Source organism: Taudactylus pleione, unplaced genomic scaffold, assembly GCF_031769625.1.
Source record: "Taudactylus pleione unplaced genomic scaffold, aTauple2 ptg000095l, whole genome shotgun sequence".
Classification (NCBI taxonomy): Eukaryota; Metazoa; Chordata; class Amphibia; order Anura; family Myobatrachidae; genus Taudactylus; species Taudactylus pleione.
In genome coordinates, this window is record NW_028284497.1 from 6216303 (window position 1) to 6288391 (window position 72089).

A 72089-nucleotide genomic window follows, 5' to 3' on the forward strand; every position below is an offset into this window, starting at 1 on the left:
AAGTTCGAAGGGCTGGAGAACCTTGCACAACACGGAAATCATTCTCCACTGTGCTTGAGTTAGGTGCATACCCCCTCCTTTGCCTATGTCATAGTTGGATAGGTGGATGTATAGGCTTGAATGGCCTTTTGCTGCTCCTCCATCCTCTGAAGCATATTGAGGGTTGAGTTCCACCGCGGCACAACCTCTTGCTTCAGGTGATGGTGGGGCAGGTTCAAAAGTGTTTGCTGGCGCTCCGGTCTTCAGCACGCAGTCACTGAATGGTGAAAGTGGGCAGAAATTTTTCGGCCCACCCAAAGAGTCTCCTGCGCGCCCCTGTCATTTTTCAGAAAATTCTGCACCACCAAATTTATTGTGTGAGCAATACATGGGACGTGCTGGAATTTGCCCAGATGTAATACCCGCACAATATTGGTGGCGTTGTCCAGGAGAGTCTAAGTGGGGTAAGCCACTGGGCGATTATTTCCCTCAGTTTCTCTAAGAGGTTGTCAGCGGTGTGCCTCTTACTGAAACTGGTGATACACAGCGTAGCCTGCCAACGAGCTGGCGTTTCTGAGATGCTGCTACTGGTGACGCTGCTGTTGTTGCTGCGTAAGGTGATACATCTACCCAGTGGGCTGTCACAGTCATATAGTCCTTAGTCTGTCCTTTTGTCTACATGTCCATGGTTAAGTGGAAATTGGGTACAACCACATTTTTTAGGACACTGAGGACACTTTTTCTGATGTTGCTGTACAGTCTCGGTATCGCCTGCCTAGTGAAGTGGAAACTAGATGGGATTTGGAACCAGGGACACGCTACCTCCATGTCTAAATCCTACTGCACTAATGGCGGATACCGGACGCATGTCTAACACCAACATAGCAGTCAAGGCCTCAGTTATACGTTTTGCTTTTGGATGACTGCTGTTGTACTTCCTCCTCGCTAAGGACTGTTGGAGGGTCAATTGTTTAGTAAAAGTAGTGGTGTTCCTACTTCCTCTCTGGGATGATGAACAACCCCCAGCAGCAGCGGCAGCAGTAGGCGTAGCAATGCAGGATCCTCCGGAGGAATCCCGGATAGGAGAGTCAGTCATGCCAGTGACATGGCCTTCAGGACTACTTCTGATCCTGACTAAGGAGGAAATTGATGAGGAGGGAGTTGACGGTGTGGTTTGCAGGTGCTTGGATACAACAGGACAAAGGGATTTACGTGTCCCTGGTCTGCTTACGGTCTTAGCCAAAGTTTGTGAACTTGACAGTAACTTTTTATGAATGCGCTGCAAGTGACGTATAAGGGAGGATGTTCCTAGGTGGTTAACGTCCCTACCCCTACTTATTTCACCTTTACATATGGTACATATGGCAAGACAGTTGGATAGAAATATTGCCAGACCAAAGAGGTGGAATGTTTGGTCTTCTGCCCAGGCATGACCGTGATGGGCTTTTTCATCCCACGGACAACAACTGTCTCCCCTGGAGCCTGATTTAAACAAACCACATCACCATCAGAATCCTCCTCGCCAACTTCCTCCTCAGCACCAGCTACACTAGTATCCTCATCCTGTTGTACTTCAGTGACATCTTCAATTTGCATATCAGCAAGTGGACTGTGGGTGCTCCTTTCAGCACTTGCAGAGGGCGTGCAAATGATGGAAAGAGCCACCTCTTCCCGTCCAGTGCTGGGAAGGTCAAGCATCGCAACCGCCACCACACTTGGACTCTCCTTGGGGATTTGTGATATCTTCTTAGAATGCACAGTTCTTCGCTGTGCTTTTGCCAGCTTAACTCATTTGATTTTTGCAGCGGGAAGAGGGCTTCCATCGTCATGTGAAGCTAAACCACTAGTCATGAACATAGGGAAAGACCTTAGTCGTTCCTTGCCACTCCGTGTAGTACATAGCATATTGGCAAGTTTACGTTTCTCCTCAAAAAATGGGCGTGGTCACTTAAAAATGGGGCGTGTCAACATGACACACCCCTTTATTTTCAAACTGAACATTCCTATCCATATGCACCTTAACCCCAGTAGTACCCCCTATACAGTACCCCCAGTATGCAGTTGTGGTCCCTCTCATGCAGGCCCATAGTAGTGCCCCTTATACAGTATCCCCAGTAGTGGTCCCTCTTATACAGCCCCCAATTAGTTCCCCTTACTCAGTACCCCCAGTAGTGGCCCCCCAAATGCAGTGCCCCACGTAGTGTTCCCCCTTATGCAGTGCCCCCAGTAGCAGTCCCCACAATGCAGTGCACCCAGTAGCGGTATCCCCTTATGCAGTGCCCTCTTATATAGTGCCCCCAGCAGTAGTCCCCCCATGCAGTTTTCCCAGTAGTGGTCCCCTTATGCAGGCACCCTGTAGTGATCCCCCCTATCTAGTGCCCCTGTAGTGGTGCCCTAGCAGTAAGCCCCTTATATAGTGCCCCCAGCAGTAGTGTCCCCCCTCCCATGCAGTGCCCCCAGTAGTGGTCCCCCTGATGCAGGCTCCCAGTAGTGACCCCCCCCTATCCAGTGGTCCCTGTAATGGCCCTTCCTATTATTGCCCCCAGTAGTGGTCCCCCGAGTGCAGTGCCTCTAGTAATACTAGGCCCCTTTTAGAATGCCCCCAGTGGTAGTCCCCCCCCCAAGTAGTAGTCCCCAGTAGAGTAGCCCCCCAGTATAGGTCCTCCCAATGGCACCCCCAGTAGAGGTCCCCCCCCAGTAGTAGCCAACCCCTCCCCCGTTGAGCAGATAGGTTTAAAAATAAATAAATATATATAAAAATATACTTACCTGATTCCACGCTGCTCCTGCTCCTGTCCGCGATGACGCTCCCGACCACCAGTCCGCCCGGGCTGGCGCGCTCAGCATTATGGGACTGACGTCATGACGTCAGTCCCATTACCCACTGCAGGAGCCGGACGGAAGTCCGGCTCTTGCAGTGGGTGCTGCAGCAGTCAATGAGAGTCTATCTGACTCTCATTGGCTGCTGTTTAACACACGCATCGCCGCCAGCGCTGGCAGCGATGCGTGTGTTATGCACAGCCTGAGCCCGCCTCCTGGCGCTATTGGGCAAGCGCTCAGGGGGAGGGAACGGGCTCAGGCGTGCAGCACAGGACCGGCGCTGGAAGCCTAGCGCCGGTCCTGTGCAAATGTGTAGCGCTGACCGCACTCATTGCGGTCGGCGCTACACTGGCTATCTAGGGCGGGCGGGCCGGTACCGTGGCCGGCGGCACCCCCCCACGCCGCCGGTCCAACGGCACCCAGGGCACGAATCCCATTCGCCCCCGCCCTAGTTACGCCACTGCAGATAGCCATAGGCTAGCGATAGCTTATAGTGATAGGAATCCATCACCACAGAATAGAATGTAGTATAGAACACACTTTGTTAAAGGCAAGCCAAAAACAAAGCAGAGCACAATAGCAATGTACAGCGTTCAGCAGGTATAAACCAGGCCTCACTAGTCACAGAGCAGAATATGCACAGACCTAAAATGGCGCCTGTCTTTTATATCCTCTAGTTAAGCACTCCCATTTTTAAAATTCCAGCAGATGAATCGTGAGTTTGTTTGCTGTAAACAATATATCGTTTTCGATCTGCAGTCGTTTACAACCCATCTATAGCGTGTGGTCGTTTGTACAATCATTCATTTTGTGGGCACAATATCGTATGACTGGGAGAGTTCAGGAATTCAAGGGAAATAGCAAACGAGATTGGATCGTAAGCAAATCGCACCATGTTTGGGGGCCTTTACCGTAGCCTAACACTAACATTTTCTATAGTGCCTAACCTTAACCATTCCCACTGGCAGCCTTACCTATTACTCTATTTGCTACTAGCAATCATCCATCAAAACTTAAGGAAAGTCTGCCAATCTCTCAATTCATGCGGGTGTTGCGCATTAATATAGATTCTAATATGGCTGAGGAACATGTCTGTGAGATGAAAGAACGTTTCAAGGCACGTGGCTATGATAAAAAGACTATAGAGTGGTGCCTTTTTAAAGCGAGGCAGAGATTGACAACAGAAGCTCCCAGGAAAGACATAGGATGAAGTAGCAGAATGATCTTCACAAGCCGGTTTGATAATAAGTCAAAAACCATTTCGAAAGTCTATAAACGCAACTGGCCAATTATAGCTAGTGATCCGATTCTAAAGAAGGAAATTACAGCTCCACCTATTATGGCATATAGACGCGGACCAAATCTGAAATAGCTATTGATGGGGACGAATAAACAACAAGTTCTGACTGCAAGACGTGGTTGCCAACAACAAAGATCGGTTGTTTTAAATGCAGCAATTGTATGACTTGTAGGTCAATGACACCAGGACCTACCTTTCCTCGTCCACACAATGGGACGGCCATACCCCTCAGATGTCGCTTACAATGTACCATGGAAATTGTTATTTATCTAATTACGTGCCCATGTGGATTGGCCTACGTAGTTTTAACCACACAAAATTTTCGGGAACGTATGGCAAACCACAGGAGCTCTATAGGAGCAGCTCTAGACACGGGTACGTCTGATAAGCCAGTGGCTAAGCATTGGGTATTGACAGGCCATCAGATGTCCACTCTAAGATGTCGGCTGATTAGGTCCCACCCCCTCCTAGAGGTGGGGATCGTGAATTATTACTACATAGGTTGGAGGCCCGATGGATTTTTAGACTGGACACAATCTCACCTAGAGGATTAAATTAATATAATTCATTGCGAGTGTTTCTGTGAGCTAATATCACAGCAACAGAAAACATCCAATTTGTACCATGTATTATTGTACATTATGATACACTATTTCATAAAAGATTTTTTCCCTCCATATGCTCTAAGCCTTTTTTAAGAACAACAATTTTTTTGTATTACCTTAAAAATCTTTAGAAAAATGAATAAAAATAAAAATATAAAAAAATATATAAAAAGTATAAAAATATAGATATATAATAAAAAATATATATATAGTAAAAATGTTTTTATTAAAAATGTATTAACTTTATAGGTTATTGTAATAACAATGGAGTTAGAGTAAAGTTGGTATTCATTGAAATATTATTATTATATAGGCTTGTAAACCAGCGGGATACTGGGTATCAGCACATACTAAAATACCATGTGACCTCCTCATAGATTTATTTATATTATTAAAATAAGTTATGTCTCCCTATTATGGGTTGGCAGTGATTGTATATGTTCAGTATTGTACTACTAACTGTGAGGGAGTGTGAGTGGCTTGACAAAGGCCTGGATGTGACCGAAATGTTGCTGCTGTTACTGCTGCTATGCTGTTATAACCCACTGCACAGATGCTGCTTAAAGTATGGAATAAACTAACTGAACTGTTATATCTCCCTGTTGAGTGCCTCTTATCTTGGAATTTTAAAATCCACAATAAATACAGCAGAGAGGCTCTGGGGAGTGTGGTGCTGCCTGCACTCACTGCACTCACACCCCATTAAGTTTTTCGCCCCCTGGGGGCACCATCCAGAAATTTTGCTTACCTCAGAAATTGAGCTTGGGATGGCCCTGTGCGCTTGTCATGCCACTGCCCACCTGTCTCTCAGCCATGCTCTGTCGCTCCCCACTACAGCAGAACAGGGATTCATGCAGGATTCTGATCTGGCAGTGGCAGGTAGACAGACATAGCAGCATCCATCAGTAATCTGGACGCGGCTATATGACATGGCCCTCCCTCCGATACCCGCCCACCCAATGATGTGGCCTCCTTGCAGCTGCTTCAAACAATCACCGGCCCTGGCTCACCCGGCCCATCCTTACTACCATTGGTTAGGCGGCACCTACCTCCCCGCCCCCTCTCAATGATACTTTCACATGACATGGCGGCGGCAGGCTGTCCGCTACCACCACTAGGTGTTTTGTTTACTAGTATTGAGTCTTACTACTGAGTCAGTAGAAGTAAGATTCAGTACTAGTAAACAAAACACCAGACAGTACGCTGGCCGCTGCTGCCAGATACACTGCCCTGGCTGGCGGCGCTCCCCTCTGCTGGGTCTGCCATGGTGCCCTGCTTGCCTAGATACTCCACTAACCCAGACACACACTCCTCCCCCAGTTAACTACCAACACCCCAGCACTTAAACACTACCTGCTGCTTCCACAGCAACAGCAGAAGAAAAAGGTGCTGTGTATGTAAGGAGGAAGGACCAACTAAAGATGGAAGGCCAGGCACTCCAGTCTTTGCCCTGCCCCTTTTATATACATCGTTGCAGTTTCCTTGCTGGAGAGCCATCTCTAGAGACTCCAGGGTAGGGGCTCTGGGAGAGGGAGGACTGCGACACATGCCCTCTGGGCTCCCTGCTATTCCTGCTCTGGGGTACATAAAGCAGAACCTGGAGCAATGGAGGAGGTCAGTGTACCCCCTTCATGGCTGGCGCCCATAGGCGACCATCTTCCATTGTCTCCTTTATTTCTGCCCCTGCTATATACAGTATATAAATCTTTTTATTTTTGGATCATCATTGGAACATTGAACTCACTGACCAGAGACATTTACACTAAGAGGTCTGAGAAACGCCGGAACAGCTCTCCACATTGCACATTTCATGAAGTTGGTTGGTTTTTAAATTCCTGATACCTATTAAAAAAACAAACTTCCTTGGTGGGTGCCACCGTTAAAAACATTCTATGCACTTTTACTAATACAATATATTATGGTTACAGTCAGAGGCGCTTTAAGAGATGAGGGGGCTTGTGTGCAGACTCCATCACGCCCCTCCTCTCTGGCGGTGCAGTAGAGTCTGGCATTGTGCCAGAATCTACTGCGCAGGTCTCTGGGAACATTGTGCCCACGCCGTGTTCCAGGGATATCTCTACTGTGCATGCGCAAATCACCGGGAAAATGGTCAGGCACCACACCACACACCTAGCATCCATTATAAATATGCCCCTGCTAACAGTTCGCATTAAAGTACAATATGACAAGTACAGTGTACTACAATCTACATTTTTAAAAGAAGCATAAAATGTTTGAATACAATGGTGGAATTGAGCTCGCCAGAAACCATTCTTTCTATATTTTTATACGAGTTTAGGGCCTGATTCAGCAAGGAAAGCACGCTAGAAGACACACGCACCCAGCCGCTGTGAGGATATGCTAATCAGTGAATACGCATGGAGACAGTAGCACATGATGCAAATCCCCAGCCCTATATTAATCTGCCCATCTCCCTTTACTCAAAGCCTGATCAGCACGCAAGATAGCGTAAACATCGGTAACATCGAGAACCATCGACCACATTTGCATAATAGTGCTTGACCAGACCTTGCGCAGGATCTTTGCAACTTCCTGTGTGCACGGAGTCTCATCACTGCGTGCGGCACAGCAGTGGTTAATTTATGCACGCCCCTAAAACGACATCCCAACGCACAGGCATGCCTGCGTTCGCCGGCCACCCTCTGTCACTATCCACAAATGGCACTTCCTGTCAATCAGTATCGGAAGGGGTTTGCGTGCACGCTACATGTAGTCTGCATACGCTTACCCGGTTTGTTCGCGCATGCGCTGTGCAATGCATATACGCATGAGCAGTGCAAAATCATCGGCCAAGTGCGTACGTTCTCTCCTGTGTGTTGCTTGCTGAATCAGACCCTTAGTCATCTAATGGATAAAAGTTATAATCCAGCGCTCACCATCAAATAAACATTAGTAAATAAATATCAATTATAAATATAAATATCATGCACATGTATATGGAAAGTAATTTCCTCTGACAAAATTCAGTACATGAAAAAGTTTTATTTCTAAAGAAACAAATGTAATGATAGAAGACTTATTAATATCTCATAACAGTGTATTTGATACTAATACCGGTATATAGTTAAAACAACATTTAGAAAAAACAGGACAAAACAACATAAATATTGTAATCCAAATTTTGATCCATGCAATAATATATGCTCAAAAATTGTGACTTTTATAGAATAGGATTATTGAAGGATATATGAGTAGGCATATAAATAGGTAGTCATTAAATAAGTTCAAGACAGGAAAAAGTTTAATGTGGGTATGGGCAAACAAATTCAGTAAACCTCCACAGTGATGTTTTTTTTTCCCCTTTTATAGAAAATTCACACACAGAAATTTAAGTGGTATTCCTGCAACAGAATTCCTTTGCGGTAAGCAGTTCTGCATGCAGTATAGTATGTACTCTGTTCTCCCGTGTATCCGGGTACGGTATCCAAGAAAAAAATCTCCTCAAAGTGGAGACTTACCTTCATCAGGAGTTGGAGATTAGTGCTGGTCTTTTCACCGTAGCGATCCCATGTCCAAAAGATGAAAGGGTGTCTGCGGCAGACTGGGAACACTCTGAGCAGAGCGCATGCTCTGAATGAGGGCCGGCCTCCATGAAAATGGAGCGTCCTTCTGGACGCTCGTATAGCTGTGGGTCACTACTCACAGGCTATACGAGCGTGCATTTTGATGGCCGCGATGGTCGAGACCATCGCGACCATCGAAATTGCGAGCCGGAGCCTGCGGTTGAGGTTTTCAACCGCAAGCTCAGGAGTGATTTTGGCTCTATCAGAGCCAAAATCACTCCCACTGACATCACTAGTGATGTCAGTGGGCCGGCTTTTGACGGGAGGCGTTCCCGTGGGAACGCCCCCGTCAGGGAGGCACGCCCACGGCACGCCCACCAAAGGGGGCGTGCTGTCAATCAACATTGACAGCACGCCCCCTTTGATCGGACACAACGAGCGAAGGACTTTCCTTCGCTCGTCACGTCTGGCGCATGCGCACGACGGAGCTCCCTCCGTCGTGCGCATGCTCAGTCCAGAACATCGACCCACTTGCGAGCGGACAGCCGCTCGCGAGTGGGTCTGAATCAGGCCCACTATGCTGGTTGTGTATATACCCGTATAGTGTCCCTTTGATCTCCTCCGTGATCAACACGTTTCGCCTGTAGCCAGCTTTGTAAGGATGTGTAGGTAATGATCCTTCTCATCTTTTATCCTCAATGAGTCCGGTGATCTTCATTGAAGTGAGTACGGGCGTCACGGCCGCCCTTACATCTTTTTAGTCCATGGTGGTGGCACTTAAATCCCGATATGTATCGTATATCATGCTTGAAGTGAGAGAGAATGCTTATATATCCTTAAAGCGCATATATACATGCTGATGACCTATATGGACGAACTTATAACATATACACAAAACAAACATAAAACAAACATAACACTGTGTACATCATTAAAAATAATTTATAAATTCAAAATATAGATTTATAAGTTTTTCCATCATTTTTTTTTACAATAGTAGAAACATGGAAAGTAAAGGTAAGGACGATAGGAGAATGGTGAGGTAATAATCACCAAAAAAATTAATAATATGATCAAATGAATAATATAATCAAGGTGGGTGGTAGATATATCCACTACAGGTTGAGTCTCCCATATCCAAAATGATTGGGATCAGGGGTATTTTGGATAACGGAATATTCAGTATTTTGGAATAATTGCATATCATAATGAAATATCTTGGTACTGGGACCCAAATATACACACAGCCTGCAGGTAATTTTATACAATATTTTCAATAATTTTGTGGCTCAAGCAAAGTTTGTGTACATACATGAAATTAATTTATGTTTCTTATACACCTTATACACAGAGCCTGAAGGTAATTTTATACAATATTTTTAATAATTTGTGCCTTAGACAAAGTTTGTGCACATTGAACCATCAAAAATCAAAGGTTTCATTATCTCGGTCATGCAAAAATAATTCCGTATTTCGGAATATTCCATATTTAGGAAAATTTGGACATGGGAGACTCAACCTGTACTAATATAGGACTATAGCGCAAGAGAGTATGTAGTAAGCTAATAATAAAGCTAAGTATCATAAATAAATACTGGAAAGATAGTATAAAATTATATAAATACATATAAAATATAAAGATAGGAATAATAAGATAAGAGTTACTTCAAAAAAGGACAAAGATCAAAATCTATGTTAAGTCCTTTAGGTGTCAGTGTTCCTAGTTCAAAGTAGGGGTGTGCACCGGCCACTAGTCATGTTTTGTGTTTTGGTTTTGGATCTGAATCTTCCTTCGTGTTTTGGATCTGGATTGGTTTTGCCAAAACCACCCTTCCGTGTTTTGGGTTCTGGGTTTTGTGTTTTGGATCTGTATTTTTTTTTAAAAAAGCATAAAAGCAGCTAAAATCACAGAATTTGTGGGTTTTTCTGCTCCTATGCTATTATTAACCTCAATAACATTAATTTCCACTAATTTCCAGTCTATTCTGAACACCTCACACCTCACAATAGTGTTTTTATGTCCAAAAGGTTGCACCGGGGTAGCTGGATGACTATGCTATGGGATACAAGTGGGCGGCATAAACACGTGACCCATCTAGGAGTGACACTGCAGTGGCAGACAGGATGGCAGTTTGAAAAACTAGGCCCCAAACAGTACATAATGCAAAGAAAAAAAAGAGGTGCAAGATGGAATTGTCCTTGGGCCCTCCCACCCACCCTTATGTTGTATAAACAGGACATGCACACTTTAACAAACCAATAATTTCAGCGCCAGGGTCTGCCACACGACTGTGGCTGAAATGATTTGTTCGTTTGGACCCCCACAAAACAAGCTGGAAATTAATCTGTCCCTACACAAACTGGCTCTACGGAGGTAAGATGTCATCTTCATCCTCCTCATCCACCGATTCCTCATCCTCTTCAGTGTTGTGTACATCCTCATCCTCACAGAGTACTAATTCGTCCCCGCTGGAATCCACCACCACAGGTCCCTCTGTACGTTCTGGAGGCTGGTCTCCCTGGAAGAGTTGATAATTCATTTTTATGAACATCATCTTCTCCACATTTTGTGGAAGCAACCTCCTACACCTTTCGCTGACAAGGTTCCCGGCTACACTAAACAGTCTTTCGGAGTACACACTGGAGGGGGGGCAACTCAGGTAAAATAGAGCCAGTTTGTACAGGGGCCTCCAAATTGCCTCTTTTTCCTGCCAGTACAGGTACGGACTGTCTGACATACCTACTTGGATGCTGTCACCGATGTAATCTCCACCATTCTGTCAATGGTGACAGTATCATATGCAGTGACAGTAGACATGTCAGAAATTGTTGCCAGGTCCTTCAGTCCAGACCAGATGTCCAAACTTGGCCCTGTCTGCTCTGCATCACCGCCAGCGGGGTGCTTAGGATACCTAAGTTTTTTCCTGGCAGCCCCAGTTGCGGGAGAAAATGAAGAAGGAGCTGTTGACGTGTCATGTTCCGCTTCAGCTGACAGTGTTTTGACCAGCAGGTCTTTGCACCTCTGCAGGCTTGAGTCGGCTGGAAAGAGAGACACCACATAGGCTTTAAACCTAGGATCGAGCACGGTGGCCAAAATGTAGTGGTCTGATTTCAACAGATTGACCACCCTGGTATCTTGGCAAAGCGAATGAAGGGCTTCATCCACAAGTCCCACATGCCGAGTGGAATCGCTCCATCTTAGCTCCTCCTTCACTTTCTCCAGCTGCTTCTGCAAAAGCCTGATGAGGGGAATGACCTGACTCAAGCTGGCAGTGTCTGAACTGACTTCACATGTGGCAAGTTCGAAGGGCTGGAGAACCTTGCACAACACGGAAATCATTCTCCACTGCGCTTGACTCAGGTGCATACCCCCTCCTTTGCCTATATCATAAGTGGATGTATAGGCTTGAATGGCCTTTTGATGCTCCTCCATCCTCTGAAGTATAGTGAGGGTTGAGTTCCACAGCGTCACGACCTCTTGCTTCAGGTGATTGGCGGGCAGGTTCAAGAGTGTTTGCTGGTGCTCCAGTCTTCGGCACGCAGTCACTGAATGGCGAAAGTGGCAGGAATTTTTTTGGGCCACCCAAAGCGTCTCCTGCACGCCCCTGTCGCTTTTCAGAAAATTCTGCACCACCAAGTTTATTGTGTGAGCAAAACATGGGACGTGCTGGAATTTGCCCAGATGTAATGCCCGCACAATATTGGTGGCATTGTCAGACATCACAAATCCCCAGGAGAGTCTAAGTGGGGTAAGCCACTGGGCGTTGATTTCCCTCAGTTTCTCTAAGAGGTTGTCGGCGGTGTGCCTCTTACTGAAACTGGTGATACACAGCGTAGCCTGCCTTGGAACGAGCTGGCGTTTCTGAGATGCTGCTACTGGTGACGCTGCTGTTGTTGCTGCGTAAGGTGATACATCTACCCAGTGGGCTGTCACAGTCATATAGTCCTTAGTCTGCCCTTGTCCACATGTCCGTGGTTAAGTGGACATTGGGTACAACCGCATTTTTCAGGACACCGATGACACTTTTTCTGATGTTTCTGTAAAGTCTCGGTATCGCCTGCCTAGTGAAGTGGAATCTAGACGGGATTTGGAACCGGGGACACACTACCTCCATCAATTGTCTAAATCCCACTGCACTAATGGCAGATACCGGACGCACGTCTAACACCAACATAGCAGACAAGGCCTCAGTTATACGTTTTGCTTCAGGATGACTGCTGTCGTACTTCATCCTTCTCGCTAAGGACTGTTGGAGGGTCAATTGTTTAGTAAAAGTAGTGGTGTTCCTACTTCCTCTCTGGGATGATGAACGACTCCCAGCAGCAACAGCAGCAGCGGCAGCAGTAGGCGTAGCAATGCAGAATCCTCCGGAGGAATCCCGGATAGGAGAGTCAGTCATGCCAGTGACATGGCCTGCAGGACTACTTCCGATCCTGACTAAGGAGGAAATTGACGAGGAGGGAGTTGATGGTGTGGTTTGCAGGCACTTGGATACAACAGGACAAAGGGATTTAGGTGTCCCTGGACTGCTTACAGTCTTAGCCAAAGTTTCTGAACTGGACAGTAACTTTTTATGAAAGCGCTGCAAGTGACATATAAGGGAGGATGTTCCTAGGTGGTTAACGTCCCTACCCCTACTTATTTCACCTTTACATATGGTACATATGGCAAGACAGTTGTTGTCCGGATTTGGATAGAAATATTGCCAGACCAAAGAGGTGGAATGTTTGGTCTTCTGCCCAGGCATGACCGTGATGGGCTTTTTCATCCCACGGACAACAACTGTCTCCCCCGGAGCCTGATTTAAGCAAACCACATCACAATCAAAATCCTCCTCGCCAACTTCCTCCTCAGCACCAGCTACACCAGTATCCACATCCTGTTGTACTTCAACAGTGACATCTTCAATTTGCATATCAGCAAGTGGACTGTGGGTGCAACTTTCAGCACTTGCAGAGAGCATGCAAATGGTTGAAAGAGCCACCTCTTCCTGTCCAGTGCTGGGAAGGTCAGGCATCACAACCGCCACCACACTTGGGGATTTGTGATATCTTCTTAGAACGCACAGTTCTTCACTGTGCTTTTGCCAGCTTAACTCGTTTGATTTTTTTAGCATGATGAGGGCTTCCATCGTCATGTGAAGCTGAACCACTAGTCATGAACATAGGGATAGACCTTAGACGTTCCTTGCCACTCCGTGTCGTAAATGGCATATTGGCAAGTTTATGTTTCTCCTCAGATGATTTAAATGTTTTTTTTAAGGTCATTTTCCTGAACTTTGTCATTTGGGATTGTATATGCCCTCTACTATGACATTGGGCTTCGGCCTTGGCAGACGACGTTGATGGCATGTTATCGTCTATGTCATGACTAGTGGCAGCAGCTTCAGCACTAGGAGGAAGTGGTTCTTGATCTTTCCCTATTTTATTTTTATCGGAGAAAGTTTGGTCCTCCATTTATGTTATATTGATATATACATGTGGCTAAGGTGCACACAAACACAGAAAATAATTTTTTATTATTGTTGGAGACTAGTGCACTTTGTGGGTTACACCACCCTTTAAGAAATGAGCCAGCCGGCTCTTTACTTATGGGACACAGGCGCACGCTTGGCGCTGCTCCTTTGTTGATGCACGTGCAGCTAAAGTGCACACATTTCACAAAGACAGAAAAAAAAAGATTTTTTTATTTTTTGTGGAGCGCACTTTGAGGGTTACACCACCCTTTAACAGACAGATGCACGCTTGGTGCTGCTGCTTTGAGGATGCACGTACAGTGCAGACAATTCACAAACACAGAAGAAAATATTTTATTTTTGTTGGAGTGCACTTTGGGGGTTACACCACCCTTTAACAGTCAAACGCATGCTTGGCGCTACTTTGTTAATAACCATGCGGCCACAGTGCACACAATTCACAAACACAGAAAATAATTTTTTATTTTGTTTGGAGTGCACTTTGGGGGTCACAGTACCCTTTAACGGTCAAGCCAGCCGGCCCTTTACTTATGACACAGGCGCACGCTTGGCACTACTTTGTTGATGCACGTGTGGCTACTGCGCACACAATTCACAAACACAAAAAAATATATTTTTGTATTTTTTTTGGAGTGCACTTTGGGGGTTACAGCACCCTTTAATGGTCAAGCCAACCGGCCCTTTACTTATGGGACACAGGCGCACGCTTGGCGCTGCTCCTTTGTTGATGCACGTGCAGCAACAGTGCACACAATTCACAAACACAGAAAATAATTTTTTATTTTGTTTGGAGTGCACTTTGGGGGTTACAGCACCCTTTAATGGTCAAGCCAGACGGCCCTTTACTTATGACACAGGCGCACGCTTGGTGCTACTTTGTTGATGCACATGCGGCTACTGCGCACACAATTCACAAACACAGAAAAAAATAAAAAATTATTTGGAGTGCACTTTCGGGGTTACAGCACCCTTTAACGGATGAGCCAGCCGGCCCTTTACTTATGACACAGGCGCACGCTTGGCGCTACCTTGTTGATGCACGTGCAGCTACTGCGCACACAATTCACAAACAGAGAAAAAAAATATATTTTTTTTGCACTTGGGGGAGCACCCCTGATGGACAGAGACCCCCTGGACAACACTACAGCACCCCTTTAGGACTGGGACACAGCCCCTATGGACAACTGACTGCACAACACAGCCCAGCCAGCCCCTATGGACTTTGGAGGAGTGGACACAGCCCCTATGGACAACAGCAACACAGCACAACACAGCCAGCCCCTATGGACTTTGGAGGAGTGGACACAGCCCCTATGGACAACAGCAGCACAGCGCAACACAGCCAGCCCCTATGGACTTTGGAGGAGTGGACACAGCCCCTATGGACAACAGCAGCACAGCACAACACAGCCAGCCCCTATGGACTTTGGAGGAGTGGACACAGCCTCTATGGACAACAGCAGCACAGCAGAGCACAGCACATCACAACACTACACTGCACTACACTACACTACACAGCCCAGCCAGCCCTAACTCCCACCCTCCCTCTTCGCTGTCCACAGCCGAGTGAGAAAATGGCGCAGACGCGGGTACCTTATATAGAATCCAAAACCCGCGAGACCCGGAAGGCGGGATGATGACGTTTTGCCTCGATTTCAGATCCGAGTCAGGTGGGAAAAGTCGAGCGGGGGGGCTCGGGGGGGTTCGGATTTCAGAAATCCGAACCCGCTCACCCCTAGTTCAAAGATAATTTTGGTTTCTTCCTTTAATAATTGATCATGCAAATTTCCTCCCATCCATGGGATCTTCACTTGTTTTAGCCCTACAAAACCTAATCCTGATGGATCACTCTCTTGTGCTTCTTTAAAATGTCTTGATACACTATGGTTTTCTTTTCCATTTTTTATGTTGTTAAGATGTTCATTACTTCTTATATGTAGTTTACGAATAGTTTCCCCTACATAGTTATCTAGTCCAGTAAAATGTACCTATAAAAGATACATTTTGCACGGTATGCTGAGCTGGACACGTCATGTTGCATCCAGCACTGCATGGATAGCATAAGAGAAAGGAGTAGAAGTATATATGGCAATTTGATGCTAAAATAAAATAGTAGAAGTTGTATCAGCCAGGAGATGTGGCTTAAAAGTGTTATTAGTAAATGCTAAAGTCACAGTACCCAATTAATGCAACTATAGTACTTTAATGAAGTTTCACATACATGAGACAGGTCTGTGGACAATTTTATTAATAAATACTAAAATCAGATTTGCCATGTACAATACAATTAAATGCAGATGGGAATACAAAATAATGAAATAAAAACACCCATTGGTTTGCCCCTTTAAAATCAAATAGATATTTTCTTTCCTGCATTGAACTGATTGCAAATATCAATGAAATAATGTGGATAGACTGCAGTAGTCACACTTGTAATTTATATAGAATCAGAGGGATGAATCAAAACGCAGTCAGCACTCATCAGAAGTGGTGCTAATCATCATCATATTTTGTAATGGGGATCGAGCAATAACAATATATACAACATCTGACAAGCGAATATAAATCTGTGTTGTAACCTCCATGAGCAGTCTTACTGTCCTCGGCCAAAGCTTGCAGTTCCCCTCTCTTCCCATTCCTCATCTCTAAGTGGAAAAGGTCATAACACAAATCTAACCAGATCTGCATACAGATGGAAGCTTAAGAAAGTTTTGTGATATATAGAAAGACACACAGAAAAATGGGTGCTCCAGAAAAGAAAAACTGAGAACTGCAGATAGAATTGCAGCTCACCACTTAAGGGATAGGCAAATCCCTCATGTAACTAATTGAAGAAAAAGACAAAACACAGGTGTGGGAGCGCTAACAATATATCATAGAATGAATCTAATAGAATGTTGTGAATGGATAAATACACATTTAATAATACAAATACACAAATATAAATCAAAAAAAATTCTGTACATGAACATCGGATAAAAATAAAAAATAAATGCGCATGTTGTCCTAATAGAAAAAGGATATCATAACAAGTAAAAAACAAATACTTACCCGGGTAAGCCACTGGAAATATCCAGCACGTTCACTTGGCTTTATTTTTATAACAATATCTGGCTATTTGGATTCTGGACTATTACTTAGATTATTTTTGCTTCAATATCTTCACTGCATACAGCACTTTTTTTATCCATCTCGAGGACTAATTGTTTTATTCATCATTCAGTATTTGTTTTTTACTTGTTATGATATCCTTTTTCTATTAGGACAACATGCGCATTTATTTATTATTTTTTATTTTTATCCGATGTTCATGTACAGAATTTTTTTTGATTTATATTTGTGTATTTGTATTATTAAATGTGTATTTATCCATTCACAACATTCTATTAGATTCATTCTATGATATATTGTTAGCGCTCCCACACCTGTGTTTTGTCTTTTTCTTCAATAAGAAAGTTTTGTATTCACATGAAGAAAATACATATTGTACACATATGTATTTATGCTTATGTCCAACATACATATTGTACACATATGTATTTATGCTTATGTCCAACATACATATTGTACACATATGTATTTATGCTTATGTCCAACATACATATTGTACACATATGTATTTATGCTTATGTCCAACTGTACATTGGGCCCTAAAGGTACAGTATATATAACTACTACTTGAATAATACCTACAGTATGTAATTACATCATCACATTAAACAGACAAAGTAAAAAAAAAAATATATATTTTCAAAGAAGAACCTACATTCTAGCTAAAGGTTAAACTAATAAACACTAACAAACATGGCTATACTAAGATAATCTAATGCACTTAGGGGGAAATTCAACTAGACCCAATAATTGTTTGGGTAACTCAATTAGATCCTGTTTTATTTGGCCAAAAAATTATCTGTTTTAGGGCGAATACACAATGGATCCATAATAAGTTCACGGATCCTATGTGTTATCGCCGGTGCCTGCCCAAAAACTGATATTTATCTGGGATTTTTTGGAGCCTGATGAGCTTCTGAAAATAAATGCCCAATATCTTACCTGTTAGCAGTCCAGCACACGCCATGTCATGTGACAGAGTCATTGAGAAGGCGGGAAAGCAGGTGCCATCTGGCTGATGGACTCACAGCGCTGTGGCAAATAGTTTTTCTTCTAAGGGAGCTGTAGCCAAGCCTCCCATGATTAGGCCCTGATAAATGCTGAATTCAGGGATCAATTAGCCGGCATTAAAGTACCACAGCTTTTTGAATTCCCCCCTAAGTGATTATATATATATATATATATTTATATATATAAATATATATATGTATATATATATATATATCAATATATATATATATATATATATATATATATATATATATACATACATACATACAGTATATATACTCAAATACAATAACATTTATTTTAAACAAAAACTGTGGTACATATACTAAATAGCCATGCCACATAATGCAAAACTATATACAGTAACTAAATACCTAGTTTACCATAATCTAAAACCCAGTACCTTCTCCTCATAAAAAGCAGGGCCTTCTCTAACCTTTCGGTAAAAGGGGTTAATTATAAGAATACAGAAGTGTGAAATACACATAGTCTTCTTTTTTTTACAAAGTAGCCAAATCCTCATATCAGACATACTAGCTAACTGTGCTGTAACGAAGAAGTCTGGCTACTTTTGTATTCTTTTATGATTTCTAAATATTTCAGGGCTGGCAGAAAACAATGTTCGTGATAAGCGGGGCTGCCCTGTCTACACTCTAAATAATTTATACTGTATGTTCAGTGAGGATTCTGCTCCACCTTATAAGTTTTTCAGTAAAAGAGCACTGAGTGGGGGCATCAGTACAAGCATATGGATATAGGGGCAGTGTACGCAACCAAGGGTCTTCATGCTGAGCCAGGGCTGTAATAGGACCAAGCACTGGCCCTGTCTGGAACCACACTATTTACTGCTTATTGATCATATTGGGGCTGATTTGGGGGTCGCACGCTGTTGTGACCACTTTAGTGTCTTCTGTGACTTTATGCTAATGCTAGTATCAGCCCTTCCCCTGGTGTACAATCGTGTGTCTGACTGTACAAGTACTGAGACACCCACTGTTGTAAAACCACTTGGTGCATCTTTAGACGATACCATCGGTTGCACCATCAGATTTTCCATCTGAGAATGGCCTCCAGTGTACGCATCCAGTTCAGGACACTCCCATAACAAGCCCATAAAACGGTCACCATGTGTCTGAATAGCCACCTCCAAGTCACTGCCCAGGAACTGACAGCACATTTCCATTGCATTTCTGACACCGTGTCTTTCTGTGCACACACACAGTGTAACGCATGCATCATACAAGTTTTTAGGGATTGTCGCACATGCACAGTAGCAAAAAAAACCAAACCTCTGTGAACATCACCGTTGTGTGCGACTGAGAACCAGAGCCATGATGTATTGTCACAGATCATATAAGAGATATAATAATGAAATGTAACTGATTGTTACTAATTCCTCATTTATAAGAACCACAATATGGTTTATCATCTATGGGTTATCATTTATGAACTTTAACACAATGTGAGGATTTAGAATGTTTTAAGATTTGAAAAGGACCTGTTAGTACCTGAGTAAATTATACAATATGTGTATGAATTTGTGTTGATTTTAATTCTAGTAATTTAGGAATCAGTGACAATTCAGTTGTACATTTCATTTTTATGTCCATATATAACTGGCATATTTGGCTATTGGAAAGAGATATGTTTGTATCTAGGTTATTCTCTTTATCTACATACCAGTCTACAGTATAGGAGCATAGAAACCTATTTAAGGAGGCAGCATCCTATACAGTACTTTTCTCTTTTCATACCCTTTTATATTGAGCATCTATTGCTCAATTAAGTTTCTGAACAAGATTATCTCATTCAGAGTGTGTCTTCCTACATTGTCTCAGAGGCAGCACATCCAGTGAGAGGATGCAGTCACAATGTCAACTTTCAAAATGTCGACAATCCTAATGTTGACACCACAATGTCAACTGTTACTATATCGACTGTTGAAATGTTGACATTTACAATGACGACAAATGAAATGTCGACATTAGGCAGAATGCAGACATTAGGGTTAAGCTCTAGGAGGAGAGGGTTAGAGTTAGGCTGCAGGAGGGGAGGGTAAGGCTGTCAGAGGAGAGGGATAGGGTTAGGCTGAGGGAGAGGAGGGTTAGAATTAGGCTGTGGAAGGAGAGGGATTGGGTAAAGATGCAGGAGGGGAGGGTTAGGATGTTGGAAGGGAAAGTTTGGCTGTGGTAGGAGAGTGATAGTTTTAGGCTGTGGGAGGAGAGGGATAGGGTTAGGATGCGGGAGGGGAGGGCTATGGTTAGGATGTGGGAGGGGAGCCATAAGGTAAGGATGCAGGAGGAGAGGGTTAGGGTTTGACTGCAGGAGGGGAGGATTAGGATGTTGGAGGGGAGGGTAAGGCTGTGGGAGGAGAGGGATAGGGATAGGATGCGGGAGGGGAGGGTTAGGGGTTAGGCTGAGGAAGGGGAGGGTTAGTGTTAGACTGTGGGAGGAGAGGAATAGGGTTAGGCTAAGGGAGGTTGAGGGTATGGGTTAGGCTTTGGGAAGAGAGGGTTAGGGTTAAGCTGCAGGAGGGGAGGGTTAGGGGTTGGCTACAGGAGGGGAGAGTTAGGATGTTGGAAGGGAGGGTTAGGATAAGGCTGCATTAGGGGATGGCTACAGTTAGGATGTGAGAGGGGAAGGTTAGGGTAAGGATGTGGGAGGAGATGGTTAGGGGAGGATTAGGGTTAGGCACTAGATATTTTGTCCCTGTCAACCTATTGTATATTAACCATTTGGTATCAACTTATTGACTGTCGATCTTTTATACTGCACCTCTAGGGGGAGGGTGTAGGGTTAGGCTGCGGGGGGGTGGAGGATTAGAGTAAGAAATAAGGATAGCACACTCAGAATCAGATGGCTGCCTGCCAGGAGACAGCACTACAGCTTCTACCAGGTAAGTGAAGCCGCTGCACCACCAGGACACACATTTTTTTCAACATTTTAATCATCTCGACATTTCATCATGTCCACATTATGAATATCAACATGATGAATGTCGACAGAAAGAAAGAAAGACGTTTTCATAGGTAACTGCATAGAAGTGGTTTTGCCCATAGCAGCCAGTTGGGTCCCTAGTTAAAAAAAAAATAAAACAAGTGACTAATTGGTTGCTATGAAGGGTTTATACATGTTTACCTATGAAACTTTTTTTTGCACACTCATTAATGTGTACTGCTAAAGACAGAGGGCCTGATTCACTATGGATTGCAATATTACGTATGCACTTAGTTCAACTGCAATAGCATGCGAATTCATTGCGATCAAAATGCAAACTCAGCACAACATAAGGATGCCCACTTTACCTTACACCCATCCGTAATGCTTAGGAGAATAGCGAAACCATCGGTACAGTCGAGTACCATCGGAGCCTCACGCACACTTGCACAAGCCCTGACTTTACTCAGGAATTGCTAATAACCACGCATGCTATCAGGTCTCAGGCTGCATAGGCAGTGGATAATTTATGAATGCCCCTGCAACGGCGTTCATACACACTGGCATGTCTGCATTTCCCTGACCACCCCCCATCACCTCCCACAAGCGGTGCTTCCTGTCAATCACTCTGTGAGTGGTCTGCATAGCCTCTGAAATTGCAGTCCTGATCGCAGTAGCTAGTTGCCGCATATGCACTGCGATGCATACGCATGCGCAGAACACAATAATCGGCCGATTGCGTGTTTATTAGCATGCGCGATCCAGGATGAAACAGGCCCAGTGTTGCTTAGTGGACAGAAACAGAGATAAGTATAAAAGTACAACATACAGCGCTGTGCCATTATATGCTTGTGGTATATGGTCACTGGACTCCTTTTGGCAGCTAGTGTCCCTATATTCCTCTATACAGGGTGCATTATGACATATGGTTTAAACTCCAGAAAATCCCTGTATCCTTTTCACTGTAAAAAAAAAAAATTCTGTCCCGAACGTAAGAAGTTACAATTTGCTAATACCGGTACAATTCAGACGATATAACTACTAGATTTAATACTGTATGTTAGATAGCTTCAAAGCAAAAACAACCACTTTAGGTCTAGTGGCGATATCACTGGAATTGCGCCAGGGCCAGGAATTTGGGGCCTATTACATTTTGGTCAGAGTGTCTTTTTTACCATTGGCAGGAGAGAACACAAAACTGATTTATACTGTCAAATGTTTATTGTTAATCTTCGGTAGGTTCCCCTAATTTCCCTTGCTCTAAAGACTGATTTCGGCTTCTCTGCTGGAAAACTTGGGAGACTTTCCGTAAACTGTTAGCCTCGGAGCCAGTTGCTTCAAAGAGTTTGGCCATGAATCCCACTCCAGCAGTTCTTATGAAATTGCCACCAGCAAATACATATAGAATAGGATTAGCGCTGCTACTGAGAAACGCGAGGGCTGTGGCATTAGGCCTGGCCTTACGAGCTGCGACATTTAGCATGTCTGATGAGTACAGTTCTCCTGAGACTTGTATCATATTCACTAAATGGTATGGAATCCAGAAGAGGGCAAAAGTTACTATGATCATGATGACCAGTCTGCTAGTTTTATGTTTAGTCTGAAATTTTGCAGTTCGTAACCTTAGTCCAATGTAGATGTAGCTGGACAGTATGACTGTGAAGGGGATAACAAATCCCATAATTGTCTCAAACATATATTGAAAGACTATATGCTGAAAAACCGAGCTTTTTTGGCTTTGTATGTTTTGACATTGTTGCTGGCCCTCAACGATTTGTACTGAGCGGTAAATTGGCATAGGAATGGAAAACAGAGATGCTAAGACCCATATTACCATAACTATGCTCCGAACAAATGGCTTTCTTCTGATCTTATGAGAAGTGAAAGGTATTGCGACAGCTAGAAAGCGGTCAATGCTCATAAAAGTAATGAGGAAGATGCTGGTGTACATACTTAAGCTGCTAATGTAATGACACATTTTACAGATGACATTCCCAAATTTCCAGCTGCCCGTTGCCAGGAGATGGAGGAAAAATGGTGCTGTGAGGATCACCATGATGTCTGCCATGGCCAAATGTAAAATGAGAATGCACGTGACTGTACGTTTCTTAATTCGGGTCAACACTGTCCAGATGATAAATGCATTGCCTGGAAATCCGATAATGAAGGCAATTGAGAGTATGGCAATTCCGAGACTCGGGGATGATTTAGGCGTTGTCTCTGGGTTCTTTGTGGAATTTCCATAATAATCATTGGGAGTGGTCATTTGTCCAAGCACTGTGTTCTGTCAATAGTAAAGAAACAAAGTTTTATATCTGTTTTATATCTATTTATATATATTATTGTTTGTTTATTTGTATAGAGCTACCATAGCTTCACTTTAAAGAGAGATTTATTCATTCACATCAGTTCCAGCCTCTTTGCAGTTTACAGTCAAAAGTACACACACTATGAGTATGCCACTAAATTCTATATGTATTTCAGTCTTTTTATATACCTAGCTCTGGTTCTTAGTGACTGCAAACTCACCATGTTATTCTTCCATGAACAGAATTATAACACAAATAAGTTATTGCAAAAAAAAATCCTGATTGTGTATAGTGGCCTGCGGGGCAGGATTACGTTTTGTGGTGGTCCTAGAGCAACTAACTTGTGGTATCCCCTTCCAATATAAATGTCAATAAAATATGCTGGTGAACTTATTAAAAAATAGAACATGTACAGGTACTAGTAACACAAATGTGCTAAACGCACTCTAGTGCCCCCAATTCATATTATGCCACAGAGAAACTTAAGTTGACAAATGCCACAGTGACCTGGGCATCTGTGTGAGCACGTCCATGGATGTACCTACCATATGTGCAAGGGGTGCAGTTGCTATGGGGCGCAGAACTGAGGGGGGCCCATCTTCCTTGTCAAAGTTACATCTGTTATATACATTTTTCACCATTGGATGGTACATAGGGGCCCTTACAAACTTTTCCTATGGGGCCTTCAAATACCTAGTCACACCCCTGATCACGCCCTCACTATATTTTGCCCATGTGAGATCACATGTTACAAACCAGTTCTATCTATGACTCTGCATTGCCTAAATTTACATTGGCCTACAGTATATTTGGAGCTTATGCAGTAATAATTCACTCAAAATATACTACACAAAATGGCCCCAGTCTGTACACACCATACTTGCTGACATTGAAGTGCTCCTCTCAGTGAGAAGCCTGGAGAGGAGATGCAGCTGACATTTTCCGCAACGGTGGCAGGGTCTAATGACATGAAAGCCCAATCCCAAACATCATGGCTGCAAAATGCTGTGATTTGAGGGTTCATGGGAGGGGAGGTGAAAATGACACGATTTGCGTCACTTTAGCCCTGTCCCCTCCATACGAATCCGTGATTCCTGGTAATTATGGGGTCTATTTATTAAACTTTGGTTGGAGATAAAGTGAATGGAGATAAGTTACCAGCCAATCAACTCCTAACTGTCATGTCACATGCTGTGTTTGAAAAATGGCAGTTAGGAACTGGTTGGTTGGCACCTTATCTCCGTCGACATTATCTCCTTCCAAGGCTTAGTAAATAGACTCCCTTATCCCTAGCATTACAGGGGTTACATCTAGGTCTCCATACTGCCTATTTCACTAGGAATTGGGAGGTATGCGGGAGATCCACTTACTCTTCCGGGGGTGCAGGGGAGTATCCAAAAAATCATGAGTCTCCTGCACCTTTCAGGAGAGTAGGTAAGTATAGTATATGCAGTACAGTGCATAAACACAACATACATCATTTTCTCTAATTTTACTATTACTGAATGTGAGGAAGAAAGCCCCTCTAAGAGCTCTGCCTGAGTGCACACCATGTCCTTATAAAGGTCAGAGGGAAGCAGTACCTACCTCTGTCTCTATGACCTCTCCACTAAATGTACCAAACTGCTGTAAAACTTCTCTTTGCCGTTCATATTTTGAATAACAAATCTAGGATATGTGAGGATAAATGTGAGGATATCTATAATGGGTATGTGGTGTCCAGTGCACATGGGTTTTTTGCACTTGCTGCTGGAGAAATCTCTGGGAAGACGGAATTGGTGCCCTTTTCCTGGAGATATGCCCATATCTAGTAGGCTGGGCACAGTGCCAGAGTGTATACAACGCATGTGCAGGGCTGCACGCGGGTCCCTTTCACTCAGCAGATGCCCTGGGATAAAGGACTTCTGTGTAATGCTGGATACAAACTGGCCAAAATATCATTCGTACAGCTGACGAACTATATATCGTCCCAGTGGTCATCAACCAGTGTGTACACCATATATACCTGTAAACAACATCGTTCACTGATGTATCGTGTCAGCCGTGCAGCAAAGCAGATGTGATATCTCTTCCAGATACACTATGCACATCTGACTGTGCACAGACGTCCGACCGACTGGCTGAAATGCCGGAAGCAGAAACAGCTGAGACTGACGTCACTAACAGCTCCTGTGGCGGTCCATTGTTAAGTGTGTATGCACACCTGCATACACACCAAATCAGTCTGTCGGCCAAGTGTGTATTCTGAGCATGTGTAATAATTAAAAATCCACCTTTCTCAGCTCAGATACATTTGTGCGACCCCAAGAAAATGTGTTTTCCCAGATATTTCCCCTTTTGCTCACTTTAAGTAGAATAACTAAGAAACTGAAAAATTAATAGCAGCCTTGTTACTCCAACCTAATACGTTTTGCAATGTGGTTGTTGTTTAAAATACCAAAAGGAAATAAGATACTAATCAGAGATTGGTAAATTTACACAAGGCAGGATAATGCTGTCTACTAGTGAAAGTCAGCTATACTGTGAGTATAGTTTTTTTTAATCAAGCTTTGAGATATCAAACAATGAATATATATATATATATATATATATATATATATATATTATAGGGATGTGCACCGGCTCCGAGGTTTTGGATCTGGATTTGGTTTTACAAATCCACCCTTGCATGTTTTGGTTTTGGATCTGTATTTTTTCTAAAAAATCATAAAAACAGCTGAAATCACATAATGAGGGCCTGTGTTGGTTCCTACAGTATTACTAACCTCAATAACATTTATTTCCAGTCAATTTTGACCACCTCACAGCTCACAATATTGATATAATCCAGTTTAGGCCAAAAGGTTGCATCAAGCTAGCCGGCTGAATAAGTTAAGCGACAGCACTAACATGTGGCAGTTTAGCTTCCAACATGGCACAAAGTGGTACTGCAGTGGCCAACAGAATGGCAGTTTATAAACTATAAAATTAAAAATGTCAGGCAGCAATGTCCCAAACAGCGCATAATGAAAAGAGGTGCAAGATGGAATTGTCCTGGGGCCCTTCCACCCACCCTTATGTTGTATTTAGTAAACAGAACATGCACAGTTTAACAAACCAATCACTTCAGTGACAGGGACAGCCAATTGTGGCTGTAGCGATTGGTTTTGAGTAGAAATTATTTCACACATAAGAAGAGGATTTTCTTGCATTATGCCCAGGCATGGCAATGGGCTTTTCCTTATCATGGGCAACAACTGTTTCCACTGGAGCTTGATTTACACAAACAACATCCTCATCAACAACATCCTCATCAGCAACATCCTTATTAGCGTCAAATACACAAATATCCTCCTCATCATGGTGTACTTCCATAGAAACATACTCAATTTCTATGTCAGCATGTTGACTTGTGCTGCTCATCCCCACATTTGCAGAGGATGCACAAGTGGTGGAAGGAGGCTCCTCTTTGAGCACAGTATTGGAAAGGTCAGGATCACACATGGCACCCACCAACACACTTAGACTCTTCTCAGGGATTTGTGACATTTCTGAGTGCAAAGTTGGTTACTCTGCCTTAACAATTTAAATTTTTTTTAATATGTCTGCAGGGAGAAGGGCTTACATCATCATAAGAGGCAGAACCGCCAGTCATAAATAAAGGCCAAGGCCTTAGCCTTTCCTTGCCACTTTGTGTGGTGAAAGGCATATTGACAATTTTATGTCTTTCTGTAGCTTACTTTCCCTTTGATGTTTTTTTCTTTACCACTGTAAAAGATTGGTTCTTTGATTTTAGGTGCCCTGACTTAAGCCCTGTATGCCCTTGGGCATCGGCTTTAATAGATGATGTAGACGGACTAGTATCATCATGACTGGTGGCACTGGCAGCAGCTCCAGCACTAGTATGTGGTTCCTGCTCTCTTCTCAACTGATCGTTCTCCATATCAACAAACACAAATGAAGTGGGGTACAGCACACACATCAATTTGTACCTTTTTTAAATATTACACTGCAGTATCAATGACCTACAGTGTCACAATATTTGTTATGAATAAGAATAGCACACTGCGCTACGACTTATAGTGTCACAATACGTGAATGATAAACTGTGGTCTGGCCGGCTGTGTCACCGAACAATAATAGTGCAGCTAGCACATGCAAAAAAATTAACAAAATATATATTTTATTATTTTTTGTGGAATGCTAATTTTATTTAACATTTATATTTTTTACACTGGGGAACAGCACCCATGGATGAGGCAGCAGCCCCTTGATGAACAACACAGCACCCCTTTATGGACAACAAAGCACTCCTGCAGAGTGTGGACGGACCACCTGCAGAGTCACAAATACATTTATGATAAACTGTGGTCTGGCCGTCAGTGTCACCGAACTATAATTTTTTTTACACTGGAGAAGAGCACCCCTGGATGACACAGCACCCCTTTATGAACTAGTCCCTTGACTGACAGGACAATAGTGACACAGCAGCAACCCCCACTTTATGTACTGCAACCCTAGCCCAACAACACTGCACCCTTGAACAACAGAGAAGAACAGAGCATGTCTGTTCTGAACACTCTCCACAGCCAGAGTGAAAATGGCGCCGATCACCGGGACCTTTATAGAATCCAAAACCTGTGAGAATCCGATAGCGGGAGGATGACGTCTTGCCTTGTTTAGGGATCTGAGTTAGGCAGGAAAGCCCGAGCTGGATTTGGATCCCGGCCCGGATCGCAAAGTTCGGGTGGGTCCGGTTCTCAGAGAACCGGACCTGCTCATCTCCATATAAATATATATATATATATATATATATATATATATGAGTAGAAAATATTTATATATATTTTAGATAAGTATAAAAAAGCCCGGCACTCACTATACTTTACCCCGTTGCGCTCTTCTTCATGACATGTAACACATGCAGATACATACTGTAAATAAATCCAGCAGCGGCACTCAGGGATTGAATAACACAGCAGACAACAACCTTAAAGTGTCAACGTTTCAATGTTGATATAACATTTTCGTCAGGACAAAGGCCCTCATTAAGAGCCGTATGCTCTGAGCAGAGCGCACGCTCTGAATGAGGGCCGCCCTCCATAATTATCTAGCGTCCTCCTGGACGCTCGTATAGCTGTGGGTCACCACCCACAGCCTATATGAGCGTGCAGTTTGATGGCCGCAATGGTCGCGACCATCGCGACCATCGCCACTGCGAGCCGGAGCCTGCGTTTGAGGTTTTCAACCGCAAGGCCCGGAGTGATTTTGGCTCTATCAGAGCCAAAATCACTCCCACTGACATCACTAGTGACATCACTAGTGATGTCAGTGGGCCGGCTTCTGACGGTAGGCGTTCCCTTGGGAACGCCCCCGTCAGGGAGGCACGCCCACCAAAGGGCGCGTGCTGTCAATCAACATCGACAGCACGCCCCCTTTGATCAGACACAACGAGCGAAGGAAAGTCCTTCGCTCGTCGCGTCTGGCGCATGCGCATGACGGAGCTCCCTCCGTCGTGCGCATGCTCAGTGCAGACCAACGACCCACTTGCGAGCGGACAGCCGCTCGCGAGTGGGTCTGAATCAGGCCCAAAGTGTACAGTATTACTCACCCTTTTTAATGTGCTCCCCCTCACCATGCAGATCGTGAAATTTATATATATATACATATATATATATATATATATATATACACAGGAGAGAGAGAGAGATGTGATAAACCTGCTATTAAATAATGCTGCAGTTGAACTACTACTAAGAGTGGTGTTACAAGCCAGCAAAAATCCCTCAAAGAATGTCGGGGAGAGTATCAAGCCTTGTAGAGAGAAAAAGTGGAGAAATTGCCTAAAGCAACCAATCAACTATTGTCATTTCAAAGACTGGGACAGATAAATGACAGAAGCTGATTGGTTGTTTCGGGTAATTTTTCCACTTTATCTCTCTCCGAAGGGCCTATTTATCAAAGTTTAATCTCTAAAAATCTGCCTTTACTACAGTTTCTCCATAATTTTATGTATCGTATTTCACAGAAATCTCCTGCAGAAGGTTCATTAGTGCTGCAGTTTGCAGTGTCCATTATTAACAATGCTAACTACGGTTTGACCCTTATGTACTAAAGCAAAGCTTTCCGGAGTTTGGCCCCTTTGGTTTATGCCATCCTTAGATTGCATAAGCCGATTTATAGGAAGAATTCAATTACCGGCAAGAGAGAGGCAGTTTTGGTGGGTGTTCTTGGGAGATAACAGGGAAAGTGACTATTCAGATGAGAGTGTGTTGCAAGCTTGTCACAGCCAGTGACTGCTTCCAAAGATGCACTTGCAATAGAATCAGTGGCCATGTTCCGCAGGATATTCTGAGCAACCATACAGCTGCTCTAATGTCCCATGGTGCGTCCAGGGCCGGATTAACAATGGGGTAGGTGGAGCTACAGCTCCAGGCCCTCCCATGAAAATAGGCCCACACCACCAAGGAGGATCCGCTGGAGACAGGAACTATTTTTTTCCCTGTCGGAACAAGCGGCCGTCCGATGTCCTGGCCTTTCAAACCCCAAACCCAAAAACCACCTGCAGTCCACACCACTCTCCCTCCCACCCAGGAAAATCTAGTCCTGGCTGCCTTACAAATTATCTATAGAGCGGCGCAGTAGAAGGCTTTGCTTCAGAAGCCCGCCATGCGCTGCGTAGCGTGCCTCAGCTCCTCCTCTTCACCATGTGATGTCACGCCGCGTGACGTCACATAGGCACCGCCGCGCCGGGCTCTCATGGGTGGGTACTGGAATAAGCAGGAGACGGACCTGACACCAACAGCACTTACCTTCCTGTCAGTGCAGTGGGGAGAAGACCCGTGGAAGCTGAAGGTGAAAGCATGGAAGAGGGGCTGAGGCAGAGGAACAGACAAGAGAGAAGAAGGTAAGTGAACCTAGGAATAGGGGTGGGGGGGTGCAGAGAGGGGGGAGAGGGGAGGAAGCAGAGAGGGGGGAGGGGACACCATAATGGACACAAAGAGGGTTTCATACTAATGGATACAGAAGGAGGAAGGACATAATGCAGACAGATGGGGACAACATAATGATAAACACAGAAGGGGGCATAATAATGGATACGGGGAGGCACATGAAAATAAACACGGGGGTGGCACATACTAATGGACAGAGGTGGGGCATGGTAAAGTACATAGAGGGGGAAACATAATAATGGACACAGGGGCATAATAAAGGACACAGAGGGGGATGGCACATACTAATGGACACAGAGGGGGGAATAACACCATAGAGGGGGAACATAATAATGGAAACGGGGGGGCATAATAATATAGACAGAGTGGGTATGGCACACACTAGACTGGGGGCATCATAATGGACACAGGGGGGGTGACACATAATAGTGGACAGAGAGGGGGGGCATAATAATGGACAAAGGGTGGGGGACACAATAATGGACACAGAGGGGGGCATAATAATAGACATAGATGGGGGACATAATAATGGACACAGAGGAGGGCGGAGAACATAATAATGGACACAGGGGGGGAAAGGGGATGCAACACAGGACATACAGATGAGGTGGTAGCACAACACAGGACATATAGATGAGGGGGTAGCACAACAGAGGACATACAGATGAGGGGGTAGCACAACACAGAACATACAGTTGAAGGGGTAGCACAACACAGGACATACTGATGAGGGGGTAGCACAACACAGAACATACAGATGAGGGGGTAGCACAACACAGACCATACAGATGAGGGGGTAGCACAACACAGGACATACAGATGAGGGGGTAGCACAACACAGGACATACAGATGAGGGGGTAGCACAACACAGAATATACAGATGAGGGGTTAGCACAACACAGAATATACAGATGAGGGGTTAGCACAACACAGGACATACTGATGAGGGGGTAGCACAACACAGAACATACAGATGAAGGGGTAGCACATTACAGAACATACTGATGAGGGGGTAGCACATTACAGAACATACAGATGAGGGGGTAGCACAACACAGAACATACAGATGAGGGGGTAGCATAACACAGGACATACAGATAAGGGGGTAGCACAACACAGAACATACATTTAAGGGGGTAGCACAACACAGAACATACAGATGAGGGGGTAGCACAACACAGGACATACTGATGAGGGGGTAGCACAACACAGGACATACAGATGAGGGGGTAGCACAACACAGGACATACAGATGAGGGGGTAGCACAACACAGGACATACAGATGAGGGGGTAGCACAACACAGGACATACAGATGAGGGGGTAGCACAACACAGGACATACAGATGAGGGGGTAGCACAACACAGGACATACTGATGAGGGGGTATCACAACACAGAACATACAGATGAGGGGGTAGCACAACACAGAACATACAGATGAGGGGGTAGCACAACACAGAACATACTTGAGGGGCTATCACAACACAGAACATACAGATGAGGGGGTAGCACAACACAGAAAATACATGAGGGGGTAGCACAACACAGAACATACATGAGGAGGTAGCACAACACAGAACATACATGAGGAGTTAGCACAACAATATTGTATTTTTGACATTTTTTCTTTTGCATTTTGTGAACCACCTCTAAAACCACCTGCGTCCCAGGCCAGTGATAGAAAAACAGCAACAGAGAAGCTTCTGCGTAATGCAGCCAGCGGGAGGAGAAGCGAATAACACCGGGCCCACTGAGAGGTAGGACAATTTAATTTAAGAAATTAAAATGTTATACAATTTTCTTTTGGTGTTTTTCTTTCTATGTCAGATTTTGAAAACAGTGTGTTTGTCTGTTATGTGGTGAGGGAATGATGTGGGTGGAGGGGTATTTGTGTGTATATTATGTGGTGAGGACATGATGTGAGTGAGGGGTATTTGTGTGTCTATTATGTGGTGAGGACATGATGTGAGTGGAGGGGTATGAGTGTGTCTTATGTGGTCAGGGCATAATGTAAGTGAAGGGTATTTGTCTGTCTGTTATGTGGTGAGGGAATTATGTGAGTGAGGGGTATTTGTGTGTTTATTATGTGGTGAGGACATGATGTGAGTGGAGGGGTATTTGTGTGTCTGTTATATGGTGAGGACATGATGTGAGTGGAGGGGTATTTGTGTGTCTGTTATGTGGTGAGGACATGATGTGAGTGGAGGGGTATTTGTGTGTCTATTATGTGGTGAGGACATGATGTGAGTGGAGGGGTATTTGTGTGTCTGTTATGTGGTGAGGACATGATGTGAGTGGAGGGGTATTTGTGTGTCTGTTATGTGGTGAGGACATGATGTGAGTGGAGGGGTATTTGTGTGTCTATTATGTGGTGAGGACATGATGTGAGTGGAGGGGTATTTGTGTGTCTGTTATGTGGTGAGGACATGATGTGAGTGGAGGGGTATTTGTGTGTCTGTTATGTGGTGAGGGCATGATGTGAGTGGAGGGGTATTTGTGTGTCTATTATGTGGTGAGGACATGATGTGAGTGGAGGGGTATGAGTGTGTCTTATGTGGTCAGGGCATAATGTAAGTGAAGGGTATTTGTGTGTCTGTTACGTGGTCAGGGCATTATGGTAAGTGAGGGGTATTTGTGCATCTGTTATGAGGGGTATATCAGTGTGCCAGCATCAGGGTCAGGGAGTGGTGGTGAGAGGGATCACAGATGGTGAAATATAGGGTCAGTGAGTGACAGTGAATGATGGGAACTTCAGTGTTTGCGGGATGGTCTCCATGAGTAGTAGTGGGTAAGAGGTTCGGTATATAGCATTGATTGATGGGCGAAAGGTATTTCAGTGGGTGGTGGGTAAGATAGTGTAGTACAGGCAGCATACTTACACCTGTGCCTACACAAAGGTAGTGCGATAGGTGACTACTATCGGCCTACCAAAATGTATGTTGGGGGGTGGCACAAATATATATATGCGAAGTGGGGAGGGTCATTGGGGTGGTTGAAAGTAGGTGCTAGACCACTCCCCAACATACTGGCCATGCCCCCACATTGTTAGTCACACTCCTGTTACACTGGTCACAACCCTGCGGCAGCATACAATAGGCCCTTCATAATTTCAGCTCCAGGCCCATTTGGACATTAATCTGGCACTGGGTGCGTCCGATGTGCGTTTGATGAGTGACTATTTATGCACAGTAGCAGAGTAGAGATGCAGTTGATGGGCGCCTCAGTAGGAAGACCATCGGCTGTGGCATTAGCATAAATTTGCAGTCGTGTTGCGCAAATAGACGCAGTCACAGCTGCAATAGTGTCCACCACTGAATCAGGCCCTATGTCTCTAATTATTTGTACTGTAAGGCAGGGTTCTCAGCCACTATCCTTAATTACCACTAACAGGTCATGTTTTGTGGATTTCTGCCTGTGGAAGTCGTTGAAATAATTATTTGCCCAGCAACATAGAATAACTCACCTATACATGATTAAAGAGATCCACAAAACATGACCTGCTGGTGGTACTTGAGGTTAAGGGTTGAGAACCCGATGTAAGGAAATTATTTCACACATGAATAAGAGAGGTTAGGAGACAGAGACAAAAATTGCACTCTTCTGAATGGGAAATACTATACGCAGAGCAAACTTACCCATTGGGTTTTAAACACTGTGTCACAGGGATCGGTATGAAATACCACCAGAGGAATCGGTAGACCCATGCCTGGCAGTTGGAATCCCGACAGCGGCATCCCGGCAGAGGAGGAAATCCTGATCGTCAAAGGTTAGTATATACTAACCTATTTCTACCCCCTAACCCTCCATTAGGGGTGCCTAACCCTAACCCCCCAGTGTCTAACCCTAATTCCCCCTCTAAGTGCCTAAACCAACCCCCCCCCTCCCTGCCGCCTAAACCTAAGTCCCCCGGGGGGGTGCCTAGCCCTAAGTCCCCCCAGGGGTACCTAACGCTAACCCCCCTTCCCCTAGCCTAAATCTAACCTCCCGGGGGGGTGCCTAACCCTCCCTTAGGGGTGCCTAACCCTTATCTCCCCCTGGGGGTGCTTAACCCTAACCCTCCCTTCCCCTAGCCTTACCCTAATGCTCCTGGGGGGTGCCTAACCCTAAGTCACCCCCAGGAGCCCCTAACCTAACCCCCCCCTGCGGCTGTCTGCACCCAACGCCAGGCTTACCTCTTTTGGTATGCCGGGCGTCGGGCTCCCGGCGTAGGTATAGTGATATCATTATTCCCCTGCCTGGATTTGACAGCCAGGAAGCCGGCAGTCGGCATTTTGACCACTGTCTTTTTGACTGCACAATTATGTTCATGCTTGAGGCTGCATGACTTTTTATTTCATGTGTTTGTTTGGATACTGCTTGCTCTACTTCATTGCATGAAAAATATCCAACTTCACTTGAAAAGTCCATTCATCTCTCTGGAGCCCATTCATAATTCCTTAAAATAGATGGAAAGATTAATTTTCACTTACTTACTACTGTAGGAATGAAGTCACAGAGCTATTCATTACATAGGCGATGCAGGCAATGCAAGAGAAATCAGTGATATCACCTGCTAGCTGACTGTGATATCACCTGCTAGCTGACCAATGGGGTTCCAGGGTTCCCAAAACCTCGCTACTTCCCTCCAGCCCGGTGCCCCTTGTGACAGTGCCCATGCATGAACTTTAATGCAGTACTAGAAGATTCCGCTTTTAGTAATTAGCAACAGAATGAGTAGTGGTAGGGAGCAGCCAGGGGCATTTTAAGAGAGGAGGGGACCCGTGTGCAGTCTCCATTCAGGGCCCCCTCCTCTCTTCCCGGCAACTGGCAGTGCACAGAGAAGACTCTGGGCACTATTCTGTGCCAGAGTCTACTGTGCACGGGCAGGTCCCTGGGGAAATGGCCAATTTTTGGGTGAATTCCCTACTGCATATGCACAAACACCAAGGAAATGGTCACGGTGGCCATTATCCAGGCAATTTGTACAGCAATGATACCATCAACGTGGGACTCTGGAGAGGTAAGTATTGAATAAATGGCGCAGGGTGTGTGGTGTGGGCCCCCTGGACCCAGGGCCCATGTGCACCCCACACCCTGCAACTAGAGATGAGTGGGTTCAGTTCTCTGAGAACCGGACCCACCCGAACTTACAGATCCGAGGCAAGAACCAAGCCAGGCTTGAGGTTTCCTGCTTGCTTTGGACCTCAAAATGAGGCAAAACATCATCCTACCGCTATTGGATTCTCGCGGATTTTGGATTATATAAAGGTCCCTGCAATCGGCGCTATTTTCACTCTGGCTGTAGAGAGACAAGCTAGCAGACGTGTAGTCAGTCACTGTCAGTCACTCAGTGTGTGTCCAGTCGGAGTCTTGGCCTGAAGGCTGCTGCTGTGTTGTCCATAAAGAGGCTTAGGCTGCAGTATATAAAGGGGGGCTTCCTTCAGTGGGTGCTGCAGCTGTTGTGTCACTTGTCCTGTCAATTAACTGTAGCTGCTGCTGTGTTGTCCATAAAGGGGCTTAGGCTGCAGTATATAAAGGGGGGCTTCCTTCAGTGAGTGCTGCAGCTGCTATGTCACTTGTCCTGTCAATTAACTGTGGCTGCTGCAGTATTTTTGTCCTGTTCTGTTCATCAGGCTAGGGCTGCAGTCCATAAAGGGGTGCTGTGCTGTCCAGGGGGGTGCTCTGTCAATTAGGGGTGCTCTTCCCCAGTTTTAAAAATGAAGTGCTTTTTTTTGTGTGTGCATTAGCAACTTAGCTGTGCTATTATTGTATGGTGACACTGCCGCAGTTTATCGTCCACGTATTTGTGACTCTGCAGGTGGTCTGTCCACACTAGGCAGGGGTGCTTTGTTGTCAATCAAAAAGGGGTGCTGTCTGTGTTGTTCATCAAGGGGCTGCTGCCTCATTCAGGGGTGCTCTTCCCCAGTGTCAAATAAAATATTGTTCGGTGACACTGCCGGTCAGACCGCAGTGTAAGTTTATTGATATGGAGGACGATCAAATGAGAGGAGAGCCAATCTTGCAGCTGCTGCCAGCAGTCATGATGACGATGCAAGGCCATCAACATCATCAATGAATGTTGATGCCCAAGGGCTTAAGTCAAAATCAAAAAAGCAGTTAGCTGCAGAGAAACAAAAAATTGGCAATATGCCATTTACTACACGAAGTGGCAAGGAAAGGTTAAGGCCTTGGCCTTTATTTATGACTGGTGGTTCTGCATCTTATGACGAGGAGAGTCCAAATGTGTCCGCAGTTGCCATGTGTGAGCCTGACCTTTCTAATACTGTACTTGAAGAGGATCCTCCTTCCACCATTTGTGTGCCCTCTGCAACTGTGGGGACGAGCAGCACAAGTCAACATGCTGATGTAGAAATCGAGGATGCTTCTGTGGATTTGCACCAGTAGAATGAGGAGGATATTTCTGTAGTTGGCGCTAACGAGGATGATGAGGATGTTGATGATGAGGATGTTGATACCGAGGATGTTGTTTGCGTAAATCAGGCAACAGTTGTTGCCCATGGTATGAAAAAGCCCATTATTGTCATGCCGGGGCAAAAGACAAAAAAATCCACTTCTCATGTGTGGGATTATTTCCACCCAAATCTGGACAACAGTTGTCAAGCTATCTGTAGTGTTTGCCAAGCCAGTGTGAGTAAAAGTAAGGACACCATCTAGGTACCTCCTCCCTGTTACCTAACTTGCAGTGCATTTATCAAATTCAAAAGTGTATTTTAAATTCAGAAACTTAACATAACAATTAGTCCATTGTCACCTAGCTGCTCCCTTCTCTCTCTTAGATCCAAGCACCTGCAATCTCCACCACCAACACCTACATCATCAAAAACATCCTCAATCGTGATCGGAAATAATCCTGCATTCAATTTCATAAAAATGACTGACTCCTCTTCTATCTGTGATTCCTCAGAAGGATCCTTGAGTGCTACACCTGTTGTTGTCACTGCTGCCGTGAGTGGATCTTCATCCCAGAAGGGGACCAGGAAGAAGACTACTTTTAGTAGTTTAACAAAACAATTGATTGTAAAACAATCCTTTGCATGGGAAAACAAGTATGACAGCAGTCACCCAGTTGCACAGCGGATTGCTGACACCATAACAGCTATGCTGGTATTAGATGTGCATCCAGTATCCACCATAAATGCAGTGGGATTTAGACAGTTAATTGAAGTCCTGTGTCCCCGTTACAATGTCCCTTCCACTTCACTAGAACAGCAATTACCAGGCTGTACAAGGACATTAAAAAAAAACCTTATTAGTCTCCTCTGAAATGCCATTGTGCCCACTGCCCACTTAACCACAGATATGTGGACAAGTGGGACAGGACAAACTAAAGATTACATGACTGTGACAGCTCACTGGGTAGGTGGGTTGCTTCCAACAGTGCAAACAGCAACAGCAGCAGAAAGATCTAAGAAATGCCAGCTCATTCAGAGGCAGGCTACTCTGTGTATCACCGGTTTCACTAAGAGGCATACCACTGGGAACTCAAGGAAATCTTTGCATGGCTTACCCCACTTGGGCTCTCCTCAGGATTTGTGCCACCAATATTGTGTGAGCATTACATCTGGGCGAATTCGAACACATCCCATGTTTTGCTCACACAATTAATTCGGTGGTGCAACATTTTTTAAAAAAATGGCAGAGGAGTGCAGGTGATGCTCTTGGTGGGCCGTAAGGTTTCAGGCCAATTTCGACACTCAGCAACTGCGTGTCAAAGATTGCAGCACCAGCAAGTACTGTTGAATTTGCCCTGCCATCAGCTGATGCAATAGGTAGTAACTAGGAGGAATTCTACCCTCTATATGATTCAGCGGATGGAGGAGCAGAAAAAGGCCATCCAAGGCTACACTATGGCCTATGACATAGGGAAAGGTGCGGGAATGCACCTTAGTCAAGCGCAGTGGAGAATAATATTCGTGTTGTTCAAGGTTCTCAAACCTTTTGAACTTGCCACATGTGAAGTTAGTTCAGACACTGCCAGCTTGAGTCAGGTCATTCCCCTAATCAGACTTTTGCAAAAGCAGCTGTAGAAACTGAAGAAGGAGCTGAAATGGAGTGATTCCGCTAAGTATGTTGGACATGTAGATCAAGCCCTTCATTCGCTTTGCCTGGTTCCAAGGGTCATCAATCTCTTTAAAATCAGATCACTATATTTTGGCGACCATACTTGATCCTAGGTTTAAGTCATATCTTGTGTATTTCTTCTGATGGACATAAATCTGTACAGATGCAAAGAGCTGTTGGTGAAAAAATTGTCAGCTCAAGCGGCATGTGACACGGCAGCATCTCCTCCTTCAGTTTCTGTGGCTGCCAGGAAAGAGACCCACTGCTGGTGATGCAGATCAGTCAGCAAAACCTAATGACATCTGATTGGGTCTGAAAGAACTGCTTACAATTAGTGACATGTCTACCGTGACTTTGTCTGATACGGTCACCATTCAGAGAATGGCGGATGATTATTTTAGGGATAGCATCCAAATAGGTATGTCAGACAGTCCGTTTTACTACTGGCAGAAAAAAAAGGCAATTTGGAGGCCCTTACCCAAACTGGCTTTGCTTTACTTAAGCTGCACACCCTCCAGTGTGTACTCTGAAAGAGTTTTCAACGCAGCCAGGAACCTTGTCAGTGATTGGCGCAAGAGGGTACTTCCCCAAAATGTGGAAAAGATGATCTTCATCAAAATGAATGACAAATTTCATGAGGAAGACCTTTACAGGCTAATTAAGTTAAAACATTACAGAGGTGCCTGTCATGGTGGTTTCCAGGGGGACGAATTAATATTGTGTGAAGAAGAGGATATACACACTGATGGGAATGATGATGGCGATGATGATGACGACATCTAATCTTACCTATGTTGTAAAGCCAGTTTGTGTATGGGATCATTGCCACTAATGTCCACTGCGCATTGGCAGCTTGTTATGTGGGGATCCAAACAAACCAATCATTTCAGCCACAAGTGTCAGTCCCTGTTGCTAAAGTGATTGGTTTGTTAAACTGTGAATGTCCTGTTTCATATATACAACATAAGGGCGGGTGGGAAGGCCCAAGGACAATTCCATCTTGCACCTCTTTTTTTTGCATTACTGTATGTGCTGTTTGGGACATTGCTGCCTGACATTTTTTATATTATGGTCTATGAATGTCCAGATATTCTAATGGTCACAGACAGCATCTCCTGTATGCCCCTTTCATTTTGAAAAAAGAAAAATTCTGAACCACCAAGTTGATGGGGTGGGCAAATATGAGCAGCTGCACAGAGCATCTTCCTGCCAGGATGTGTGCAATAAAGTGCAAATACGTTTAATACAAAAATTAGTTGTGTATATTGGTCACATATATACATATTTACATTGTACATACAGTGTTTAAAGCAGGCTGAGGAAGCCTGAAGCCCGCCACCTGTTGTTGACAAATAACTTCCAGTAGGCCCAGCAAACATCACAGATGCTGGGAGTTCCAGTTCAGAAGGAGAACTACAGGATGCTTTACTCTGATGTAAACAGCAAGTCTTGGTCCCATTATCCCTAACAACCTCCCTGAGTACAAAGTAAATATCTGTTTATAGTATGTTCTAGCAGCACCTCCACAAGCAAGGCCACCTCATTTCTATTAGATGTATAAAAAATTATAAAACCTCCTCCAGATCAAAGATGTCTTTTAGGAACTAAAGAACTTGATTCTAGATTGATCTTCCCTCATGATTTTTTTTAAGAATCAAAACATTAAAATAAATAAATTAAAAACTATTCATTCCTCCTGTCCTTTCCTTGTCTTCAGTCCATAAACATATTCGAACTCAGGCCCTGATTCAGAGCCGGACGCTCTGACAGAGTACCCCCGGTACGCCCACCAAAGGGGACGTGCTGTCAATCACCATCGACAGCACGCCCCCTTTGGTGCGAGACCCTTAACGACGGCTTGGCCATCGTTATTCGGGTCTTGCGCATGCGCACGATGGAGGCGCCTCCGTCGTGTGCATGCGCACTTGGGCACCATCGACCCACTTTCGAGCGCTCAGTGCTCGCGAGCGGGTCTGAATCAGGCCCTCAGTTGGGCCTCTGACCTAGTTATGGAAAACTTGGTTCTTAAAATTCCTAGGGGTCATATAGTTTATTAAACTGCCACCCTGTCTACCACTGCAATGCCACTCTGTGCATTGTTTGAAGCTGAACTGCCACATGTTAGTGCCGCCCACTGTTGTCGCTAATACTGGGTACACACTGGCCGATATATTGGCCGATCAATTGATCGGCCAATATATCGTGCCCCCGTCGGCCAGTGTGTACAGACTATATGTCTCTGAACAACGTCGTTCACAGTTATATCGCATTGGCTGTGCTGCACAGCCAATGAACAGACATATCTGTCCATCGGCAAGTGTGTACGGGCGATCAGCTTATCGTCCATACACAGGGGTGCAGAGAGAGGGGGGCCTCGAGCGGGTACTACTTACCCGGGTCCAGCACAGCTCCCCATCCATAACAGCCCAGCACACACTGCTGTGTGCTGGGCTGCACTGGGAGACTGTCCAAGGCTGCTAAAGCAGCAGCCCTAACAGTCTCCTATGCCAAAGGGGGGAGCGATCACGCTGATTGCACCCCCCATTGGCTGTGCTCCGTGCCGAGGGGCACACAGCGCCCCCCTCCCCAGTGCCGCAAATGTTTTTTTTCCCAAAGGGGGGGCCACACCTTCCATGGTTAGGCCACGCCCTCTGCCAGCCCCCCGGCCGCCGGGACCTGCTACAGCATGCAGATGATGATCGTTCAGTGTGTATGAACAACCATCATCTGCAGATATATCTGCAGATCACTCGATCTGCAGATATATCTGTCAGGTGTGTACCCACCTTTAGCTTAGTCAGCCAGCTAGCTGGATGCAACCTTTTGGCCCTAAACAAGATGAAAAAAATCAATATTGTGAGGTGGTCACAATTGATTGGAAATGACTGGAAATAAATGTTATTGAGGTTAATAATACTGTAGGAAAAAAACATGCTCAATTTATGTGATTTTAGCTGTTTTTATGATCTTTTTAGAAACTACAGGTCCAAAACCAAAACACGCAAGAGGCGGTTTTGGCAAAACCAAATCCAGATCCAAAACATAAGGAGATACTGATCCAAAACCAAAACCAAAACATGGGGGTCGGTGCACATCCTTACCTGCAACCATTATAGATATGCCCCTGGGAGCAGCTGTCCCCACAATGGAGCAATGGAATTGCTACTGTTGTATTGTATCCACTGCCACAGCTCGTGGAAAGTCGGATACATAATCAATAAGGGACCTGAGGGGGATAGGACCTCATTCAGAGTCGGTCATTGCGGGCGCACGGTCGTAGGGGGAAAGGGGCCGGATATGCAAATGAAGCGATCACAAGTTGCGGTCCTAAGATGAGATCATTAGCTGAACGACCGAGGGTAAGAAGCGGTCGTAAGACTAAATGACGCCTCCTTCTCGATCACAACACACGTCATCTCCTGGGATATAAGGATTAATCGCGAGCATCGGGAACCATCGGAGCTTTTCGTAGAGCTTAAGGTTGACCATACCCTCTCTTAAGCACTACGATCAAGTCAGTGTACAAACCTCCCATGTCACGTGTGCCATGACACTACTTTGTTAATTATGCACTCCCATTAAACGCCGTTCGCATAATTAGGCACGCCTGCGTTCGGATCTCCACTCCCCCGTTTTCAAGCACCTTCCCCAGGTACCACCCACAAACGGTTCATTCTGTCACTCAAACTAACGACCTGGCTGTGTTCAAGGAGAGAGAAATTTCTGATCGTAACAGCTAGTTTGCACACGCGCATTGCGAACTTTACACATGCGCAGTTCAGCGAACATCAGCTGCGTACGACCGTGCGGCCGCAACGACCGACTCTGAATGAGGTCCATATTGCTTACATACCCACAAGGTTTTAACATGAGCTGTTACACAAGTGATGTGCTGTGTTTTTTCCCATTCATATGGTATTAATGGCCTATTCATTATGAAGAAGCTTTGAGCTACGTGTAGAAGGTCAACTAAAAAGAAAGAGCCATGGAAAAAGAATGTGCCAATAAATTGTCTGGAGATGCACAACATTGTGATTTGTGCTACTTTCCACAAGATATAATTATTCTCTATTCTTCATAGGTATGAAATGAAAATCAAAATAAGGATTTCTTGACACTCTCATTACCGCCAATCAATCACATTGTGGCTAGCATGGAAAACTGCTTGTGATTTGTGGATTAGCTTCAGGCTCTGCCTTTTGAATTATGGCTCCTTGTGGAGTAGTTTAGAATGTCAATTGGGTTACTCAGATCACCGATATTCACGCAGTTGATCCGATGGCTGCATCTCCGGACACAGCATCAGATCAGAGAAGCCGGCAGTGGGCATCTTATTACTTAAATTGCCTCCTGCGGCTCTTGTATATTGTAGCACAGCCACTGCATCCAAAGACACAGCTGCTGTGATACAGTGTCCATCTCTGAATACGGCCCTAAAATCTTTCATGGCTTAAAGTAAAGAGAAATTCTCCTGCATTCAAAGCAGAATTCACTTGGATTGAAAATAAAGAACATTTCCCTCTGTTTATAAATGATTTATATTTTGAATGACAAAATCCAAAAACATGTGTCTAGTAACATAAATGGTCCCTAGTATGTATGTATGTATGTATGTATGTATGTATGTATGTATGTCTGTATGTATGTATGTATGTATGTATGTATGGGTGTGTGTCAGAGAATGTGGACTGTAAACTCCAGTGGACCAGGGACTGATGTGAAAGTCAACTGAGTGTGGATGACTTCCTCACCCTCTGCAAAATATGAAGTATTTGAGTTCTGTTGAGATGGATTCTCTATATTAAAAAATAGTATTATTAATTTATTCAAGGATTACATGAAGAAAATTCTATTGTATTATATAGTTTTTTTCACATGGCTGTAACCAGGGGCACATCTATAATGGGTGCATGGTGTGCGGTGACCACACTGCACACCCTGTACCCATATACTTTTTATACTTACCTGTCTGTTGTCTACAGAGTGCTGCTCTGCAGCGCTGGGCAGCACTGCAGAGCAGCAAAAATCACGGGTAAATGGTGGTGGATGTTTTCCCAGTGACTCGTGCATGCATAGTACTGCTGCCCCTGGCATAGGTGCTGTTTTCCCAGAGACCCATGCATGGCTCTGGCATCTCATTTCCCGTGGACATTCTGTGCGACCATAGAGTTACTCAGGACTGCTAACATTGAATGACCTGTGACCTATGCTGCATATTTGTACTCATATGCTTGGCTTTGCAAAGACATTAAAATGGGGCTTATCAAGCTAAAAAGGTACAGAAAATTATGCAACATGGATGTTTGCTATTGAAATGTAATTAAAGCAGGAAATACTGTAGAACCTGGTGACAGTCCAAGCCCAAAGGATATAGAGAGAGCCATGGGTACCATAGGCTTAAGTGTAAAGCAACAGCACTGCTGGTAGCAAACCAACTTGGAGATCTCAAGAGAAGGATACAGTTAAAATGTGTATTATACAATTATGTGAATGCAGCAGTATGAGTGATTACATTGACATAATAATGTATGTTTCTCAGCAACTAACATCTGTTGGAGAGCAAGTAGATAATGAAGAGATCGCAACAGCGATGCTACAGAACTTAATGCCTGAGATTGACATGATAGTTGTGGCATTGGAGGCAAACACAGCAAAGTTAACCACAGACACAGTCAGAGCAAATTTTCTACAGATCCAACAATGCATGCCCTGTTAGTCAAATTCTGACAGTACTGCATTACATACAAAAAGTAAAAAAATTCTGAAAGTTTAAATTCAAGTGATACAATTGTAACAAGATATGCCATAAAGCAATTGAGTGCAAACAAAGGAATGTAAATCCTATCCAAAGCAAGAAATGCAACAGCATAGATGAATCAACCCTGATTGTTACAGATTCAGTAACTGCAGAAGAGATTGTTGGTATATTGATTCAGGTCCAATAAAGCATTTCAGCTGCAATGAGGAATTGATTGCTATGTTAACCAAATGTGACCCTATCACAATCTAAGGGATTAGCAATCAAGTCCTTAAAGCTACAAAATTTGGTACAATTAAAGCCTGCTTAAAAATTTAAAACAAAGAAAATAATCACAGAAATCCAAGATGTGCTTTAGATACCAGAGATGTAACAAATCTTATAGCCATCAGTGTCCTAGAACAGAAAGCCCACAGAGTTAACTTGCCAAAGGAAAGTGCATCATGGAAAGCAGGAGAGGGACCATCATAACTATAGGCACAAGATGTTAGCAATTGTACATCTTTGAGACACAACACTGTTACGCGATGATGATAACTGAGTTGCTGTCACTGGAACTCTGGCATAGATTTGGTCACTTTGGATACAACAGTGTTCAGAAACTACAAAACGGGATGGTAACAGGAATGTTACTGAGTGACACAGAAACCCTGTGTGAGAGCTGTGTAGCAGAAAACAAAGTTGTCAGCCATTTCCCAAGTCAGAAAGCAGAGCTACAGCACTACTTGATACATACATATGTGTGTTGTCCAATGAAAGTAAAGACAGTAAGTGGATACAGATACTTTGTGATGTTCAAAAATGAGACACGTGTACTTCATCAGAGAGAAATCTGAAGTAACAAAGAAGATTGCAGACTACAAGAGACTTGTAGAGAATCAAACCAGTCACAAACTTAAGACTCTGAGATGAAAATGGTGGAGAATATCTAAACAGAGAGGTTGAATTATTTTTGAGAAAATGTGGAATAGAGCATCAATTGACCACGGTTCATGCTCCTAAGCAAAATGGTGTCAGTGAATGAGCAAACCATACACCAGTGGAGAAAGCTAGATGTATGCTGAAGGACGCAGTGCTAGACAAGCAGTTTTGGTTGAAGTCATGTCCACAGAAGCTTATCTCAAAAACATTTGACTACAGTAGCCCTAAAGGACATACCACCTATTGAAATGTGGTCAAAGAGAAAACTGAGTGCAAAACATCTCAGAACATTTGGAAGTACTGCTTACGTACACATGTCAAAGGAATGAAGATGCAAACTGGATTTACAGTGCACCATGCTGGACTACTGCCATGAAAGTAAAGAATGCAGATTATGGGATCCAAGTACCAGAAAGCTTGTAAAGTCTACAGAGGTCATATTCAAACAAACAATGCAAGTTCAAGTAAAGCTTTGAAAATTTGATACACAGAGCTAGTACTGTATGTGCCACTGTACATCCAGTAGCTGGAGATGTATTTGAAGTAGAGGCTACCAATTGGAAGCTCAGCCAACATTGCATTCAGTAATCCTCTGGACATTCAAAAGGCAAATCCGAGATCCAATTGGTGTGAGTGGTAGTCCAAGATAGAAAAAAAGGCTTGTCAAGATTAAAAAGTCACAAGTGTGGAACACATCCAAAATCGTGACAGCAGTCCTGAGTTCTTGAGTTAAGATACTGTCATAGTGGTTCATGTTGTCAGTGAGGAGACTCTTACTTTTGCGTCTACCAAACAGAGCAGGCCAAAGTCACCTGATATGTTGAAGTTTTCTTGTTTTATTATGTACTTAACCTCATTTATCTTTCAGGTTGCTACAGGAAAGATTTGATTGAATGTTTTTGTCACATGAAGAATCTTGTAGCAAGTGTGGGTGTTGAAAGTCAACTGCCAAGACTCCACATTCTTCAAGGGAGGCTTCATTCCCTGATGGCCACCGACCACCGTACTGCTCATGCGTGGCAACTTCTGGTCACTGTATTAGAGCACCACAGTGGGAGACATTAGTCTTTCACTTAGCTCCATTGAGACCTGTGATTAACTGCATCCAAAGCATTTCCAAATTTACTAATAAGTGAGTTTAGTTGAGAGTGAGTTGGCCGATGGTGAAGCATCTCTGCCTAACTCTCCCGAACAAGCAGCATGCATATATCAGTGAGATATGTGAAGGCTGCTTATGTTATACCTGTAAAAAAAAGGGTTAAATCTTTCAAAAAAATGATGTAAGCCCCCCCCCAAAAAAGCATAACCAGTCCCGGACTGCTCAGCCAGTCCTGGTTCCTAAAATTACTGGGATGAAAATGAGTAGGGTTCCCCCATAGTTTAGGAACCAGCACCTGGCTGCAGGACCAGTGCTGGTTTTAAATATAGGGGGACAAAAAAATGCATAGGGTTCCCCCTATATTTAAAACCAGCACAAGACCCAAACTGACCAGGGTGTAATGCCACAGCCAGGAGACCCTATCACCGGGTTTCCAGGGCCAAAGCATTAACACCCCAAGCCAGTCAGCCAAAGCTGGGGATCTCAGGGTAGGTGGGGACCCCCCCAAGAAGGGGTCCCCCCTCTCCCGAAACCCCAGGCTTAGGCTGAAGCCCAGGGCTCTTCCTCGCACCCCTGGAGCGGAGCGTATGGGGGTAATAATGGGAGAAATAGTTCAAAACTATTGTATTTTACAGTAGAACTACAGGTGCCAGCATTCCTGCCCTTTGGCACTTGAGGAACTACAAGTGCCAGCAGGTGGCCGGCATCCGTACCCCCACTTTAAAATAAAGTTAAAAAAGCACAGTACACACACACCGTCTAAATTACAACTTTATTACATTCACCTACTTCACTCACACATACTTACCTGCTGCCAGATGTTCACGTCTGCTTCTCCTGTAGAATCCAATGGGAGTACCTGTAAAAAAGATCCCATACTCACCTACATCCTAGCACCACTCTCCGTAGCATCCCCGGGTCTTGACAAAAAAACAAACCGAGTGACCCGACCAGACACTTACATTAGAGGTGTATGTGTGTGAGCACTTACACCACTAACTAGCTCCTGACTGCTCAGTGTGAACTGTCAGGAGCCGGCAGACAATCAGCGGCCACTAACTGTAGAAGGGCCACTGATTGGCTCCGGCTCCTGACAGTTTACATGTGGGCTGGTCAGTCAGTCAGTCAGCAGTCGGAGCCAATCAGCGGCCGCTGATTGTCTGGCAGCTCCTGACAGTTCACATTGGCCCTGCAGCCAGATGCTGGTTCCTAAACTATGGGGAAACCCTACATAGGAACCAGGACTGGCTGAGCAGTCTGGGGCTGGTTATGGTTTTTGATTTGGGGTGGGGGGGGTTACATAATTTTTTTAAAAGATTTAACCCATTGTTTACAGGTATAACACAAGCAGCCTTCACATATCTCACTGATATGTGCAGGCTCCTTGTTCGGGAGAGTTAGGCAGAGAGGCTTCACCATCGGCCAACTTTCTCTTAGCTAAACTCACTTATTACTAAATTTTTGAGTTTCAGGAGCATCAAATCACCTAAGTTTCGGTGATGCTAATCAAGTTGAAAAATAAAAACTCGATCAGACTTGATTCTTAGTAAATTTACCCCCAAAGGTCTAGCATGGGGACTGCTTGGGACATTGGGGTAGATGTATGAAGCATTGAAAGTAGAGATGAGCGGGTTCGGTTCCCAGAGAACCGAAGCCACCTGAACTACAGGGATCCGAGGCAGATCCGAGTTGACTCGGGTTTTCCTGCCTGACTCAGATCTGAAAAAGAGGCAAAATGTCATCATCCTGCTGTCGGATTCTTGCCGGTTTTGAATTCTATAAAAGGTCTTGCGAATGCCGCCATTTTTCATTCTGGCTGCAGAGCGTGCACAGGGAGGGAGCTGGGATCTGTTGCTGACGCTGACCATAGGGGCTGGCTGACTACTGTTGTCCATATAGTGGCTGGCTGGCTAGTGTTGTCCATATAGGGGCTGGCTGGCTACTGTTGTTTTCCATATAGGGGCTGGTTGGCTACTGTTGTTGTCCATATAGGGGCTGGCTGGCTTCTGTTGTCCATATAGGGGCTGGATGGCTACTGTTGTCCATGTAGGGGCTGGCTACTGTTGTTCATATAGGGGCTAGCTGCTTGTGCTGTGTTGTCCAGGGGGTGCTCTGTCTTTCAGGGGTGCTCTTCACCTACCCCCAGTGTGAAAAAAATTATAAAAATTAGTGTTAGCCACACTTGTCATCAGTGCAGGGGTGCTGTGCTGCTGTCCGTTAAGGGACTGCTGCCTCTTTTGAGGGGTTTACCTCACTGTTAAAAAAAATAAAATAAACTGGCTGTCACTGTCATCGGTGTAGCTACACAGGAGTACAGGGCTGCTCTCTGTCAAGGGCTGCTGCCCCAAAAATAAATAAAAATTCTTTTTGTGTGCGTGTCAGCCACACCTGGCTGTCACTGTCATCAGCATAGCTGCGCAGGGGTGCTGTGCTGCTGTCTGTCAAGTGTTGCTGCCCAAAAATAAATAAACTATTTTTTTGTGCTTGTGTCAGCCACACCTGGCTGTCACTGTTATTGGCATAGCTGCATAGGGGTGCTGTGCTGCTGTCTGTCAAGGACTGCTGCCCAAAAAATAAACAATTTTTATTGTGTGCGTGTTAACAACACCTGTCACTGTCATTGGCGTAGGTGCGCAGGGGTGCTGTGCTGGGGCTGCTGGCCCCCCCAAAATAATGTTATCCTAACAGCTTATAAGGTTATATGCTGTAAAAAAACGAAAGCCTATATTTACAAAACTATATAGAGTGGACATCCTAAATTCTAAAACTGTTCTATTCAAAAACATAAACAAAAGCAAAGATTATAAGCCTAGTGTGTTATTATGATGTTAGAATGTAGAAGGCCAAAAATTGGGTAGACCATACATGGCTGATTGATTAACCATGGTGACTTAATTAGTGTCATATGGAAGAGGAGGCTGCAAACTGGGTGTCATGTTATGATTTGGCCATATGGGGTATGTTGCTGTTAAGGGATCAGGCTGGTTATCAGTGGACACATTATTTATTGTAGTTGTTGTTATTCTGGGTTGCATCTCCTGAAGGGTGTTTACCAACAGACAGAGACTACCTATCAGCTCTGGCATAGACACTTCCTGAGGAACAGAGCTCTGGTCTCTGGAGGGATACCAAATAGGTGGGAGCCCCTGTTCCAACATCTGAAGCTCTTCTCTCTCCACATCATCTATTGTAGATGAAAAAAAATGTCATCAGGGACATCTAGCTCCTCTATACTCTACTCATACTTTTTGACAAGAAGTCCAGGATGGATGGTTTGGTAGAAGAAGGCTTAGCAACAGATTGGGATGGTCATTATCAAGACCTGCTCCCACCAGTGGGTGTAGTCTGGGAGGTATTGGTTGGTATGTAGGCAGTGGAATAACAAAGGCCTCCATGTTGCCTGTCCTCACTATTCCGTATTTCAGTTTGCGATTCAAGTAGGAATAAAGTTGGCTACAGAACACAAAATCACTGGATGTCTTATTGCATTCAGGCCAGATACAATCCATGAATTCCCAGACAGATACCAGACAGATGAATCCTTTGTGTGTGATAATCTTTGGTAATACCTGGCAAAAGTGGCTGTTATAGCTAGACACTTTGAAGACTGTAACTTTGAACTGCTTTATAGAAAACATGTGAATAAAACCTTTCCACACTGCAGAACATGATGGAGAAATCCCTTGAAGTTCAGCACCTAGAGCATCTTTTTCATGTTCTCTGAGGCCTCTGCTGACTGTGAAGAAAGATACTCCACACTGTAGTCTTCCATTGTGACATTAATGGTGATTTCAATGTTGTCCACTGATCCATCTCATCTGAGGGTTTACATTTTACCCATGCAAATAAGACAATTCACATCCAGAAGGTGACTCTTTTGTTTAGCCGTGGTGTCAGTCTCTCTTTGGTAGAATTTGCACAATCTTGGGGGCACCATGATGAATCAGACAGATCCTCCAGGGTAAACATCTGATCTGGTGTTGTATCTATTTGTAGTAAACCTTTGTGTGTGAGTTTAGTCATCTGCCGCTTGTGGTGGAGCTCTTTTTCTGCTTTCTCAATGATCTCCAGACACAACGAAAAACTTAAACCTTAAACTGAAATGTTGAATCTAATGCTCTGTTCCGCTTGTTCACATACAGTATCTAAGTAATATGGTTAAGTGGACAATGGGAACAACTGCAATTTGAAGGCCACCAACTCTGTTTTTTTATTTTAATGTCCCTGTACAGGTTGGGAAATTCCTTTACAGATGGTGTGCAAAGGATTATTTAAGTCAATTGTTTATTTGTTTTTGGAAAGCACTCTTCCTGGTCCCCTTCTGGGATGAGAAAATCCACTCCCAGCAGTAGCAGCAGCAGCCATGCTCAAGGATTATTCTGTGGCAAGGACTGATGTAAATGTCTAAAAAATTTTTTGGAAATGCCTCCTCCCCTCCCCTTCTCCCTCATAAATTTTCTTTGGAATCAAAAAAATGAAATAAAATTTACTACCAATCAACCCTTCCTGTCCCTGCCTTCAACTACATATATACTCCAACTCCCTCAGGCCTCTCTTGAATAATAAAAGTGTTTCCTGATGTGCCATGTTTGAAGTTGAACTGCCATGTGTTTGTGAATCTCACTGCTGCTGCTTAGCTTAGTCAGCCAGCTAGCTTGGTGCAAATTTTGGGCCTAAACTAAATGAAAACAATATAGTGAGCTGTGAGGTGGTCAAAATTGACTGGAAATGAGTGCAAATAAATGTTATTGTGATTAATAATACTGTAGGAAGAAAAAGGCCAATTTTATGTGGTTTTACCTGTTTTTATGATTTTTTAAGAAAAAATCCAGATCCAAAACCAAAATTGAAAAACAAAACACGGAGGTGAGATTTTGGCAAAACTCATCCAGATCCAAAACCAGGGGAGATCCAGATCCAAAACCAAAACCAAAACCAAAACACGGGAGTCAGTGCACATCTCTAATTGAAAGTAGTGGTGAAGTGTGCCAGTGGAGAAGTTGCCCATGGCAACCAACCCGTTTTGAGGTTGCATTTATCAAATATATTCTATAAATTGATAGGTATAAGCCAGTGATGTGCAGTGAGGTAAATGGCTGAGGAGGCACTGGCTAGTATCAGAGCCAGATTTACACATACATATATGAACCTGAAGTTTCATGTGGGCATTATAGAAAGGTGCAGCAGTATATAGTGCAGTAAATTTTGACTATACAAATGATTAGAATAAAACAAAGGAGATACTGTATTTATAATATTTTCTTTAAAATTTTCTTATAATTTTTATAGTGAAAACTCTGGAGTATACCTAAGTATGACAGGAAAGGACCAGCCTCACCTCACCGCACATCACTGGTATAAGCTGATTGGTTGCCATGGGTAACTTCTCCACTGGCACACTTCTCCACACTTTTCACTGCTTCATACATCTACACCATTGTTTTTGGGGGTGATTATGTTGCCTGTTTTTATGTTTTTATTTACACCTGTGTGGAGCTACTCATTAATTTTATTGGTCCATTCATTTTAATGGGGGGTTACTTGATGGACACTAATTCAAATTAATGAGTTATTGAAACTAATAAGAAAGGTCTGCTACAAAAAAATATAGACGCCACAACAATTCTGATATTATCCATATATCATCTAATATTTACTTTACACAAATTCAGTTAAGTGTTTTTGTGTATTTAGTTTTACATGTGTTTTTCCAAAGCCAGGAATTTACTAGGTTAGTTTATTATTTATCTTCATGAATAAATGTATGTGATAAGATAGCTAAAACACTTTGAGGGCATACAATATGTATAATATTACATAGTGAAACCTATTTAATTATGGAAACAAAGTGACACTTATGCTGCATACACAGTCAGATTTTGTTTCAGATATGAATGATAACGATTGTAAAAATCGTTCATATCTTTGACATGTGGGGCATGCATCGACGAACGATGCGCGTTCCCGCATGTCAGATAATGATCTCTAAAATCTGATGTTTGCAGTCAGATTTTAACATTTTCATTCATTTTAATACTGTCAGAAATCGTTCAATTGTTCATCGTTGATGAAATCGTTCAAAATCGTTGCAAAAATTGTTCAATAGTTCAATCGTTCATCGTTCATCTGACTGTGTGTATGCACCATTAGGAGTCAATAGGGGTTCATCCATATAGGACTATACAATATACCTAAAATGTGAAACAAAGATCCTAGTAAAATGGGAAGCCAAGTATGTACACATATACATACATATCTCACCTTGGGCCTCATTTATTAACGAGTTTTATCACCAAAACGAGTCAACTGTTAGAAAAATGACAGTTAGGAGCTGATTGGCTGGAGCACCATTTATCATACACAGTGAAATGTATCACTCATTTTGGTGATAACACTGGTTAATAAGTAGGGGCCTTTGTATGTAAGCTTGGTATCTATCTCACTTATTATTTTTACTCAAATAAACTGCATGCAATGCACGATTGTAGTGGTATGACTTCTGCTGTGCCCAGAAGAAATGATAGCAATGAGTCAAGAAAAAACACACTTAGATATGATGGACACTCTATATAAACTGGCTTCTCAGCATATGGGGGTTTATGCAAAAGGGTGCAAGCTATGTGAAGCACATTCAGTATTCTGCAGATTTAAAGTGGCAAATATTTAAAAGCCATAACCAGGTTGCTTTTGCCTTTGAAATTGTTGCCACATTTTAAATCTGCAGCCAGGAATGCCGAAATTGTTCTGCTTCACACAGCTTTCACCATAGTACATAAACCCCATGGTCTTCCATAGCTAGATTTTTTTTTTCTTAATGCAAAGCTCATACAGTATAAACACTTATACTTACGTTCGTAGACATAATGCAGTCCTCTTCCAGATATTCCAAAAAGTGCAAATATATTCATCAACCAACTAGCATATACTGTACATCAAACTGGATGCAAAGATTTAGAAGAGAGTGTATGCAGGATATTACATAAATTCTCTAGTTTATTTCACAGGAGTTTCCTGTCATCACAGCACGTGACAGCCTTTTCTGTTTCATGTGGAAATGACCCTGCTTTGTTGCACCACTAGATTTTATATTAATCTTTGGGAGACAAAATCCAACAAATATTGGTGACAATGCACCTACAATGTCCACATCCTGCCGGTATTACTCAACAGCCCTTCCGGCAAATAGGTGGCTGGCAAGTAGAGAAAAAAGCTATGAAAAGTTAACATAAATCTACTGCTGTGTCGTTAATGAATTATTAGATAAGAACAACACTCTTTACTATAAAAAAAAACATTCTGTAGGGGTCTGTTTATAAATGCTGAAGTGACCTACTGTATGGTCAACAAAAGGGGCTGCATTTGCTGGTGGTACAGCTCATTATAGCATTAAAGGGGGTTTGTCATGCATTCATTGTAGGGGGGAATTCAACTAGCCGCAGACTTTACTGCATGGTTTCAACTCCTAGGTAAAGTGACCAGAGCTATTCAATTAGTGGCCTGTGGTCTGCCCGTGACTAGACCTGAGGGAGCACTTAACATGGATCTGCGTAAAGTGCTGCCTCAGGGCTGTTCATGGGCTTAACGCAAACTGCTAATTGGATAGCTCTGAGTACGCTCATTAAATTTTTCTTTAGGTGCATATTTATCAATTACCGTGTTTTAGAATCGATAATCGTAATTAGCTTCTGGACCTTATTGCAAATCTGACAGCTTCACTCCATTCATAGAACGGGGGCTGTGGCTGCTGTCAGAAATGGAGGGACCATGGCAGATATCGGATATCTGTTCTTGCCAGGGGTGTAACCAGAGGTATGGGAGCCCCATAGCAAAATGTTCGTGCGGCCCCCTTAGGTCTATCTATACCACCCCCCACACCACTCTCCAGCCCTGCCCTACTTACCTCATGAGCCCGACGCGCCGCTCCATCTCTCTTCAATGAATTAGGGAGGAGGCGTGGCAGTGGTCCGGGGATGTCATCATAGCCGCCCCTCCTCCCAGTTTCTCTTTGTGAGAGTCTGAGACGTATCAAAGGAGGGGCCCGCAGTGCTGATGATCTGGCCAGTGCAGCAAATTGCTTCCTAGTCACAGGAGTGCCTATGACTAAAAAGTAGTTTGCAGAAAGGATCATCAGTGTGGCTTCTCTCCTCAAAATGCCGAGGTGAGCTGGGTGTAGGGGGAGGAGGGCCCCAGAGGTGCTGCGTGCCCCATAGTAACCACACCCTCTGCATCCACGGTAGTTATGCCCCTGGTTCTTGCTCTTCACTTCACTGGGTCAGCAGCAAGGTTTTCAGTCTTGCATCTTATTTGCATGACATAGATGCATAGATTTACATTAATAACTATATATATATATACATATATATATATATATATATATAGACCAACGAATGCCCCACTGTGCACTTATTAGTACAGAGGGAATTAAAATCCAAGGCATATCAGAAAATATAATAGCTGTCTGCACCTTTCCCTAGACATCTCTGTTAAGCAGATATACAATAGATAGAAACAAAAAGAAATTCAGAATCCGGCACTCTGGAGGCAGCTGGGGCATGTGACATAACTAGCTTGGGTGCCTGCCCTCCCTTCGGATAATATACCCCAATTACATCCAAAAAAGTAAGGTGGCACTCCAAGACTTGTGAAAAACTGGTGTATTAAGATCGACGTTTCAGGGTCAGTCACCCCTTCATCGGGACACACCTGGTGTGTCCTGATGAAAGGGTGACTGCCCCCGAAACATCGATCTTAATACACCAGTTTTTCACAAGTCTTGGAGTGCCACTTTATTTTGTTGCATATATATATATATATATATATATATATATACACACACACACACACACACACACACACACACACACACACACACACACACACATATATATATATATATATGTGTGTATATAATGTGGTGAGAGGGGTTGTCTCTCACCTAAATTGCCCACATTTCTGTGGGATCAGCTCTCTCCAAGGGAGGCTGGAGTGAAGCCTGTGCATTCTGCATTAGCAGTGGAGGTGTGGAATTCCAGGTTGTCATAGTGGGAGGGGAAAACAAGACCTGCACATTCTACAGCTGCAAAAGACAATGGAACTCCATGTATGCACAGTTGCAAATGCCCAGCTGCAACTAATCACTGGAGCACAGGAAGGGTTTAAAACTCCCATACACCTGATGCTCCTTGCTCCTGATGCTGCACAATCTGGCCAGGCGATAGGCTGGGGGGTGTTGGTTAGCATTATGGTGCCAGGATTTGGAGGGTTCACAGACATTAGCACAAGGAGTACTGAGACATTTACTTTTATGTTGTTTGCTTATTTTCTGTTATGTGCCTGTGTGTGTCCAGGCCTAAACCTCACATATGCTAAGGTGCTCCGTTTGCTACTATTAAAAATACACTGCTTTGCCAAGTACCTGCCTGTGTGGAGTCCTCATTTCAAGTACCCGTGTTACAAAATCTCTCTCTCTCTCTCTCTCTCTCTCTCTCTCTCTCTCTCTCTCTCTCTCTCTCTCTCTCTCTCTCTCTCTATATATATATATATATATATGTATGTCCAGTGCTCAAAGTGTGCCGGTATACACAGGGGCATGGAGAGCCCTGTCTAGCCCAGGTGAAGAGGGGGCATGGTCTAATCACGGCGATGCCCCCTTGAGCTAAAAAAAAAATTAAAATAATTATAATAATAAAAAAAAATATAGTGAGTGCCGAGTTTGTATGTAGATGGTGTGGTCACATACCAAGGGCACCCCAGATGGTCGAGTGCCGTGGATTGAGCCTGTCGTTTATTTAAATTTTGTGGTCACACTTGCTAGGGCACCCTGTTTTTCAAATGTAAGACAAACTTTTTTTCTTTTTCCAGGTGCTTATTAACTGATAGCCCTGGGTGCGGTCCTGTCTCTTTAAGGCAGGACCCAGTTTCATGTTTAAAATGTATGCTAGCTTGAGCCCAAGATGGCAGATCAAGTTCATTCATCTGAGAATCAGTGTAGGGACTGGCTAGATGGGAATGACCGTGAAGCGGTGGCCAGCTTAACAAATTATTGCAATATTTTGGAACCAACATTCCCTATGTTCAAAGGAGTTGCAGTTTGAAAAGCATGTGACTGCCGAGTTTGTATGATATTTTTTTTATATATATATATATATGTATATATATATATATATATGTGTGTGTACGTATGTATGTACAGTGCTCAAAGTGTGCCGGTGTACACAGGGGCGTAGAGAGCCCTGCCGGGCCCAGGCAAAGAGGGGGCATGGCATAATCATTGCCATGCCCCTTTGAGCTAAAAAAACCCTAAACAACACTGTTGCAGCACCGCGTAGTGGCGCTGCATGCTGGAGAGGGGGGCGCTGTGAACCCCTCAGCCCAGCACACAGCCTGAGGGGGGCGCGTTGTCCCCTTAGAACTAGGACACATTCACCGGTACTTAGGCGGCCACCTGGACTTATGCTCAGGGTAGTAGCAGCTCACATGGAGATACAAGGGATTTCAATAGGTCAAAATGTACAGTTAGGACTGACACAGTTGATGGTGATAAGACTATTGATGGTGTGGCTATAGTGCTGATAGTGCGGCAATAGCCGTTAAAGTACTGTTTGGTTTTAAAATGGCTTGGGAGCCGATGGTGCAGCAAGAAATCCGATGGTGCAGCAGTTGTGCCAATGGTGTGGTAATGGTGCCGATGGTGCGGCTCTAGCCGTGAGAGTGCAGTTTGGTTTTTGGGCAATGGCTTGGGAGCCGATGGTGTGGCAGTTGTGCCGATGGTGCGGCAAAGGTGCCGATGGTGCGGCAATGATGCCGATGGTGTGGCAATAGCCATTGGTGTGGCTATAGTCATGAGAGGTCAGTTTGGTTTTTGGACAATGGCTTGGGAGCCGATGGTGCGGCAATTGTGCTGATGGTGCAGCAATGGTGCCGATGGTGCGGTAATAGCCATTTGTGCAGCTATAGCCGTGAGAGTACAGTTTGGTTTTGAAGAACAGATGGCAGCACGGGGGCTGCTTGGTGTGGCTGGAAGCCATATGGAGATAGCTGAGCAGATGGCAGCACGGGAGCTGCTTGGTGCGGCTAGGAAGCCATATGGAAGTTCAGTGAACATATGGCAGCACAGGGGCTGCTTGATGCGGCTAGGAAACTGAATGAGGATTTGCTGAGCAGAAGGCAGCCTGGAGGCTGCTTGGTGCCTGTTCTCCTGTTCGTATCAACAGGAGAACAGGAAGAACCCGACTATGCAGCCGGGCCGAGGGAACTCACAGACACAGCTGCAATAGTCCAGTTAGTATAAATAGGCTGAAGTCCCAAACAGATTTGCAATTGTGGAATACACATCACTTCCTGAGGCGTGCCGGTCGCCTAGCAACAGGAAGAACTGGAGTCTGTCCTGTCTGGGCAACCTGTTAGAAGGATTCAAGTCATGACCGTGACTTGTAACTGTACCCCCCCTTTGACGTGGGGTTGAAGAACCCCCAGAACCTGATTTATCTGGAAAATCCTGAAAGCAACATCTTCTCAACCTGGGAGCATGTAGTGCAAAATCAGAACCATAGCCCTCCAAGTGGATTAAAAATTGTAGACGACCCCTGGAAATTCTAGAGTCCAAGATTTTCTCCACTATGAACTCGTATTGAACATGGACCTTGACTGAAGCAGGCCTGAAAGAGGACCTGAGTTTGAATTTGGCTGAAGAGAAGACCGGTTTGAGCAAGGAGCAATGGAAAGTATTATTGATACGGAGAGAGTTGGGTAATTGAAGTTTGAAGGCTACCGGATTCACCTGTGAAATAATTAAAAATGGACCAATAAACCTTGGACCCAGCTTCTGCATTGGTTGGTGGAGCTTGATGTTTTTGGTGAAGAGCCAAACCAAATCACCCTTCTTATATCCACACGACCTTCAAAGTTTATCAGCAGAATCTTTGGAGCAGGGAGAGATATCTTCTAAAGGCTTTGATGAACCTTATTCCAAATATGATGGAGCCAAGAGACAGAAGATGAGGCTGGTGAACCGGCGTTGAAAGAGTTTGCCCTCGGATGTTGCCCTGTAACACAGAAGAATGGGGGTACTGAAGATGCAGAATGGTATGAATTATTAAAAGCAAACTCAGCAAGCAGCAGATAAGATACCCAGTCATTATGACACTTGGAAACATAGCAGTGTAGATTTTGTTCCAGACACTGATTAACATGCTCAGTCTGTCCATTAGACTGTGGATGGTAACCTGAAGAAAGACTAAGATCAATGCCCAGAGAGGAACAAAACACTCTCCAGAACTGTGCCACAAATTGTGATCCTCGATCTGGTATGATATCCATCGGTAAGCCATGTACCTGAAAAATGTGTTGAAGAAACAGGCCGGGGAGTTCCTTAGCAGAAGGAAGTTTTTTGCAATGGTATGAAGCGTGCCATTTTGCTAAACCGGTCCACCACCGTCCAGATAACTGAACATCGAGCAGATATTGGGAGGTCAATGATGAAATCCATGGCGACGTGAGTCCAGGGTCTCCTAGGTATGGAAAGTGGAAGTAACAGACCAGAAGGAGCCATCCAAGGTGTTTTATTAAGGGCACATACCTCACATGCCAAGACAAATTCACACACATCTTTGTTCAAAGACTGCCACCAAACAGCGGGAGAGTAATTCTAAAGTCTTACTGATACCCGGATGACCGGCAACTCGAGAAGCATGAAAATCCAGAAGAACTGCTCTTCTAAACTTCTCTGGGACAAACAATCGACCAGAAGGCTTCTCCTGAGGTGATTCCGATTGACAAGCCTGAATGAGATCTGCCAGATTTCGGGTGAGTGCACAGTGGAAGAAAGAGTCAGGAATGATAACTTCATCTGACCTGAATATTTGTTGAATAGGTCCAAAACTCCTGGAAAGGGCGTCAGCCTTGATGTTCTTGGAACCAGGATGGAAGGAGATGAGGAAGTTGAACCGCGTAAAAAATAAAGCCCAACGTGCTTGCCCGGAATTCAACCTTTTAGCGGACTGAATGTAGGACAGGTTCTTGTGGTCAGTAAGAACCAAAATTTTGCCCCCTCCAGCCAGTGTCTCCAGTCCTCGAAAGCCCATTTAATAGCTAGTAATTCTCGATTTCCTACATCATAATTGCATTCAGCAGAGGAAAATTTGCGAGAAAAGAATGCACATTGGTGCAACTTACTATCTGCAGGGTCTTTCTGTGACAGAACGGCTCCAGCTCCTACTTCAGAGGCATCTACCTCTAAGATAAAAGGAAGGTCAGGATCCGGATGTCGAAGAACAGGTGCCTGAGTAAAAGCGACCTTGAGAGTTTTGAAATACTGGATCACCTCAATTGGCCAGTTTAAAGTATCCACTCCTTTTTTGGTCAGATTAACAATGGGTGCCACAATGCTGGAAAAAGATTTAATGAATTGGCGGTAATAATTAGAAAAGCCAAGGAACTGCTGGTTGACTTTAAGGGACGTTGGTTGGTCCCACTTAAGTATAGCCTCGACTTTTCCATAATCCATTGAAAATCCCTGGGACGAGATGGTATACCCCTGAAAAGAAACCTGATTGACGTCAAATTCACATTCAGATGGTTCTCCTGCAATTTTTGGAGAACCTGACGTACGTGGTGATGATGTTGATCCAGTGAATGAGAAATTTGAGGATGTTGTCCAGATATACGACCACAAACACCCCCAAAAATTCCCAAAGAATGACATTATTCAGGTCCTGAAAAACAGCTGGGGCATTGGATAAGCCAAACGGTATGACTAGATACTCGTAGTGTCCAGAGTGAGTACTGAAGGCCGTTTTCCACTTGTCTTCACTCTTGATTTGAATCAAGTTGTATGCCCCTCAGAGATCAATCTTAAAGAAGACATTAGCCTGACGCAGTTGATCAAACAGTACCGGAATGAGGGGTAACGGATATGAATTTTTAAACGTAATGTTGTTGAGTCCTCTGTAGTCAATACAGGGACGAAGAGATCCATCCTTCTTACCCATGAAGAAAAAAACAGCTCCCAATGGTGATTTTGAGGGACAGATGAATCCTTTAGCCAAGGCATCCTCAATGTACTCTCTCATAGCTTTGTCCTCCGGTATAGAAAGGGAATACAACAGGCCTTTGGCTAATTTGGCATCTGGAATCAAATTGATGGCACAATTGTAAGATCTATGTGGAGGAAGAACATCCACAAGTTTTTGGGAGAAAACATCAGCATTTTCCTGGTACTGAAGCGGAATGGCTAGAGATGTCTCAGCAACCGTAGCAAGTATGGACCAAATAGGCATGGTCAAACAATGATTCTGACATGTCTGACTCCATCTGATTATGTCACCAGATTGCCAATCAATCACGGGATTATGTTCCCTAACCAATGGAAAACCAAGAATGACTGGAGCCAAGGGACAATGGAGGAGATAAAAAGACAAAGTCTCCGAGTGTAAGGAACTCACGATAAATGGAGAGGAGGTGTCTTAAATTTCACATGACCTGATGAAATCAAACCTCCGTCTAGACCACAGATAGGAATTTTTTGTTCCAATGGGACAGCTGGTACTCCCAGAGTGCGAAAGAAAAGAAAATCCATAAAATTGCCTGCTGCTCTACTATCCAGGAAGGCTGAAGTAGACAAAGTGGAATTAGCGAGCTGGATGACTGCTGGGACTAAAATAGAATATTTGGGAGGAAATGGACAACTGGCCTAAGTGTAAATCCTCCCAAACACTTAGACCTTGTCTTGTAATGGTCTGAGCGGACAGTTATTCACCGTGTGCCCCTTGTCACCGCAGTACATACAGAGGCCAAGAGACCGTCTTCTGCACCTCTCTACTGATGATAGGCAAGAGGCACCAATCTGCATAGGTTCTTCTGTGACCGAGGATGGAACCCAAGTGGGAGATCGAGGTGATCTGATAGGAAGATCTTGTTTACGTTTGCATTCCCATAACCGCCGGTCAATCCTAATGGCTTGTTGCATGAGGTCATCCAAGGACTCAGAAGATGAACAAGGATGTCCTTGATGACCTCAGAAAGACCAAGACGATATTGGCTACGTAAAGCCAGGTCGATCCAACCGGAGTCATTTGCCCATCTGCAGAACTCTGATGAGTAATCCTCTGCTACCTTCTGGTCCTGTTAGAGAGCATGCAATTTGGACTCGGCCAAATCAGCATGGTCCGGGTCATCATACAATAGGCCCAAGGCCGTAAAGAATGCCTCCACTGACTGTAATGCTGTGTGAGTAGAAGGCAGTCTGAAGGCCCAAGTCTGTAGGTCCCCCTGAAGGAGAGAGATTACCAGTCCAACTTGTTGCAATGGTGTCCCTGAAGAGGCTGGGCGAAGTCGGAAATAGAGCTTGTAACTTGTAACACGAAAGTTTAAAACCTGTCGGCGATCCCCAAAAAACCGATCTGGTAAATTCATCTCAGGTTCTAGATGAGGAGCTGCATGCACAGGAGAATGGTTCTCTTCAACTCGTATAGTGAGTTCCTGGACTTTCTGGGTAATAGTTTGGATCTGGGCTGCAAGCATCTGAGTGAGATTCTGTCCCTGCTCAATGACAGCAGAAGTTATAAGTCCAATACAACTCTTTTTGTATCTATATCCTAGTGTACCAACTATTATTATTGGGCCGACTATAATGTTACGAATTCTGATGCCTACTCCATGTGAGACCACAAGAACCCAGCTAGCGAGATCTTCCACCAATAACAACTGCCCGTTGTTCCCTTAGAACTAGGATACATTCACTAGTACTTAGGCTGCCATCTGGACTTATGCTCAAGGTAGTAGCTGCTCACATGGAGATACAAGGGATTTCAATAGGTCAAAATGTACAGTTAGGACTGACACAGTTGATGGTGATAAGAATATCGATGGTGCGGCTATAGTGCCGATAGTGCAGCAATAGCTGTTAGAGTACTGTTTGGATTTAAAATGGCTTGGGAGCCGATGGTGCGGCAAGAAAGCCGATGGTGTGGCAATTGTTCCGATGGTGCGGCAATGGTGTGGATGGTGCGGCTCTAGCCGTGAGAGTACTGTTTGTTTTTTGGATAATGGCTTGGGAGCTGATGATGCGGCAATTGTGCCGATGGTGCGGCAATTGTGCCGATGGTGCAGCAATAGCTGTTGGTGCGGCTATAGCCGTGAGAGTACAGATGGCAGCATGGGGGCTGCTTGGTGCGGCTGGAAGCCATATCGAGATAGCTGAGCAGACGGCAGCACGGGGGCTGCTAGGCTTTGCTTGGAAGCCATATGGAAGTTCAGTGAACAGGATATTTGCAAACACGCCACTGGCCCAATCTTAAGGCATATAAATCACTCCTCAATAAAGACGGTTTCCCTTTAGTAAACTGAGATCCCGTCTTAAAAAAGGCCTGTACTCACAATACTCCCGGGAGATAATCGAGTAGTACAATACCAGCTGGTCTTTGAAATAAAATATGGCTTTACGCGTTTCTCCGCCTCCTTAGGATTCAGCGGCTTCCTCTTCAGGGGATGCAGGGGCGTTACCAGGAAAATCAGGAGCCTCCCGCGACTCCCGGGAGAGTAGGCAAGTATGTATACATGTATACACACACAGATACATCCAACAGTCGAAGTGGACATTTTGAAGAGGGGGTATGGAACAATAAGGCTATACTTATGCATGCACCAGAGGCATGCGTGCCCTGTAAAGGGGGCGTGGCCACTTAGAAGAGCCTAATCAGTCGAGCCCATAGTAATGCCCAATATAATATTATACCCCATACAGTGGCGTAACTAGGGCAGGGCTGCTGGGGCTCGTGCTCTGGGTGCCGTGGGACAGGCAGCACGGGGGGCAACACTGGCAATGGTGCCAGCCCATCCTAGTTAACCAGTGTAGTGCTGACCACAGCGAGTGCGGTCAGCACTAAACATTTACTCCATCCTGTGCAGCACAGCTGAGTCCCTTCCGTCCTCCTAATGGCTTATCCAATAGCGCCAGGTGGAGGGTGGGAGGCGGGGTCAGGGGGGGTAGACTACTAATGGGGGCACTACAGGGAGTGACCTCTACTGGGGACACTACTGGGGGGGACTACTACTGGATGAACTGCATCAGGGGACCACTACTGGACGAACTGCATAGGGGGGGCTACTACTGTGGGCATTATATAAAGGGCACTGCATAAGGGGGGACTATTACTGGGGGCACTGCATTGGGGATCACTACTGTGGGAAATGCATAGGAGGGGGCTACTACTGGGGGCACTATATAAAGGGCACTGCATAGGGGGGACCACTACTGGGGCACTGCATATGGGGGTCTACTACTGGGGGCACTATATAAGGGGCTTACTACTGGGGGCACAAGGGACACTGCACTGGGGGGACCACTATTGGGGGCACTGTATAAGGGGCACTGGATTGGGGGGATCACTACTGGGGGCCTGCATAAGGGGGACCACTACGGGGGGCACTGTATAAGGGACACTGGATAGGGGGATCACTACTGGGGGCCTGCATAAGGAGGACTACTACTGGGGGCACTGTATAAGGGGCCCTACTGGAGGCACTGCATAGGGGGGACCACTACATGGAGCACTGCATAAGGGGGATCACTACTAGGGGCATGCATAAGGGGGACCACTACTGGGGGCCTGTATAAGGGAGGAGCACTACTGGGGGTACTGTATAAAGGGAACTAATGGTGGGCCGGCATAAGAGGGACCTCTACTGGGGGTACTGTATAAGGGACAGTACTGGAGGCCTGCATAAGGGGGACCACTACTGGGGGCACTGCATAGGTGTCCTGTATAAGGGGCACTGCCTTAAGGTGCATTTGGAATGGAAAGGAATGTTCAGAGTGATGAGAAAAGGGTGTGTGTGATGTTGACACCCCTATTTTTAAGTGACCACACCCATTTGGTGTCTGCACATAGGGGGGGGCTTCATTTTAAAATTTGCCCTGGGCTCCAAATACCCTAGTTACGCCACTGACCCCATAGTAAAGCCTTCCCTTGCTTCCTCCAGCAGTGATGAAGCTGCTCTGCGCCTGTGCTACTGACACTTGAAGACAATGAGGAGCAGGACACAGGACTATGGTGCTCTGGTGCTGAGAGACAGCTGGGAGCTTGGAACTCTGTGAGGACTGAGCTGAATGCAGCCCACCCCAGTCAGCAGAGGTAAGTGAGAAAAGGGGAATCATTAATTATATTTTATAATGGCTGGGGGTGAGGGGGGAACATTAAATATATAATGGCTGGGGGTGAGTAGGTATAATGAAATATGTAAGGGCTGGGGATGAGGGGGTATAATTAAATATATAAGGGCTGGGAGTGAGGGGGTATCATTAATTATATAATGGCAGGTGGTGAGGGGGTATAATTAAATATGTAAGGGCTGGGGGTGAGGCGGTATCATTAAATATGTAAGGGCTGGGGGTGGGGGGTATCATTAAATATGTAAGGGCTGGGGGTGAGGTATATCATTAAATATGTGAGGGCTGGGGGTATCATTAAATATGTAAGGGCTGGGGGTGAAGCAGTATCATTAAATATATAAGGGCTGGGGGTGAGAGGGGATCATTAAATATATAAGGGCTGGGGGTGAGGAGGTATCATTAAATATATAAGGGCTGGAGGTGAGGGAGTTTGATTAAATATGTAAGGGCTGGGGTGAGGGGGAATCATTTAATATATATGGGATTGGGATTTAATGATCTTATATAAGATCATTAAATATATTTTAGAAGAGGTGGACCATTAAATATATTGTGGGCCATTAAATATATAAGGGTTGAGGGGGAAGATTCTTAAATATAATATAATATAATATAATATAATATAATATATATATATATATATATATATATATATTGTGATAGGATCACTGGTAAAGTGGTCTGTGGCAGGTACATTTGTCCCAGATTCCTGTCTTTTGTGTTTTAAACCCCCAGGAGAAAGTCTGCAGTGAAGCAGGCTTGAGTCTTGGCTTTTTGAAAAGCTGGTTTGGGACCTGGGGGTTGTGGGTGAGAGGAGAGGGAGGGCTCCACCCACGGCCACTCCAGGTTTTGGTTCTCTTAGCCTGGTAACAGGCTTGATTGGGTTCCCACCTGAGAGTGGCCAATATAAGCCTAGTGTGTTGAGGGCTGATTGTCTCACCTGGTTGGTGACACTTATAAAAGCTGAGCTGGTGAACCCCTTGAGGCATACAGGGAAAACTGTTGGTGTGACCTGCATACATGGGGATACTCGATATTATGTTACTGCCGAGGTGAACATCAAGACACCATGTGGTTCTGCTATAGTTTCTGAAGGTTTGGTACATGGTCTGATGTACGATGCAATATTGGGGAGAGACTTTGCTCACTTCTGGAAGTTGTGGGAAAGCCGTTTTGTCCCAGAGGTGAACAACCCTGATCCATTTGAGAAGGTTGTCGATGTAGTGGAGGAGGGAGTTTCTTCTGAGTCAGAGTTATTCCCTTTTTCTACTATGATTGGCGAACTAGAGAATGTGGAGCGTGACGGTGGCCCGCCAACTGATGTGCCTCCCATTGAGGTGGGAAGTGTTGTTGGGCCAGGTGATCATCTGCCTGATTTAGAGGTCAGAAGAGAGGTCTTTGCCGTGGAGCAGTTGAATGACCCTACTTTGGTAAAAGTAGTTGATGGTAAACCCGTAGACCCTGATAGTTCTTTGTCCTATCCCCACATGGCAATGTGGCAGGATCTGTTATATCAGGTGACTAAGAAGGGGGAAGATGTTGTGGAACAACTAATAGTTCCCAAAGCCTACAGAAGAACAGTGTTGGATCTGGCCCATGGTCATATAACGGCAGGCCATCTAGGGGTAGAGAAAACCACTGAGCGAATAATGCAGAGGTTTTTCTGGCCCGGGCTTCATAAAGAGGTATCTGACTTTTGCGCATCCTGCCCTGAGTGTCAGTATCATGCTCCCAGGCCACATTTTAAGGGTCCACTAGTTCCATTGCCTATCATAGAGGTGCCGTTTGAAAGAATAGCGATGGATTTGGTTGGACCCTTAATGAAGTCTGCCAGTGGACACCAGTATATTCTGGTCATAATGTATTACGCTACCAGGTACCCGGAAGCGATCCCGTTGCGCAATACATCAACCAAGACCATTGCCAGAGAGCTAGTTCATGTCTTTAGCAGGCTGGGTATACCTAAGGAGATACTAACTGACCAGGGTACACCGTTTATGTCCAAAGTCATGAAAGAGTTATGCCGCCTGTTCAAAATCGAACAGTTAAGAACTTCGGTTTATCACCCCCAAACCGATGGGCTGGTCGAGAGGTTTAACAAGACGTTAAAACACATGCTTAGGAAAGTGGTCGACAAGGATGGTAGGGATTGCGACTACTTATTGCCGTATTTATTGTTGGCCATAAGAGAAGTTCCCCAGTCCTCCACCGGGTTTTCACCCTTCGACTTGTATGGGAGACACCCAAGGGGGTTACTAGACATTGCCAAAGAGACATGGGAGGGGCAGTCTAGTCCTTACAAAACCGTGATTGAGTATGTTTCTCAAATGCAGGAGAGAATTGCTGCGGTAGTGCCGATAGTGAGAGAGCACCTGGAACAGGCTCAACAGGCACAGCAGAGGGTATACAACCGCAATGCTCGGTTATGCAGCTTTGCTCCTGGGGACAGAGTGTTAGTATTGGTTCCCACCGTGGAAAATAAACTTTTGGCTAAATGGCAAGGGCTCTTTGAAATCTTAGAAAGAGTGGGGCAGGTCAATTACAAAGTTTACCAGCCGGGGAAAAGAAAGCCGGAACATATATACCATATAAATCTGTTAAAGCCCTGGAAAGATAGAACGGTACTGTCGGCCGTCCGAGACCCTCCAGTAAGTCCAGGGCCCTTAGTTCCCGAAGTGACAGTGGCAAAAACCCTGTCGGCAATTCAACAACAAGAGGTCAAGGAGTTTCTGATTAGAAATAGGGTGCTGTTCTCTGACGTACCTGGGAAAACCTCGGTCATTAAACATGACATCATCACTGACCCAGGGGTTAAAGTTAATCTAAAGCCCTATAGGTTACCAGAAGCACAAAGAGAATCGGTGTTGAAAGAAATTAAAAATATGCTAGAGTTAGGGGTTATTGAAGAATCACATAGTGAATGGTCAAGTCCCATTGTGTTGATTCCAAAGCCCGACGGGAGTGTGCGTTTCTGCAATGACTTCCGAAAGTTGAACTGTTTCAAAATTCGATGCCTACCCAATGCCAAGAGTGGATGAACTGATTGAGAGACTAGGGACGGCAAGGTTTTTAACCACTCTTGACCTAACCAAAGGGTATTGGCAAGTACCGTTAACCGAGAGCGCCAAACAAAAGACAGCTTTTTCAGCACCAGAGGGCTTGTTTCAGTACAAGATGTTGCCCTTCGGGCTACATGGGGCACCTGCTACCTTCCAAAGAATGATGGACAGGATTCTAAGGCCCCATAGCCAGTATGTGGCTGCTTATCTGGATGACGTGGTCGTTCATAGTCCTGATTGGCAGTCTCACTTACCCAGGGTACAAGCAGTGTTGGACTCCATCTATAAGGCAGGTTTGACAGCAAACCCAAAAAAGTGTTGTCTAGGCATGGAGGAAATAAAATATCTGGGATACACCATTGGCAGAGGCCTGATAAAGCCTCAGCTCAATAAGGTTGATGCCATACAAAACTGGCCACGGCCTCTGAATAAGAAGCAGGTGAGAGCCTTCTTGGGAATTACGGGGTACTACAGGAGGTTTATACCCAACTTTGCCACCATGGCAGTCCCACTGACTGACCTGACCAAAGGCAAACAAAAAGTCAAGGTAGAATGGAGTCCTGAGGCAGAGAAAGCTTTTCAGGAGTTGAAAGTAGCGTTGTGTTCCCAACCAGTCCTGATGACTCCTAATTTTGAAAGGAAATTCATAGTACAAACCGATGCATCAGAAGTAGGTATAGGAGCGGTCCTGTCCCAGAACAAGGAGGGTGAGGAACACCCTATTTTCTATCTTAGCAGAAAGTTGAATGTACATGAGAGAAACTATGCCACAGTGGAGAAGGAGGCGTTGGCCATAAAGTGGGCGTTAGAGGCTCTCAGGTACTACTTGGTCGGAAGAAAGTTCAAATTGATCACTGACCATGCCCCTCTGAAGTGGATGTCTGAAAATAAGGACAGTAATGTGAGAATTACAAGATGGTTCTTGGCGTTACAAACTTTAAAATTTTCAGTGGAACACAGGCCAGGAAGCCAGCTGGCCATTGCTGACGCGTTGTCACGCGTTCATTGTTTGGGGGCTTCAGTTGTTCCGCCCCACAGGTCGAAACAAAGGGGGGGGATATGTGATAGGATCACTGGTAAAGTGGTCTGTGGCAGGTACATTTGTCCCAGATTCCTGTCTTTTGTGTTTTAAACCCCCAGGAGAAAGTCTGCAGTGAAGCAGGCTTGAGTCTTGGCTTTTTGAAAAGCCGGTTTGGGACCTGGGGGTTGTGGGTGAGAGGAGAGGGAGGGCTCCACCCACGGCCACTCCAGGTTTTGGTTCTCTTAGCCTGGTAACAGGCTTGATTTGGTTCCCACCTGAGAGTGGCCAATATAAGCCTAGTGTGTTGAGGGCTGATTGTCTCACCTGGGAGAGCAGACAGGGAGTTTGCTCAGAGACACTTGGAAAACCTATCTGTGAGTACTGTGCTGTGCTTTGTTGCTGGCGAGGGCATTAGGCCATGCCAGGTTCTGGTAGTGAGGGAACTACCTGTGAAGTTAGTGCCCCGACAGGGCTAGGATTTTTGTTTATGTTTTCTTTATGTTTTCTGACATTGTACAATAAAGACTGGCGCCGACCAGCTTGTACTTGCATCTAGACTGGTGTGCTGCGAGATTAAAGCAAAAACTATATGTTAATAAGTGAAAGGTGTAATTAAAATGAAAAATATATATACACAATATTATAGAAAAAAATATAATTTGAAGGTATGAAAGTGCTAAATAAAGTGTTAATGTATGCCTCACCAGAGCAGCCCAGTCACACCAACCCCGAGGGGCACCACACCCCAAACTCATCCCCAAAACTGATAACTATATCCAATTTGGGTAATAATTGACCAATATAAGGCCACATGATAATGGCACATACAAATATACCTGAATTGAGAGCCAGCTTACCTTGGCGTCACCCCTAAGTCCTCCTAATGGCACTACAAGAACCAGCATGCCCTCCTAATGCTGGTCCCATCTATGCCTCTCAGTACATAAATTGGTAGCTGCTCAATCACTTCAGTAATATCACTCATGTGCATGTAAGGGAGGGATTAGTCTATACAAGAAACAACAAAAGTAATCCCCAGCACACTGAATGAAATCAGCAATAAGACTTGAAAAACTACATGGTGGTAGATAATTCAGAGATCTCAGTTGCATTTATTTGCAAAGATATGGCTAAGCCTCCGGGCCGCATCACGGCGTCTCTGATACCGGAGGTCCCTATCCCTTGGTCAGAATCTGGGGTGCAGAACCCCAAAAAAGCCGGCGATAGCCAGCCACCCCAGCAAAGCACTCCAGTGAGAGACTAAAGTGTTAGTACGAGATTAAAGCAAAAACAATGTTAAAAATCCTTTTCTTCTCTGTGTGGGCGGAATTCTCCTGCCCCACACAGAATCTGCTGCTCACCAGTGCCATCTCTGGTGATACTGCCACATATCCCCCTCCCCAGCTTGAAACCCCTGGGTTCAGCGACATGGGACAAGGCATTCTCATGACGATGTCCCTCTTCACTCTCTTCATGAGGGAAATACACCGCATTCATGGTCATACAAACTCTTGCAACCTCTGGGGGTCTCATCCTCCAGATTTCAGAATTTATTTTCCTCCTAACTTTTTTCCTCACTTTGTGGTACTTCTTGCTTTCTATATGAAGCACTTGAGATTCATTCTTTAGCATGTCAAGCTTTAAGGATTTCAGGCACATTTTCCCATAGTGCCCTACTCCTCATAGACAAATTCAGCAGAATTGCAAGTTCCATCCTGCTTGCATGAAGGCATTGTTTCACACACCTGAGCATTATTCTTCACAAGACTCTCAGAATTAACCTTCTTTAAGGTTCTGCTTTGCACTGCAAAACTGTGTGATTGCGTCACATTCACATCACTCTGAATACACGGCAACAAGAGTCCCATCCTTTGAAGCCATCACTATCTCCGTAGACTTCTGTACATGCTGTACCTTTGCTTCACAGGTCATGCGATCAACATCTGTTTACGTCAGTTCTTTATCATCAACTTCAGACACGGTTTTGCCATCTGGACCCATGTCTCTTTGGGAGGACTTCATACCCTCAGCTATCAGTGTAAGCTGGAAGTCACTGTAAGGACTCTCATCCACTTTTCCAAGACAGACTTTTAGGGAATTTCCCAACTTTGATACAACTATTTCAGACGCTGCCACTTTTAATACACATTGCAACTCCAGTTCTTTGGTATTCCTCTCCGCTTGGAATCTTTGCAACTGGTCCTGTGTACTTAGCAGACACTTTTCAAGGTTATTCTTCTGTTCTTGCCACTTCCAAGCCCTGCCATGGGCAAGGTTAAGCTCTCCCTCCAAAGCTTCACTTTGCTTTGCAGCTTTATGCAGACTTTCCTCCAGGAATGCATTTCTTTCCATCAGACATTCTGAAACTGCTCTAGCTGCAGCTAAATCAGATTGGAGAGTTTGTACTTGCTCTTTACAGTTGACTTCAAGACGGACCATCTCCATCTCTTTTCCTTCACTGTCAGTTTCCCACTGAGCGCGAGTCTGCAGCATCTGGAGATACTTCTCTTTTACTTCACAGAACTCTTCAGCCAGATAACTTTTCTCCAATTCACAATCTTTAACACCAGAGCCAGGTCCGCCACTTTCACTTGTGCGCGCTCTGCATCACTCTGATGTCTCTGGACACCTTCTTTCAATTCTTCCACTTCCTGCTGAAGTACCACCCACTTTTGTTACAATTCCACAACATCCTGCTCTAATACATCATTCTTTGCTAGGAGCACATCATTCTCATACTTTGTAACACACTGGAAATATTTCGCTTCCTCAAGGCGTTCAGACATAGCTGCCAATTTGAGGTCTGTCTCTTTAAGAACTTCACATTTTTTTATTTCTTGCTGCTCAAATGCCATTTTCAAAGAGGACAATTCATTCCATAATTTCTTTTCAGCTTGTTCATGAACATTTCTCTCATCAGCTAATTGCTCCATTAAGTCATCAACTTTCCCAGCAAAATACGCATTACCTTCATTCAAAACTTTATGCATATTGTCAAATTCATCCAGACTGATATAGGCCCTGATTCAGAGCCGGACGCTCTGACCAGAGCGCTCGCTCTGAATCAGGGTCCACCTCCATTAAAATGGAGCGTCGTCCTGGACGCTCGTATAGCTGTGGGTCACCACCCACAGCATATACGAGCGTCCAACAAGATGGTCGCGATGGTCTTGACCATCGCAACCATCAGACTTGCGAGTGAAACCCTGTGGTCGGGTTTCTCAACCGCAAGCCCTGGAGTGATTTTGGCTCTATCAGAGCCAAAATCACTCCCACTGACATCACTAGTGATGTCAGTGGGCCGGCTTCAGACGGTAGGCGTTCCCATAGGAACACCTCCGTCTGGCAGGCACGCCTACCAAAGGGGGCATGCTGTCAATCAACATTGACAGCACGCCCCCTTTGGTGCGAGACCCGGAGCGATGGAAAGTCCTTCGCTCACCGGGTCTCGCGCATGCACACGACGGAGCTCCTTCCGTCGTGCGCATGCGCAGTGGGGAACATCGACCCACTTGCGAGCGTACTGCCGCTCGCGAGTGGGTCTGAATGACCCCCATAGTCCTTTCTGGATGGACCGTGCACCATACCCTGACCACTTTCTTTTTGGGCCTTGAGCTTTGCCCACTGCTGCTTGTTGGCTTCTTGCGGAGCTGCTGTAGCCATCCACAAGGCCTTCACCATGTTGTCTGGTGATTTAGAAGTGAGGCATGGTTTGGCTTGAATAGATGTCAGCACCATGAAGAGCCTAGAACCACAGTCTTTTCTCCTCAAAATAAATTGGGTGTCTGTCCCTTTAAATTTTAAACATTTTTTTTTTTTAGCACAGTTCTTCTTTCACTTGTAACAACACTTAACTTTCAATTGTATTTACAGCACAATATAACACAGCACCTGCGTTCTGTGGAACTACAATGTCCAGCAATCAACATAGCACTTGCTCTTTTCTTTGCAAAAGAAATGTCCAGGCCAAATAATTTGACACACCTTGTATTAA

General features: G+C 44.6%; 1 protein-coding gene across 1 annotated transcript; it reads right to left on the reverse strand.

Moving 5' to 3' along the window:
• Positions 1 to 21905: 21905 nt before the first annotated feature.
• Positions 21906 to 52787, reverse strand: LOC148526539 (leukotriene B4 receptor 1-like). Its single transcript, XM_088470214.1, has 2 exons — positions 52697 to 52787; positions 21906 to 23048 (listed from the first exon to the last, which is right to left on the reverse strand). The coding sequence occupies exons 1-2, from the start codon at positions 52706 to 52708 to the stop codon at positions 21990 to 21992; spliced, it is 1071 nt and encodes a 356-aa protein (XP_088326340.1). The 5' UTR covers positions 52709 to 52787; the 3' UTR covers positions 21906 to 21989.
• Between the last annotated feature and the right edge of the window lie 19302 nt (positions 52788 to 72089).